The sequence below is a fragment of the Triturus cristatus genome, chromosome 3_2 (assembly GCF_964204655.1).
Source record: "Triturus cristatus chromosome 3_2, aTriCri1.1, whole genome shotgun sequence".
Taxonomy (NCBI): Eukaryota; Metazoa; Chordata; class Amphibia; order Caudata; family Salamandridae; genus Triturus; species Triturus cristatus.
The window spans coordinates 591,076,421-591,148,104 of NC_140584.1; the positions used below are offsets into that span (position 1 = coordinate 591,076,421).

The window sequence follows — 71,684 nt, forward strand, 5'->3', positions numbered from 1 at the left end:
TCCTGTGGCCCCAAAATCGAGTATCATAGGTAATGTCTTTCTTTGTTGGGTCGAAAGAATTAAAGGCACATGAATCATCTAATGTTTGGGGGAAAATATGACTATGTTCGTTAGTGTGTGGGAGACCAGACTAATAGAAGTGCTCAGAGGAGTGGTCTCAACACCCTCCGAGCTTAGTCATTCCCTGACTCAGGATGAATAGGGTTAGTGGAGATCACATGTACTTTCGTGTAGTTGGAGTGTTCGCTATTGCTGGACACTCTCGGGCAAAACGACCACAATATAAACACAAATTCAAATTTCGCCTTTTGTCTTTTTCTTCATTGGTTAACGGGCCGCATGATCCCCCTATCTGCAAAGGTTCAGAAGTGTCTGGGTTCTTATTTTCGGGGTCTCTTTTTTCTCCTTAGACCACAATGAGTTTACTGTCCAACCAGGACCCTTCGTTTCACTTACTCGTTGATCTATCTTGACTATCAGATCTATGAACTTAGAGCAGTCCTGGGGAGTCAACTATCTGAGACAAGATGCACTTCAAGTCTTTTCAAGTCTTCTCATAGTCCCCTGTAGAACAGTGATGTTCTCTTGTCCTCCCGCCAATTGGTTTTGGACACAAGACAGTTGAAATTGGATATGTAGGTAAGAAGATCTTCATTATCCTGTTTCAGGTTTAGGAGCTCATTGTCACTTTCCTGCATAAAGGTGTGTCTTTCAAAAGGTTTTCTCATGCTTTCCTTAAAAACACTAAAGTTGTAAAGGAGTGGGTAATTCCGTTCCACCAGGGAAATTGACAACTGGACCCTACCAAGTAGGAAATAATAAAGGTCACTTTTGAGGCATCGTCAGGGAAGGCCGCGGGTTAGCAAAGAAAATGAAGCGGACATTGGTTCATAAACATTGTGTACTTAGCCCTATCACCTGAAAAGCACTCTAGGGCAGCTAAAGGAACATTTGTAGGGTCATTACTGCTAGATTCATGGAACCACTCCCTGACGTTTGAGTGGCCATTGGTGGCGTTCCCCCATGTATGTGTTTTCTCCTGAAGAAGGAAACCTAGCAGGTTGTAAGGATCTGGAGTTTAGCACCCCAGGGGATTTCCCATGACTTGAACTTTGGTAATTCTGTCTTCAGGGACTGTGTTTCTCGTCTCAGGAATAGAACTTCATTTTGGAGGCTTGCTAATGCCCATCCTAAGTCTCCCACAGAAGGGGTTTCTTCTATCAAGACTTGAGCCATATTGTGGATGTCAACAGTCTCTTCAGGATTTATTTTCACTTGGGCCGAGATTATGTGTGTGGGCTTGGCTTGGATTTCTAACAATGCCAATTCCACTCACCTGAATTTCCAGGCTTCTGTAGAAGTGAAGACTGTTTGCCTTTGACCCTACAGCCAGACCCCAACCTGCCATTAAATAACAAACGGAGCTAAGGAATCGCCGCTAAGGGAAGGGGGGTTGGGATGATGGAGAAGATGCCTTCTGATGCTCTGGTCTGGTACTTGCAGCTGGAGCTTAGGTTTTAAAGTGTGGTGGATGGGGAAAGGAATCGCAAGCTTCCTTGACTGGGGCACATCTGATGAGGGTCTTCTGTGATTATTTCTCTGGAATATAAACATGTACAGTCACTTCCTATTCATGCGAGACTGTAATATACATAAACCACCCTATCCAGGTATCTGTTTATGAATCCTAGATACCTTTTTTCTTTTGTTTATGTGCCATAATTAAATCTCTGGGTTGTTTTCTCAGAGCGGTATGCACTGTAATGGAATAGGAAAAGGGGGCTATGAATCTGCATCTCTCTGTGCCTTCGATTGCTTTTCTTTATGATGCTCATTCACTCTTCATTCATTCACTAATACCTTGAACTTGGTCTCTTTCTAGTAAGACCTCGAGATGCTTTTGCCACAAAAGTATTTCTGTTGTTCTGCAACAGCATGAAACCTTAATTAAAAATATGGAGAGTCTTGGTCACCCAAGGTCCTATGTGTTCCTTCACAACTCATTACTTGAGTATCAAAACAATCTTGGATAAAGGATTGAAAATGATGCACTAACCTTTGAAAGCAACTTGCCTCCGGGGGGCGAAAGAGCTGTTGCAATAATTAACCTTACCACCTTTGAATAATTCATTCTTTTCTTGCTCTTTTTCAAGTGCAGTACTCGAGTGCCGACTCTGGAGCCGGAGCCGCAGGACTGAAGGGCCCGGCGAGGAAGACGACGCTGGTCCAAGGTGTTCACAAGGTAAGTTTAAGCTTGTAGATTCCACTGTTCCTGAAATCTCGCGAGATTTTGGGAAGGGCATGCTTTCCAGAGCTGCTCCTCAAATGGAAGCCTTTCAAATCTCAGGCTCTAGGTGCCTGAACTAGTGAGGCTAAAACGGCACTGGGGGATGGAAAATGTTTAACTAGGGAGGTCAAAAGGCCCAATATATAACCAGGGAGGCGAAAAGGTCCAATATATACTTTGGTGGCCACTGAGAAGAAACAGTAAGTGCAGAAAAGGGGCATCAGGCAATGCAATGTGCAAACCGTGTAGGGAACACACTGCGCATGTGTTGTGCTGCACAACAATATCTATATATAACATGACATCTAGAATTCTAGATGTCCCTCCCTAGGCCTGAGGCCTGATTAAGAGCGCGGCGGACAGGTGCTCCGTCTGTCTTGTTACAAGTGCATTAGGCTATAGTGCACTTGCGACAATGTGAACGGGATATCAGTCATGTTTGTGACAGAGTATCTCTCTGCCAAACTCTAAATCAACCCCATAGTTCTTAGTGTTCTTATATTGACTTTTGTCCCCAATAATCATACTCAGATATTGTGTAATTCATCAAAACAATCTGCTATGTTTCTAAATATATGCACAATCCAAGACCAATCCCGCTGGAAAAAATGGGCATAGAAAGGCAGCTCTTGGTTGACCACACATCCAAATTCTCCAAGGAGGGCCTAGAGGGCCCTTCAATCCACCACCCACCCCCCTCTTCACCACAGAGACCAGCAGCAAAGTCCTACTTACTTCAAACCATCAGCACCCAATGAAAATAAAAGCAAACAAGAGTCCACACTCTCAAAACAAGTTTATTTCTCAATGTCATTACACGGTAGAAAGCAGTAGCAAATATCAAAACACATCTAGTATCAAAATTGCAATTAGGGAGGCCCATTTCAGGACCCTAATGGCAGACGACAACTGTGCCTTTTCTAGTACCTAAATATATTTGCATGTCCTTGCACACAAACTATTGCACAGACACTGACAAATCAAGAGGTATGTTTGGAGGTAAAGTAAGGTTTGCTTTCGATAGGGCAATAGGATTACAGTAGAACTAGATTCATCTCAGTCAGGTGCCTGACCCTATCCCAGCGCCCTAAGCTTCTGTGGAGCACATGTCGAATGGGAAATCACGTCAACCTAAATGGTGTCCACTCACCAGTTCCTGCCTCTTTAGACTCCTTCACAGGCCTCTTTCCCCATACAGATGCGGACACTGCCGGTGATGTCCTGGATAGGCCTGGGCCTCCAGAGAATCATTTAGACATCGTCTTGGTCATTGATACCCCTGTTTCTGGGACTCCGCGTCCCTTCTACAACATCTGGTGCGATTTCAGCTTGCTCCTCAGTCTACACTATCGCAGGAGCGTCATTCCCTTATGTGCCCCTGGACTTTCAGAATTCCATTGCTAGAGAGATGAAGTAAGCAACTGCTGCACACACAAAAACAACAAATAAAACAAAAAAACACTTTGCTATAGTTTACAAATCCTCCGAGTGCACATACACGTATTTAGAAGTAGTTCCAGGGTAGGTTTCCAAAGCCTTTTCCAGCACAGCCAATTCTACCTCTGAAGACTGCCATCTCAAGCGCTGTCTTCAGACACAGATAGACACCTGTGGGACAAAGTAACGCCTTTTCAGGTGGTACCCAATTAATCCATGCGTCTTCTCCTCCTGGATGTCACTGTCCGAGCTCGTGGTGGCCACCTGGACTTAGGCGGGCTAAAGGATATACTGTTATGCCGGGGGAGACTTTTGGGGGTCCACGTTCTCCGAAAGGTGCAGTTTCTGTCTGAGTGATGAGTTAAGGAAAATTTGAGACAGACAAGTGCACTGAACATTCGTTCTGAACTCTTCCCCAAGTGGAGCAATGAAGCGAGGGTGGAAAGGCCTAGTCCTGCCACATTAAAACCCTCTGTTTTATCACTTATTCAAAACAGGACCCTCTGTGTAACTGTTCGTTGGGTATTCGACATGTTGTGATATTGATGGCTTAGAAGGTGCCTGCCAAGTTAAAACACAATGAAAACATAATGAAAACAGGGTCTCCTGCCTTACTGATGGGCGACGATGAGGCCTGCTGCAGTAGTAATGGATGTAGACAAGGTGTACCTTATCATGAAATGGGCTGGTCTGCAACAAAATTAGGTAATGGTGGAAAAATAACTATATGATTAGAGGAGAGCGCCTGGGCAACTGATCACCCTCATGACCACAGGGAATCTGTCATAGGACGTTATCTAACACACATTGTGAATCCAAGTAAAGGCACATTTTGAGCAGATCTGAGTCATGCAAATGATAGGAATTATGGCTCATGAGCAACCGAGACTTTGACGGAAGGGTACTGCATGCAAAGCATGTGCAAGGTGGAAGATGCCAGCACGTCCTTTTACAGTCTCAGTTTCCAGAGGAATACAGAGTTATAATTGTCTGCTAATACTGCTGGGTACCTGCTGTAAAGATGTAGGCAGGGCCGTAGAAAGTAACATGAGCTTCATGTATGTGCCAGAGCTGGGAAAGCCAGCAAGTCCATAGAGACATCAATCAGAAGTAGCTTCAAGAGCCATAGCACAAGCAGACCTATCGAAGGCTTGGAGTGTAAATCACACAAGAAATGTATTGTGGAATCACATCATGTTTATTCAGTATTAAATTATTTGATGTCTTTTTAGTGTTATACATGGAGTTACGTTTATTGTCCATTGGGCTGGATTTACTGTTCTACCCTACAGATTTAATAGAATATGAAGTATTGTTATTTTTCTTTCGTTTATAAATGTTTTAAACAAATCAATCTTTCTTATATTCATTTTTTTTGTTTTGAAGGAGGTGGAAATAATATATTCAACCCACCGAAACGCATCAATGAATAATTGTGTTAAAATCCACCTACCCTGGACATTAGTATGACTGATGAATTTCATAAAGGCTCTGTGTTATATTTGGTGGATGTATATTTGTCTAAAAATAGATTTTTTTGTCTTAGAAAAAAAACAATTTGTTTCCATTTATATGGAGTAATTTATGTCATGTAAATACATTTTTAATGACTAGAATAATTATTTTTCTAGACCTATGGTATTCTCATTAGCTTCCTTTGCTCACAAGTATGGTGGTGTATTATTCATTGAATGTATGAGAACTTTGGGATTGTGTTGTTAAATATGACTAGCGCACTAGGGGGAATTATTTGGTGCTTTGGTTTTAGAATCCTGTCTCCTTGATTAGAGGGGTTGCTCTGTTTGTACTTGATTGATGGTTAAATGTAAAGCAATATCACTCACTAATAGACCATGAACGAGTTGCATTATTGCACGTCTTGCATTCTGAATTACTTCGTAGTGCTCTCAAATTGGTCGTGCAAGGAAAATGAGACACTGAAGTACAGTGATTGGCCTAGGACCACACTATTTGGTCAAATGAGCAAGCTGGGATTTTAGCCGAGTTTCCTGATAAACTCTACAATTCAGATGGATGTTGCCTTCAATCTCCTATTTAACAGTGCTTTGTGTTCATCTCTCTCCTGGGCTAAATTAATACAGTATGTTTAATTAAAAGACATCACGTTAAATCTGACTATAAAAATTTAAAAATATTTTTGCAAAAAAAGTACACTGCTAGGCGAAAAGCAAAGGCATGAAAAGTTATTTTTATGTTTACATCTTGGTGTCCCCATTGCTTAACAAAAACAGGCTAATTCAGCAGCCGCGGTGCGTCCATTGGGGCGTAGGGGCGTAGCCCCACCAGCCCTGGACCCGCGGCTGCCGTACGGTAAAATACTTAAAATAAATGTTTTTACATTTACTTAGTTTTAGCACGATATTTATCCGGCGCCGCCGGGCAGCACCCGACTGAATCGGGAGTGCACAGGGGGGGGCGGGCTGCCGGGGCTGGTGACTGATTGACAGATTGAGTCACTGAGGTCTTAGTTGTTTTCCCGCATGTATGCTTCGGGCAGCAACTTGCCCGAGCATGCGCATTAAAGTCCCCAGGGCCTGGGCCCCATTAGCTAGTGGGGGGGGGGGTGCAGGTTTATGCTGGCGACAGTCCCTGACAGCAAAAGGGCGACAGGGCGAGCAGTTAGTGTGCCCTCCAAGCCAATCCTGGCGCTGCATGCAGCGCCAGGATTGGCCGGTCACCGCGCAGCACAGCAGGGGCAATCCATATTGGATGCCGAGCGTGGGTGGCTCAGCCGCCCTGCACAATGGCCAATCACTGTCTCTGACTTAATGTAGTCATGCAGTGATTGGCCATTTGCGGCGCGCAGCGCTGCAGTGTCGTTGGATCCGGTTCACGGTTCACTCGCCTCGTGGACCTCGTGGTGTGTGGACTAGAACTTAGAAGTTCAATCAGGCGTGGTAAGTAGTACCCGGCTACGGGCGGCCGCTGGCCGCTCTCACCCAGGCTGTAGCGTGCGGCTCTGCGTGGGGGCGGAGAAGTGTGACTGGCAACTCAGCGTGGAGCTTAAAAAGTGTGCTATGTAGGTAATCGAGCGTGAAGGTGTAAATGTAACGTGCGGCTGCTCAAGGCGGAGGTTTACTAAAGTGACATGCCGCCGCTTACTCGCCGTGAAGGAATAGAAGTGAGATAGTTCACAAGTGTGACACGCAACTACTTACGCACCTTGCAGGTTTAAAAGCGTGACATCCTGCTACAGCGAATCAAGGATCACAAGCGTGACATGGCTGTACTCATGTGTGAAGGATCAGAACTGAGATATGCAGCGTCTCAGCCTGAACGGGGTTCACAAGTGTGGCATGCAGGTACTTCCTCCGTGTGAAGGATCATATCCAGCCCCTCAGCGTGAAGGTGTACAGGTGTGACATCTACCTACTCCGAGCGCAGGTCTAATAGCGCGCAGGCAGCAAGGAGTTTTAAAAGTGTGACGACATGCGGCTAGTAGTCGGGGTTATGTTGTGTGAGGCGCTATTCGCATAGTCTACGAATTTAAATGTTTTACATGCCGCCTTTCAGTCGGGGTGAGGATTCACGTGTATCGGACACTGGCATCTCGTTCATTTGGGCACTTATCATCTCGCACTGTGCGGCTAAGGATGTGCGACATTTCCATTCAGTGACCGCCGTGAAGGCTGTGATGTGACAGCCTGCAGTGCTTGAAATGGAAACATAGACGTGCCGGTACTCTCTAATTGAAAGTATTGCATTTCTCTTGAGAAGTGCCGGTACTCTCTCCCGCTAAACAAAAAAGTGCCGGTATCCAGTACCGGACAGCCGGCCCATGGTGACCGGGATGATTCACTCGTTTTTTCAGTGGTGGTGACGGGGTGTTAATTATCCATGTGACGAGTGTTGTTGTCCATGCCGCAGGGGCGGCTCTAGGCTCATGGTGGACCTGTGCAGGGAGCGTAGGTAGGGGGCCCCGGAAGAGGGGGTCCGGGCGGGGCGGAGCTCAGGAAGGTGTTTTAATAAAACGTCCAGAAAAGGCGTTAGATGACCAGTACCTGCGGCTGCTCCTACCCTTCCGAATTTGTGTGTCATTTTTATTTTCTTGCAAAAACAACAGTTGATGGACAGAATGCAGAACAATGCCATACATTCACCCCAGTACAGAGATCTGGGCCTAAATCCATCGTTTGTTTTGCTCACCACACCACCCCAGTTCAGACATAGCCATATGCAAATCAACCTTGACCCTGTGCCTCATGGGAACAGTCCAGCCCGAACTGCCAAGCCATGTCTTCCCTGGACTACACAGTGAAGGACCAGCATACCTTAATGAACGAGTGAATTTCCACCAACCTACCAGGAAAATATGTTCCAGAACCATCTCCCTAGCAGCCACCCAATGCCCACCTGGCAGTGAAGACCTGAAAACCCTCCCCCTGCACCTCAGAGCCTCACCATCGCTCCAGCAGTTCAGGAAGGACCACAAGACCTCGCTGTTCAACTAACAAGCAGCATGATCCAGCAGCATGAATCCCACACCGCCTCGAGACCCTTATGTGTGAAGCAGCTGAGCTTTACAAACCCTGACTGATTGATAGTAATTACCCTTCCCACTACATGTATGACACATTGTGAGGACTAGCCACATATGGAAGGTTTATTTGAAGAGTGTTATAAAATTATAGGGTAGATCATGTGACCTGGCATACAAGGTCTGTTTTCTCAGTCCACTGAGAACAGTAGAGCCTAGAGAATAGTTCATGATCTATTTGGGAAGTGACCTTAGCAGGAAGAGAGTAAGCTACCTTGAAATCATGGCACACAGAGACCTGTCTCAGTGCGTCACTAACTGATCCTGAAGACAGCCTACAGGTAACCAAAGACTCGTCCACTTTACCACATTGTCAAAAGAAAAAAACCAATATATTTCATTAAGGTTTCTTGTATAGTGCCATATTCCAGCAACCAGTTCTGCTCGCTTTCAGAGCACCTATTAAACAAGGAATAATTACAGTGAGTCCTAAGGCTATGGAAAGGCACTAGAGGTTCACTGAAGCAAAATGAATGTGCAAGGAACATCCAGTCAGGAGACAACTTTAAAGCAGACGTACGAACCACTAGCACAGCGTACCAACGACCCCATGGGCTGTGGCGTAAGCAAGGAAAATGGCCCCTTTGGCTGCTGCTCAGGAAGTAAAATATAGCAATTATCAGGGTTCAATGGGCCCCTGAGGGTTTTGGGTCTCGGTACCACTGTACTTGCTGAACCAATGGTAACTATGCCCCTAGTATGGACAGAGAAGGCGCTTCACCAATTGCAAACTGAGGACTAGTTAAACTAGTTTTCTCTGCTAGTCACATGACAAGCACTAGAATGTAATTAAAGAAATGATCAAGAAGCCAGTCTCCTACCTAGGTCTCTGCAAAAGGGCATTAGATTGAGTTAACATGGGTAGGCACTGCCATCCTATTCCAGGCGTCAATCCATAGGTGCGTTGCATTTCATGTCTGCCTCAACACCATATAAATAGACATAACCAAATGCCAAGTACATTCGAACACTCGATGTTTTAAAAGATTTGTGCAGGCAGATCCACTCATTAGATCACAAGTATCAGCTTCATACTCTGTTTTCATGATTGTTGATAAGTAATTGTTTAATGAATCCTTAACATTTCGTCTAACACCTCGTACCCTGCTCTCCTCTTCCCCCCCAATACGACCGTGCCTCCCAAGTTACACCTCCAAAGGTCACCATGCCTCCCCTCAGCCACAAGTAAACACCGCCCCTGCACTCCTGACTCACTCTTCCCTCCACATACAGCGCCGATCTGTACCACTCCCTACCCCTGGCGCACGGTGACCACCTCTCCGACCCGCGCCCTCTCAGAGATGAATCGTGAGAGAGAGGCTCTCTCTCACGATTCATCATGCCCTCCCTTCCCCTGACCCCCAGAATACCTCCAGCTCGCCACCTCACACGGCTTACCTCCACCCAGACCCAAAGCACACACCATCTACAATAACATCCTCACCCAACCTTCCCCACGCCCCCGGCTCCTCACCCCCACGGGCTGGGATACATTCCTACGCCTGACCTGCCCTCCTCCCCAGGGCTCCCCACACCCTCGTCCAATGGCTCACCTTCCCTCGGGTTCACTCTGCAGTGGCACACGCTGACCTCCTCACTCCCTCTCCCCATGCCCTGACCCTCAGGCTGCTCACCTCGCAGCTGGCACCAAAGGTTGCACACTGGCATGCTATCCTCTGCAAGGCGGCCTTTCTTGCCCAGGGTCTCTAGGCGTGCCGGTGCATGGCCTCGGCCGGTCTGGGTGCTGCTCGCTGTACGCCGGGCATTGGTGCTGCCACCCCTCCTGCCGCCGGTGATCCCCTTTGCTGCAGGACTCGCGGGCACTGCGCATGCTCGCGCATGCGAGCCTCCGGAGTTGTCAGATCTGGACTATTAAAACAAGCTCGATTCTCCTGGAAAATAGTTCTAAACAAGGACAAGACCTACCAGAAGAGCCCGAAACAAGGCCGACCCCACACAAAGACGAGACTGGGTTAGAAAGGAAAAGAGTATAAGAACAACCATTCAGCGTGCATCACATTGGATTTAGCACGCCTCAGTCGTTCATGCGCCAAATCCCTGCCAGGGGCCGCCACGAATATGTATTGTATCCGATTCCTCATGGTGGCCCCTGGGGTTTGGTGGCCCTGTGCAGGTGCACAGCTTGCACATGCCTAAGGCCGGCCCTGCATGCCGTAGCTGTAATTTGTAAAAGCCAAGGCACGCTGCACGCATAATAAACAGAAGTCGGACTCGTTTCAGCCTGTGCCAAGGAAACAAGGTGCAAGTGAACAAAAGGAAGTACGCTCTGAACGTTCTGAATTGGAGTATGTCCATTTTACTCTGATGGTGCCGGACCTATACCACCGCTTGTACTGCAGCTTTCGTGTTTGGGAGCGAGGAAAGATATTTTTATTGGGTATCTTTTTCTTTCGCATTCATTTTGCCCATATTTACTTGAATTCGTATTCAACTAGATGCTGTCTGATGCTGCTTTCGTCTTGTTTTTTTTAGGTCTCGCCTACAGATTGCCTTAGTTGTCTGGGGAGCCCTTGTTACTGACAGAAACGCTCCCCCTCTTGGTCTTTTTCTCTCTCTTCCTTCCCTCCCTGTCGGCCATTGTCTACTTTGGTTCAACTGACTTTAAACACAGGCTTAGATAGTTGTCCATCAGTCTATTACGTATATGAACTACTTAAAAAAGTAGTTCACATCCACAATCTGGCTCCGCTTGAGGGTATATTTTTTTAATCACAATACATGGTCATAAAACTGTTATGTGCTACTGGGACGCTCACTTTATTTTCATATGCTTTTTAAAAACAAATCTTTACCTTTTTGACACAGGCATGTTGAAATTATGCAATCAAAAATGGATGTGAATGCATTGCATCATGACGACGTATGCATCATGATGCATATGCTGTGATGTATGCACACACATGTACATGGAGTCATCGTGGGTTCAACACGAGATTAGAGCTGTACATGCACAAGTGGCAGAGTCCATTGGCACGTATGCGTTGTGTCGTAGGTTCTTCTGTTGCACCATGAGCTTTAAAGCAATCATTACAAAGCCAATAGTTAAGGAATCTCCTTTGAAGGCGATACCTATTGACTTTGCAAATGCTTGATATGACAGGCACTCTGCTAACATTAGGTTGAGACTGCGCTGTCAGGTTGCGAAGTAGTATTGTGGGTGGGCGTGCTAAGAACATACAGGGGCTTGCAGCCTGCTCTTTTTTTACCATTGGTTGGCTTTCCTGTCACTCTCCTTAAGCTACTTCTTATTTGATGCCTTTTTTTCCAATCTTTTATTTGTCCCTACCATGCAACACAGTCTCTTTACTACCTCTTTAATTGGCTGGTTGCTATGCTTCCTCTGCTAACTTTTAGGGGACTTTTTTTTGGATTTTTTTAAGTACTACATTGAATTGCATGTGGTTTCCGGCTGACTCCCCAGTGTGCTTTTCGCCCCTCGCTCTCTCCGCCCATGTGCTTTTCTCCCTCCACCTGCACTTTGCCTGCACTCTATGTTGTTCTCTTCCGCCCGTCTTCTCTCCCTCTTTTTGCATCTCTCCATTCGGTTTGTTGTGTCCCCCTCCTCCTAGTCCCCAATACACTCCCCAACCTGCTCATTCGTTAATTTGTTTTTATAAAGTGCTTTTGTGCTATATTTTCAAATAACACCTTCACTCTACTTTTATCCATCTTAGATCAGTCATTTTTTAAAGGGTGTTTTTTAGATGCCCACATGCGCAGGCTTACACAATGACTCGATGGGTGTATCACTATTTGTTTTTAGCCTTATTGCACAGCAGCTACAATGCTGTGCATAATGGCAAAAAAAACATTAATGAAAAGCCAATAGGTCTTATTAGCAGGGTCTGCCAATGCTTGTTTTTAGGTCCTGCCTACCAGACAGTTGTGAAAAATCTGTGAGGTTACCAAGAACTTACAGGGTCATAGAGCCCGCCTATTACTTACCATTCCTTGTGTATGTCACTCTCATTTAGTTGCTCCTTATTTGAGCCTTTCTTTATACACCATTTGTTTATCCTTTCCCTGGAGCATAGCCTCTTTACCATCATCTTGACTGGCTGACTAGCAGCGTTCCACAGCACACTTTTAGGAAACCACTTTTTCTTTTTGAGCAATCACTCCATCAGAGTGCATGTGTTTTCCAGCTCTAGCCCTTCAGTGTTTTTACCCCTCAAAAATACCCGCCCCCATGTTCTGAGTTTGCTCTCTCTCATAGCTACTTACTCTCTCTTGTTTATTTCTCCCCCTGCATCCCAGATTCCATCTGCACTCACTTTGGCTGTATCCCTCGTGTTTCACCTGCTGACCCTATGACTGCTTTTGTCAGAGAGATCCTTTTGTTACTTGCAGTTTCTAAGTTAAAATCCTAACATACAACAGAGAGCTATTAACTGTCATCTAAGAGCTGGATGCAAACTGCAAGGAAAAAATTGGAGCGTTATGTTTTTTCCCCACAGTCTTTGTTTCATTACCCTACTGTTTCAAAAATAAATTGTTATCTTTTCATTTTCAGCACCTGACAACCTGAAACATTACCGCATTTTGGGGCAATTTTCCAGCAAACAACAAGAGGACCCCAACCTCCTTTGCTGCTCTCTCACCCGACCCCGGCTACAACCCAGCAAACACCAGTGTTAAAGGTAAGGAAACTGATGCTATATATTTTTTTTACATGGGAGTTAGGGCTATGTATGTATGTGGTCACTCTCAAGGCCCTCAAGCAGTGTCTTTCAGTGCCTCCAGCAACCACTATGGCACAGAGAGGCAGGAGGCAGTACGGCTCTATTTTTAGCAGTCATTTGAGATGTATTAGGATAATGCACAAGATATATGTATAATGTATTTATACTGAAATTTGATATTATTGCACTGCACCTTATACGTTGTACTTTGATTATGGACAGGTTTCTTTAATATATATATTGGTAAGGCCAGCAACACACCATCATGAATACAGTACAAGAGCTGATTACAAAGTCATTCCAGTCACGGCCACTTGAACAAAAACTACAGATAAAACAATTAGGACCTCATCAGCCTGAAATAAACCTACAGCAAACTACCCAGGACAGAGGAAAAAAGTCAAAACGTACATTCTCAAATGCCTGGTACACAAAAGCTGATTGGCTTACAGGGTGCCCTATAAGAAATTCTCTGTTCTGCTTCCCCTGCTTGCTGTTTGGCGGTGACTTTTCTTGGACACGGCAAGGAATGGTCGACCTGAAGCACATCGCTGAAAAAATAAAGAAGCATGCGCTCACAAGAAATCATCTGGAAAACCTGACAAGACTGGGAATGTTGGGGGAAGACGCACCAATTGAGCAGCAGATAAATGATGCGTATCGCAAATCCATTCAAAAACACAATGAAGCTGTTGATAAGAACAGACAAAATCTATCCAAGATCATTGATTGCATTCGTTTCTGTGGTGCTTTCGAACTGGCATTGCGAGGCCATGACGAATCAGAAACTTCCTCAAAACCTGGGATCTTCCGAGGCCTAGTGGATTTAATGTCAACCATAGACCGGGATTTGGAAAGACATTTACAACATGCTACAGTCTTTAAGGGCACCTCTAATACAATACAAAATGAACTCCTTGCCTGTATGCTCGAAATTATAAGAAGCCATATTGTGCAAGAGTTGCGAAACACAGACTTTGTGGCTATTCAGGCTGATGACACCACTGATGTGTCCACTCAAACACAGTCCGTGTTAGTGTTTCGGTACCTTGACAGTGACAGAAACGTTGTGGAAAGATTTTATGGCTTCACGCATTTAAGTGACTCTAGTGCAGCAACCATCACTGAAGCAATACTGTGTCAACTGGACTTAATTTTCCCGGACCTGCCTCAAAAACAAAAACGTATCGCACAAAGCTATGATGGTGCGTCCGTAATGAGTGGAAGCCTTAGTGGAGTACAGAAACGAATTCGAGATGTGTACCCTAATGCTCATTTTGTGCACTGTTACGCCCACCAACTCAATCTTATTATGCAACAGGCGGTATCAAAGATCAGAGAGACACGAGTTTTCTTTCAGGATATCGGAGGCATAGCAGCATTCTTCACACGTTCCCCCAAAAGAACAGAAGCCCTTCATGAGATTGTGGACAAAAGCGTACCAAGGGGATCCTCAACTCGTTGGAACTTTCACATTCGTACAGTCAACTTAATCTTTGAACAGAGGGAGGGCCTTGAGAAATGTTTTGTCGCCATAGCATCCAGAGCAGACTTTGATCACACAAGTCAGAGTGAAGCCCATGGCTTTATTAGAACACTACAAGACAAAGAGTTTCAGTTCTTACTGTTTTTATTTCATGACATAATGATTCCTGTTGATGTGTTATACGATCAGTTGCAAAGAAAAGACCTAGATACTGTCTCTGTGAAAGCCAATACATCTGCATTTGTACAACAGATTATGAAAGTGAGAGATGGGGTTGAAGATTTAGAGAGCAAACTGCCGGAGCATTCTATTTTTGCAAACCGCAGACAAAACATCACCTCTCTGGTTCGAATTGGAAAGGAGATATGTGACATTGTAATTGTGCAGGCAAAAGAACGTTTTTCATTCACAAAACATTTGGTGAGTGCAACTTTATTGCAAAGTGAAGAGTTTGCACAATATGATGAATCCTTCCCTGAGCGTGCTCTGAATCAGGCTGTGGAAGCATATCCTATGCTCAAAAAAGGGCAGCTGAGAACTGAGTTAACTGTACTCTACGGAATGCCTGTGTACCGGAAGGCCACAAGCACCTTGACTTTGCTGAGTTTAATTCATAAACTGCATATGAAAAACTCACTTACAGAGACAGTGACTTTACTAAAAATGGTGATTACGACTCCAATGACAACAGTAGAAGCTGAACGATGTTTTTCAGCCTTAAAGCGCATAAAGACATTCCTCAGGAACACCATGCTAGAGGAAAGACTAAATGCTTTGGCGATGCTATCTGTAGAGAGCAAGCTTGTCCAAAAGATACCGGACTTCAACATGAAAGTAATTGACAAGTTTGCTACACTGAAAGACAGACGTGCGGATTTCATTTACAAAAAGTGAATGCTGCTACTTGTTTGTTGAATACAAAAAATTCTGATTGAGGTAAGAAATGCATTGTTATCTCTGTTTTTAAAAGTTTTGTAGTATTTGTTCTATTTGGAGACTACACAGATTTGCTCACCTTTGTTCACTGGCCGGACCTGTCTCCCGCAGGGTGAACGATTCGTTGCTTGTGTTGCCTATCAAACCTTTCCCCTTGGCAAATTGCGAAAACCTTTATACCATTTATATTTGGGCTACTTGCGTGGACCTATGTGAAGTGTGTGTACAAAGCTCAGCTCAACCAGAATCACGGTAACAGCGCATTGCGCTGCCTCTTTTATATTCAGTATATTGTAAGACTGTTTTTCTTCCCCCGCCTTTCCTTGTTTTGTTTCCCTGTTTTCCCCTTGCTTGCCATTCGTTACTCTAGAGTCTAATATTCAGTATGTTGTAAGACTGTTTTTCTTCCCCCGCCTTTCCTTGTTTTGTTTCCCTGTTTTCCCCTTGCGTGCCATTCGTTACTCTAGACTCTAATAGAGTCGGAAGGCCGTAGGGGAAGACTGTGGACTTTTCTTCAAGTTCCTGACGCTCCTGCGGAACGAGCCTGGCAACCATTACACTGCTGTGCAACTTCTTCTACTCTTAGAGCTGAGATTTCCATGAGTCTTATAGTCTGAATTCAGCACCTGAGCATAATAGGACAGAATGTATGAAGCTCTGTGGTAATACTGAATAAGCAGCTACCTATGTTATGCCATCTATTAATGTAATAACTGCACTTTCACAATTGCTTTATTAACCTTCCTGCTTTCTCAAATTTGCTTGAAAATGCACGATTTTTCTTCTTTTTTTTCAAAATTTTCTTGGGGGGGTAACCCCCCGAAAACCCCCCTTTTGGGGTTCGGGCTCGCTCGCTTCGCTCGCTCGCTAGGGTGCTGTATGCTAATTCGTTTGCGCCTCACCACTTTAAAATCTCACCCACCGCCCCTGTAATTCAGGGGCGGCTGAACCCCTCAATGACGGCAACTGATTAGGAAAACAAAGCGGTCTCCAGATCCAACAGAGCTCCATTGGCTACAGGTCTGTAGGAGACATATAAGAAGTGCAGCTGGTTAGAGAAAGACACATTCATATGGACATGTTCTGCTTTCAGTGCAAGAAGAAAAGCATATTTTCTATAGAAGCTCAGATATATATTTAATTTTTGTATTTCTGAAACTGCATTAGCGAGAGAGAATGGGGGCTGGTTGGGGTGCTTGGCATGTCTCCATTTTGAAGGTAGTCTACATGGGACAAGGACCGAACCTAAGCCAAACAGAAGTCTCAAAGCAGCCTCAGGTCTTGCTTTGCTTGCCCATCACTAGTATGCACGAATTACATGTTTCTTTTAGCTTCAGTTAATTAGGTGCATGTGTTCCATCCTCTTTATGCAGTATGCGTGTTTATTGAGCTCCAACTTACTCAACATTTCTATAATGCGTATATGTTGTGTAAACCATTTACGTCAAGGTATAAAATAGTGAACATTTTTACCTATGTATAATGTACATTTTGCAAATTTAGAAATAGTACGTGTTCAGGTGGTATGGACTGTACTGAACGCTTATGTAAACGTTATTGTTTGGTGCACTATTTCTAACGGCCTATGCACGAAACGAATCAGGACTGCGCACTCAACCGAACTTGAAATAAGTGAAATTAAAGGCACTGAATCATGCAGCAGAGGACTGGCAATCAAAACCATCAGAAAATGAACAATGAAAGACAGCACAGTGACAATGAAAGAAGAGGATGGATAAAGAAACAGAAGAGATAATGGAAGGGAGACAAGGAAAGAGAAGATATTGACCATAAACGTTCTTAGCTTGAAGATGGATCTAAATTCTAAAATGTGTCATTTTGAAGGCTTAAAAAAATCTGGAGGGGGAAATTACTCCCCAGGAAAGAGGGTGCTCTGGGACTCAGATTCATGTCTCCCTCTGGCGAAAAGGTCCCCCGGTGCCATACAAAATGCCTCTCACAGTCGTGACACAGGAGGTGTGTCCCTTCAGCAGCCAGTGCTTGTTTACAATGATGGCAGGGCAGGAGCTGCATCGCACCGGTGTGAGGACAGGCAGCGTTTTGGAGGATGGATGTGAGGAGAAATGAGAGGCAGCTCTAGGCCTCTGGTGCAGCGGTCCGGGTTGGGGTCTCCGTTTACTAACTCTGCATGGCCCTCCCACCCCTGGAGCAGGGGTGATGGCTGTCGGGTTTTCACTGCCCTGATGTGCGTGCTCTTAAGCTCTCTCTACGCAGACTCTCAAACACAAACCTTCCAGGGAAGGAACACGGGACAGGACTAGTGGCTGCCACTCCTAACCTCCTTTCGGTACCCCTGGCACTTCCCTCGGTACCCCCGGTTCAGGGATGGATGGCGGACACAGGAACAGAAAGAAAACACAACTCAAAGAGGCCTCTTTAGTTTCAGACGTTTCCACTCACTGCCTTTCTCCCCACTCACTGCCTTTCTCCTAAATTATCATCATCATACTGGAGGGTAAGAGTGGGACAAGGGGTCAACTCTTCAATGTAGCCAGGTCCACTGCTTGCTGGGTTTGTTGCTTTCACTGCCCTGTCATTTTGGAGAATCTACATGGATGAATGTCTTTTCTATTTCTCTTGCTTTCGAATCCTCACAGCTATCCAGCCTGCTTTTTATGTCTCGCCTGAGCCAGCGCTTTAGCGCTGCTCTGGCGAGAGCTTTAGTAAGCGGGGATTTAGAAGTGCAGACTGGTGCTTTTCAGACCTCCAAATACAGTGCATGTGTGCCGGGCGCGCGCACCATTTGTCAGCCTGTGTGATCACTTTCACAGCCGCTTTGATGTTCTCAGTGAGCCGCGCGGCCACTGAGAACATCAAAGCGGCCGCAAAAGTGCTCACCATTTGCCACTCCCTCCCTTATCCCACTTCCTGCTTTTTATTTTATACTTGCCTCGTTCCTCCGTTGTCCCTTTGTAGCCCTTTTCGTTTGTTTTATTACTTTCTGCAGTCTGGCTCTCTTATCTTTTAGAAGGCCAGTAACTTCACCGAAGGATAACGTAAAGTTCACTTAAAATGTAATTCTTCCTCCTCGCACTGCTACTAGCCCTCCTCATCGCACTGCCCCCACTTCTCTTCTCCCTCGTCAACACACTACTGACCCTCTCTTGTTTAATTAGTAGAGCGTCCATAAAAGCGCCACATTCCGCGCTTTTTTTTGTCTTGCAGCACATATATATTGACAACTTATCACAGAGAGAAATTAAGTGATTTTCCCAGAATCACAAAATGTTACAAAGCAGAGACTCGAGCCGGGATCTCCCGCTCGAGTCAGCAGTGCCATAGCCTCTCCATTAATACTTGTTTTATTTGTAATGTTTGCTTGCTCTTCGCCATAGGCGTGGTTACAAAAGTGCAGGTAGGCGCCTTTGCAGAAAAAAATGTGAATCCGAGTCGGGCTGCTGAAGTAGACATAATCAAACGATGCCCTTTTGACAAGATAGCAGGGCTAGCCAGTGGTGTGACGTCACCAGCGCAGCTCACTTTAAACAGCTGAGCAGCTTGTCAGAAGCATGCAAATAGTAGAAATGTTGCATTTCGAACAAGAAGGGCAAGTAGGAAATCACATGTGGGCAAAGCACAAAAAGGTCATGTATATTAAGGTGCTTACAATAAACCATTTTTGCTGAGGGAAGAAAAAAAACTGAACGGAATCACAGGCCTCATTCAGTGCTGCCGCTGGCCACCGCTTCTCCTTGGCCACATAATGCAGGCTGCTTCAGGTTTTACTCCATCTCTTAAGTAATTTGCCTATAGAAAGCCATCTCTGTCTCGCTCCCAGTTTTAATTTGTTTCTCTGTGTGCGCGCACGCGGCTCTACTTATCAGTGCTTCTCACCGGCGCTTTCCACTCCGAGGAGCTTCGCCAAGGTCTCAGATTAGCTGGTGCCTGACCTTTCACGGGTTTGTACTTTCCTGGAATGTTAAACTTTAAGCAGGATTACTTGGGTGGATATTTAAAGGAATTGACTTGTGCCAGCTTTGACTTTTAGCATTAGAGGGAGTGACTTTTTAATTTGCCAGAACAGATTCCAGTATTGTCTACAGGCTATTAGTGCTTTTGTCCGCAAGTTATTAAAGGCACAAAGGGCACGGGGTGGATGCAATTAATAACAATCATGGGTTTGCTTTCCCCCACCTGATTTAGGTCTTTGATGATCTCTTTATGGCACACAAACACACAAACACACACACAACCACACACACAAACAACCACACACACACAAACACACAACCACACCCACACAACCACACCCACAAACAGTTTTTTGGGCTGTCAGCATAAATACGCTGTCAGCAAACACGATGAACACCTCCGGAAAGTTTGGGAAGTCACCCCCAACTTTGAAACCACTTTCTGTTGCCGAGTGTGTGCTGTACACATGGCAATACCTTGACACAGAGGACTGTTGCAAGGAATGGTTTGAGCCTCGGAGGCTGACAGACCTCAGTCTGTGCTTTAATTCACCCCGTCTTGGCGCTGCATAAAAACAGGGTGCCCACTGTCCAGCATGAAGTGAGACATTGTGATAGGGGCTGGAGATGCTGTTTAGCAATCTGCTTAGAACATTGTGTTTCATTTAGGGCATTAAACATAAAGGAGCACTGGCAACGCTGATAAAATGGATTTCATTTTGTGTAGTGACTAAAACTTTTAAAAAGCCTGCAGTACTGAAACAAGCATTTGCAATGCAATAGGTCTCGCATTTGCAAAAGTTTCAGCTATTGTCATTGTTCATGACAATGCCTTTTTTATCTATTTTATAAAACAAACATATAAATAAATGGCATTATCATTTACAATGCCAATAGCTAGTGTTGCATTATTATTAGCAATGCCAACTGCTCACACTTTTATAATGCGAGACCTATTGCATTGCAAATGCTTGTTAGAGGCAGTTGTCCGCATGCTCTATTCAGTATTTATAAATAATAATTAAGACCCCATTAGAGAAAAAAGGGAAAAAAAAAGTTCCATTTTATTGGTATATTCATTGACATCATAAGCACTGAAGAGTTATGGGCCGTGGATCCCACACCTGGGCAGGACCAGCAGTGTTTATTAATATGAATCAAGATGCCAACATGGAGAACACTTCCCTTTACCACCAATCATGCGCCATGGCCGTGTTCATTAAACTCAAACGCCTGCTTCCTCCCCAGTCGAGTCAAGAGCATGGAAGCTGAGCTCTATTTCTAAACCCCAAGTCCAGGGCTTTAAGTGGGCCCTACCGGGCACTGCATTTTCACTCTCAGAATGGATAAAAAATCTTAACTCTGCAACATGTCTCTGTTTTTAGGTCTCGCCTGGCTATCGCGTAAGCAATCGCTCAGCGAGACTTATGTAGGGGCTTCCAAAAATGCTCCCAAAGGCTTCCCAGGTGGATCGGGTGGCGGTTACGCGCAAAACCACGCGCATTCCATTTGCCAGCAGCTACATCCTGCGCGTGCGCTGCCTCACGCATTCAGAGAGATTTAGTAAGGGGCACAAGACCTTAGGAATGCGGTTTATGGCCAGTGCATGTGAGGCATTCAAGCGCGAAGCTGGCATCTGGCATCGGACTTGAAAGCAGCAGACTGCTTTCGCCAGAACTTTCTTTATAACTCACACCCCATATGCTCGTTCCCTCCCACCCTTCCTTTGATGTCCGCTTTTCTTGTTGTTTACAAACCACGCCACACACTGCTGCACGCCGCACACTGCTGCACGCCGCACACTGCTGCATTACACACTGCTGCACACTGCTGCACGCCGCACACTGCTACACGAAACACTGCTGCACGCCTCACACTGCTGCAGGCCGCACACTGCTGCATGCCACACACTGCTGCACGCCACACACTGCTGCACGCCACACACTGCTGCACGCCACACACTGCTACACGAAACACTGCTGCACGGCACACACTGCTGCACGCTGCTGCACGCCGCACACTGCTGCATGCCGCACACTGCTGCATTACTCACTGCTGCATGCTGCACAACACTGCTGCATGCAGCCCACTGCTGCACGCCGCACACTGCTGCACGCCGCACACTGCTGCACGCCGCACACTGCTGCATGCCTCACACTGCTACACGAAACACTGCTGCACGCCACATCCTGCTGCACGCCGCACACTGCTGCACACCACACACTGATGCACGCCGCACACTACCGCACGCCACACACTGCTGCATTACACACTGCTGCATTACACACTGCTGCACGCCGCACACTGCTGCACGCCGCACACTGCTGCACGAAACACTGCTGCACGCCTCACACTGCTGCACGCCACATACTGCTGCACGCCACACACTGCTAAACGACACACACTGCTGCACGCCACTGCACGCCACACACTGCTGCACGCCACACACTGCTGCATGCCGCACACTGCTGCACACCGCACACTGCTGCACGCTGCTACATGAAACACTGCTGCATGCCGCACACTGCTGCACGCCGCACACTGCTGCATTACTCACTGCTACATGCTGCACGACACTGCTGCATGCAGCACGCTGCTGCACGCAGCACACTGCTGCACGCCGCTGCACGCCACGCAGTGCTGCATGCCTCACACTGCTGCACGCCGCACACTGCTGCACGCCACACACAGCACACTGCTGCACGCCGCACACTGCTGCACGCCACACACAGCACACTGCTGCACGCCGCACACTGCTGCACGCCGCACACTGCTGCACGCCACACACTGCTGCACGCCACACACTGCTGCACGCCACACACTGCTGCACGCCACACACTGCTGCACGCCACACACTGCTACACGAAACACTGCTGCACGGCACACACTGCTGCACGCCGCACACACTGCTGCACGCCGCACAATGCTACACGAAACACTGCTGCACGGCACACACTGCTGCACGCCGCACACACTGCTGCACGCCGCACACACTGCTGCACACTGCTGCATTACTCACTGCTGCATGCTGCATGACACTGCTGCACGACTGACACTGCTGCACGACGCACACTGCTGCACGAGGCACACTGCTGCACGAGGCACACTGCTGCACGCTGCTGCACGCCACAGTGCTGAATGCCTCACACTGCTACACGAAACACTGCTGCACGCCACACACTGCTGCACGCCACACACAGCTGCACGCCACACACTACCGCACGCCACACTGCTGCATTACACACTGCTGCACGCCGCACACTGCTGCATGCTGCACACTGCTACACGAAACACTGCTGCACGCCTCACAATGCTGCACACTGCTGCACGCTGCACACTGCTGCACGCCACACACTGCTGCACACTACACACTGCTGCACGCCACACACTGCTGCACGCCACACACTGCTGCACAATGCTACATGAAACACTGCTGCACGCCACACACTGCTGCACGGCACACTGCTGCACGCCGCACACTGCTGCACGCCGCACACTGCTGCATGCCTCACACTGCTACACGAAACACTGCTGCACGCCACACACTGCTGCACGCCACACACTGCTGCACGCCACACACTGCTGCACGCCACACACTGCTGCACGCCCCACACTGCTGCACGCCGCACACTGCTGCACGCCGCACACTGCTGCACACCGCACACTGCTGCACTCCACACACTGCTTTTATGCGAGTTTATGCTACTGACATTGTAAAAGACAATGCCTTTTATTTGTTTTAAAACCAAAACATAAATAAAAGGCATTGAAATTTTACAATGCCAATAGCTCAAACTCTTATAAATGCGAGACCTATTGCATTGCAAATGCTTGTTTATGTAACTTATTTTTGGCAGATCTATATTGCAAAACTCAACGTGCCTTTACATGAGCACCAAGGACATATTCATTTCTTTTTTGGCATGCATGGACGATTAAGTGATTTGCCGCGAAACAAAGTTATTGAGCCAAGGCTGAGACTCAAACCTGCTTCCTCAGCTCCAAAGTTGGCAGCTCTAGCCATTACTCCACAACCTCTCTCGTGCAAGAACTAAACCATTTGCAATATTATATACAACGAAGCCATAGTAGTATGTATGCATGTAGTATATTTATCTTATCCAACTAACTACCTTTGACAAAGCCAATAGCCCTGTCTTGTTGTAGGTGTAATGTTACTTAGTGTACTATATATGTGGAGGCAATAACCGAAGCAGCAAAATACCAGTCGGGCGGCACATTATACTGAGCACATATTTTTAGCATGAATGTGTTAAGCCACGCCCTTAATTATATCGGCCACACCACTTTGAGACCCCCCTCACCCCCCTCCTCCCCCGTTTTTTCATCCCACTTAAAGCCCTGTCCAAGTCCTTCAATAGACGATGGCTGGCGAGGGCCTGCCGCTGTGCCTCGGTCTGGGACTCTGGATCTACCGGGCTGACTCACCAAGCCAGTACAGTGTGTCCTCTAGGTGGGGCTGTAAGCCTAGTCAGAAAGTTTCCTTTCATTTTATTCCGTCCCATGAGTGCAACGAAAAGGGTCTCGTTCACAATGCTGCCTTTTAAGTCGATGTTTAATTTCCTGATGGGTTTTATATTTTTAGCTGTATGAATTTATGGAAACGCGCATTGCCTTCAGACAGGCTCTGCGTGTTCTGTTCTAGCATCCTGCACATGAGTGAAGACAGCCAGGGTTTATGCATTTAATGAAGATGCTCTAGATGCCGTCATAGTGTTGGGGGGGAAACGAGTCCACGAAGTTAGTAGGTGGGAAATGGACTAGCGGTGCTGCCCCTGGGTGAGAACAAAGCCCACGTGACGTGTTACTCCTGGGTGACAATTAGCTTTACGCATTGTTATTTACTGAGAATGTGGCCTGCGCCTGCCGGGTAGCAGTGGGCGAGGACTGGAGCCAGCCTGTTACGGATGAGTGAGAATGGGGCCAGTCATGCGGTCCCGGGAGTGAGCGCTGCCGGCCGTGGCTAGGGTAAGCAAGAACAGGCCCATCGTGATGCTGCTGGGTGAGAACGAATCCCTGCATCACACCACTCCATAACAACCGGCCATGTCATGATACAAGTCCCTTAAAACGGGGAAGGCCTCATTATTGCTGCCCAAGAGCGGGGTTTACCGTGTTGTGTCTGGGTGTGAATTGGGCACGCTATTTTATAACTCGGTAATTCGGTCCACGGGTCATTGCTGAGTTCGATCGGAGCCCTGTGTTACCAGTGGGAGAGAACAAGGGCCGCCGGGTCACTGGATGACAATGCAAGCTACTAGGCTACGGCTGGGTGTTAGTGTAACCTGCAGTGCTAGTTTTAGGTTAGAACATATACTGCGATGTGACGGCTGGGTGTTAATATAACCTGCAGTGCTAGTTTTAGGTTAGACCATATACTGCGATGTGACGGCTGGGTGTTAATGTAACCTGCAGTGCTAGTTTGAGGTTAGACCATATACTGGGATGTGACAGCTGGGTGTTAATGTAACCTGCAGTGCTAGTTTTAGGTTAGAACATATACTGCGATGTGACGGCTGGGTGTTAATGTAACCTGCAGTGCTAGTTTTACGTTAGACCATATACTGGGATGTTAGGGCTGGGTGTTAATGTAACCTGCAGTGCTAGTTTTACGTTAGACCATATACTGGGATGTTAGGGCTGGGTGTTAGTGTAACCTGCAGTGCTAGTTTTAGGTTAGAACATATACTGCGATGTGACGGCTGGGTGTTAATATAACCTGCAGTGCTAGTTTTAGGTTAGACCATATACTGCGATGTGACGGCTGGGTGTTAATGTAACCTGCAGTGCTAGTTTGAGGTTAGACCATATACTGGGATGTGACAGCTGGGTGTTAATGTAACCTGCAGTGCTAGTTTTAGGTTAGAACATATACTGCGATGTGACGGCTGGGTGTTAATGTAACCTGCAGTGCTAGTTTTACGTTAGACCATATACTGGGATGTTAGGGCTGGGTGTTAATGTAACCTGCAGTGCTAGTTTTACGTTAGACCATATACTGGGATGTTAGGGCTGGGTGTTAATGTAACCTGCAGTGCTAGTTTTAGGTTAGACCATATACTGGGATGTTAGGGCTGGGTGTTAATATAACCTGCAGTGCTAGTTTTAGGTTAGAACATATACTGCGATGTTACGGCTGGGTGTTAATGTAACCTGCAGTGCTAGTTTTAGGTTAGAACATATACTGGGATGTTAGGGCTGGGTGTTAATGTAACCTGCAGTGCTAGTTTTAGGTTAGAACATATACTGCGATGTTACGGCTGGGTGTTAATGTAACCTGCAGTGCTAGTTTTAGGTTAGACCATATACTGCGATGTTACGGCTGGGTGTTAATGTAACCTGCAGTGCTAGTTTTACGTTAGACCATATACTGGGATGTTAGGGCTGGGTGTTAATGTAACCTGCAGTGCTAGTTTTAGGTTAGACCATATACTGGGATGTGACAACTGGGTGTTAATGTAACCTGCAGTGCTAGTTTGAGGTTAGACCATATACTTGGATGTTAGGGCTGGGTGTTAATGAAACCTGCAGTGCTAGTTTTAGGTTAGAACATATACCAGGATGTGACGGCTGGGTGTTAATGTAACCTGCAGTGCTAGTTTTAGGTTAGAACATATACCAGGATGTGACGGCTGGGTGTTAATGTAACCTGCAGTGCTAGTTTTAGGTTAGACCATATACCGGGATGTGACGGCTGGGTGTTAATATAACCTGCAGTGCTAGTTTGAGGTTAGACCATATACTGCGATGTTAGGGCTGGGTGTTAATGTAACCTGCAGTGCTAGTTTTAGGTTAGACCATATACTGCGATGTTACGGCTGGGTGTTAATGTAACCTGCAGTGCTAGTTTGAGGTTAGACCATATACTTGGATGTTAGGGCTGGGTGTTAGTGTAACCTGCAGTGCTAGTTTTAGGTTAGAACATATACTTGGATGTTAGGGCTGGGTGTTAATGAAACCTGCTATGCTAGTTTTAGGTTAGAACATATACCAGGATGTGACGGCTGGGTGTTAATGTAACCTGCAGTGCTAGTTTTAGGTTAGAACATATACTTGGATGTTAGGGCTGGGTGTTAATGAAACCTGCTATGCTAGTTTTAGGTTAGGACATATACAAGGATGTGACGGTTGGGTGTTAATGTAACCTGCAGTGCTAGTTTTAGGTTAGACCATATACCGGGATGTGACGGCTGGGTGTTAATGTAACCTGCAGTGCTAGTTTTAGGTTAGAACATATACTGGGATGTGACGGCTGGGTGTTAATGTAACCTGCAGTGCTAGTTTTAGGTTAGAACATATACTGGGATGTTACGGCTGGGTGTTAACGTAACCTGCAGTGCTAGTTTTAGGTTAGACCATATACTGCGATGTTACGGCTGGGTGTTAATTTAACCTGCAGTGCTAGTTTTAGGTTAGAACATATATCGGGATGTTAGGGCTGGGTGTTAATATAACATGCAGTGCTAGTTTTAGGTTAGACCATATACTGCGATGTTACGGCTAGGTGTTAATGTAACCTGCAGTGCTAGTTTTAGGTTAGAACATATACTGGGATGTGACGGCTGGGTGTTAATGTAACCTGCAGTGCTAGTTTTAGGTTAGAACATATATCGGGATGTTAGGGCTGGGTGTTAATATAACATGCAGTGCTAGTTTTAGGTTAGACCATATACTGCAATGTTACGGCTGGGTGTTAATGTAACCTGCAGTGCTAGTTTTAGGTTAGAACATATACTGGGATGTGACGGCTGGGTGTTAATGTAACCTGCAGTGCTAGTTTTAGGTTAGAACATATACTGGGATGTTACGGCTGGGTGTTAATGTAACCTGCAGTGCTAGTTTTAGGTTAGACCATATACTGCGATGTTACGACTGGGTGTTAATGTAACCTGCAGTGCTAGTTTTAGGTTAGAACATATACTGGGATGTTACGGCTGGGTGTTAATTTAACCTGCAGTTCTAGTTTTGGGTGAGAACATCTACTGCGATATTACAGCTGGGTGTTAATGTAACCTGCATTCCCTCTTCTATCCATCAACTATCCTTTCCAATCCAACTAACAGACTCACATGTCCAACGCTAAAACTGACTTCATATGTCTCTATACTAATTCTCCTCTAATCCTATTTGGGTTTCGGAGTAGCGGGCTACCTGCCGAAAAGCGCTTCAACACCTCATCAGAGGTAGAAAAGGCTTTAGAAATGCAAACCCTTACCTCTCCTATCCCTCCACTGTCTGTCCTTTTTCAATCCAAATTACAAACTCACACGTCCACCGCTCAAATGAATTTCATATCTCCATACACTAATTCGCCACTAATCATTTTTGAGCTCCTGAGTAGAGTGCTTTTTGATGAAAAGCAAGTCGACGTCTCATGGGGGTAGTAAGCGCTATATACATGCAATTACTATTAGTTTTGGTGAGAACATATCCTGGTATGTTAGAGCTGGGTGTTAATGTAACCTGCTATGCTACCTTTGGATGAGAACATACCCTAGTATGTCAGAGCTGGGTGTTAAAATAACCTGTTGTGCTAGTTCGGGTGAGAACATACCCTGGTATGTTAGATATGGGTGTTAAAGTAACCTTCTATACTAGTTAGGGTGAGACCATATCCTGGCATGTTACTATTGGGTGTTTATGTATTCTACTATGCGGGCTTTGGGTAAGAGCATATCTTGGCATGTCAGAGCTGGGTTTTAAAATAACCTGCTATGCTAGTTTAGGTGAGAAAATACCATGGTATGTTACTGCTGGGTGTTAATGAACCTGCTAGTTTGGGTGAGACCATACCTTGATATGTTCCAGCTGGGTGTTAATGTAACCTGCTATGCTAGTTAGGGTGAGAACATATACTAGTATTTCACAGCTAGCTGTTAATGAAACCTGCTATGCTAGTTTTGGGTAAAAACATATCCTGATATGTTAGAGCTGGGTGTTAAAATAACCTGCTATGCTACCTTTGGATGAGAACATACCCTAGTATGTCAGAGCTGGGTGTTAAAATAACCAGCCATGCTAGTTTGCGTGTCAACATATCATGGTATGTAACAGCTTGGTATTAATGTAACCTGCTAAACTAGTTTGGGTGAGAACATACCCTGCTATGTTACTAGTGGGTTTTAATGTAACCTGCAATGCTAGTTTTGGGTGAGACCATACCCTGGTATGTTCGAGCCGGGTATTAAAGTAACCTGCTATGCTATCAGTTGCTGAGAACAAGGCCAGCCTCGTTCTTAAAACCGCTTGCAACATACATCATGAAAGGATACATGGAACTGCTCAGCTCCTCCAACTGGAAAACAAGAAAACAAAATACAATTTAGAGAATTAAAGCCAGTAACATTATTTCAGGTTCTTGCTCCCTATGGCAGATATTCCCGGACACCTGAAATTCCTAATTCTCCCCCCTTATGGCGCCGCCCCGGTAATGCTGTGGCTAAAGGAATGCTTGGTGGGCTTCGGTTTCAGTCTGGGAGGGGATGTGGTCAATTGACCAAGCTGTCAGCTGTTGAAGTAGAACACCTTGGATCTAATCCCCTTCTCCCCATTGAATAGGTCTGGAAAATGACGTAACTGTACGTTGGCCTTAGATCTTTGAATCCTTAGAAACAAGCCGGGTATGAAACGCCACGTAAACATGTGGCTACTTACGTTGGTCAGCAGCTGCTCCAGGTTCTGGTCGGCCACTGGCTTCTTCTGCTCCTCGCTGACCTCCTCCACACAGATGTCCAGGCTGAAGTGCAGGCGCGCGAGCTTCTCCTGCATCTCTCGCACGTGCTCCAGTTGCTCGAAAGAGCAGACCTTCCCTGCAGGGCGCGAGAACGAGCAAGGTCAGAACTCGGGCTTAGGAGAGCGTGGATAAGAGCCAATCACCGCATCACAAGACTAGACCATACCGTGAAAGAGACATTCACCTGTCAACGGGTTGCCGTGGTGATGGGAGGCGGCGGCCGGCCCTCACCGGACAGCCTGACCACTGGGCTCACAGACAGGGCTAAACATACCCTCGCCATCAATAACAAAAACAGAACCTAATGCGAGGAAGGCACTAACCAGCCCAGAAAACCCGAGGAATTCAGCAGTTCACTGGTATGGCCGCCATTGATGTGATCAGACACTCTATACATACATCAGCTATTGTTGTGACTACATCACTCTGTGGGCTCAGCTGCCTGAAATATCCTGTTACACAGAGTTCTGTCGTTTTATTGCACACTGAATTGGGGTGACTTTTTTTGGGATGCGCTGGGAACTGTATTTTATCTCTAATGTTTGTGGTAAATATCGGGTGGTGAAAACTCCATTCGTCTGTGAAAGGACGAAAGGGCGGTCTGTGAGCTATCTTAGCCATCCTGTGGTGCTCTTTTCATTTACAGTGGATGTGATTGTGTCTGAGAGTGTCAGGGATACCCAAAGGATTTTATTGCTTGGCTTATTTTTAGGGGTTATGGTTGACCATTCTTCAACAAGTTGTTTAGACAACGTGTCCCCTGGAGTGGAGTACCGAATGAAATATTGCATGGTTTGCAATGTACATATATCTACAGACCTCTTGCTGGGCCGAGATACACATCTCCCTCAAGGGCATCGTATGGAAAAAACCCTTAGCTACCACAATGGCCTTTGTACTCTGACACAGACACTAGCTCCCTGGAGCACCTTTGCAGTTTGCCCCTCCGTGCCGGCATCGAGTTCCCTTGGCTTGCACATGAGACACCAACTCCCTTGATAACTCATAGACAAACTCATGGCTGACTGGAAGGCCTTTGTGTGCGGACAGACATACCCGAGACACACGTGAGGCCTTCTACTTGGACAGAAACACCAGTTTCCTTTATGAACCCTGCGCTCGAGGGATTCAAGGGCTTCTGTGCTGGTACAGAGATACCTAGTGCCCTTGAGAGCACTCAAACACAGGGACATCTAAAGTTTTTTGGGGACCTGGGCCAAACCTATTTTGAGGGCCCCTGTTCGATAGCTTTGAATTTTTGATCCAATATCAGCTCTTTCATACCCTCATAGGCAGGTCACTGACAGTGCACAGGCACTCTGGTCCAAATTCTACATGTGTTTACATCTAACGCTCAGGGATAGTGGCCTGTGTTTTTTATTCTGTAACACAGCAGCCGCTCATTCATTTTATTGCGCATCATTTCTGTGACAGTTTTCCATTTCTAATCCTATGCGAGGTCCTGTTTTGAATTAAAATAAACTTTTTTATGGTTGTTGCATGAAACAATCACATTTCTCTGCAAAATGTCTGTAAAAGACTCACACACGAATCACATTAAAGATAAATTAAAAGAAAAGCGGTGTTTAAAACAATCTGCTTCAGAATTATTTAAGGTCACCTGGGTGAGAACAGAGCTGTCTCTATCAGGGGCGTATTACGCATGCCGGCGCCAAGTGTAGCAGCGCACCAGAGTATGCGCCCGATCGTATTACAGAGAATCGGTTTGTAATGCGCCGAGATGTTGGCGCAGACTTTGAGATCTGTGTTTATGTGGGTTTGCGTCTGTGCGCATATTGTATTTGTGCGCAATCGCACATTAACACAAACATACTCTGGCACACATCGACAACTAGTGCCGGTACAGCCATGTGTAATGTGGCCCCAGGTGGCCCCTCTGAAAGGTTGGGGCCCTGCGCCAGAGCCCCCACTGCCCATGCCTTAAAACGTCTCTGCTCAAACAGACATTGCTGAGGACAGGACCCCTATTCTGAGACAGATATCCGGCTCCTTCTAAGAACCCTCAGACCTCTCTGCAGAAGGACCCTTGTGCTCGGAACACCACACCCTTCACCACCAGGAGCCCTCTCACATGGCCTGGGATGCCCAGAGCACTCGGGGGGCATTATTCTCAGACTGAGATACCCAGCTCTGTGGCACCCCAAGACTTTATACTCCTGGCTGTCACTAGGTCCTTGTGCTCAGCTCCCTACACAGCCCTGGTGGAGGGCGGCGATGTCCAGCGCCATCAAGGGCCCTTGTGCTCAGATGGACACACAGCTCCTCCCAGCTCACCAAAGGCCTGCAGTTTCCCAGAATGGAAGTCGTTCAGGAGGTTCAGGAGGCCGCTCTCCATGTCGCACACGTCAGACACGTCCGTCAGGAAGGAGTGCTGCAGGGGAGCCCCAGTCACCGAGCTGCCTGCAGGCTGAGGGGCCCGGGCCTTCTCCTTGAGTGCCCTGTGGGGAGACATGATGAGCCATGGTCTGTGAGAAGATGGACACTTAGAACATGAAACACCCCTCATGCAGTCCGTGGGATCATTCGAGAAGTGTTTTTTGCTGGAAGACCCTCAAATGACTAAAGAATGAGCAGTCCCTTCCAACAAACGGCTTTCTAGGTGAAGACCAGAAAAGTTAAAACCAATATGTCCTGTAAAGTGACATAAAACCCAATTAAGGGGAAATGAGCAGCACTACCTTAAAGGAGGCAAGCACTGACAAAGACAATTCGTCCAGCATTAGCAAACCTGTGATTTTTTGTATTTCTTTTTTGCAAACATATGCAAATAGACATTAAAAGTGTAAGCGTAATAAAGAGTAAAATGCTGCCCCCTGAAGGTGACCTGCATATGTTAGCAAAAAAGTAAGTACAAATGATATATTGCAAAAATAGATGAATAAAAAAAACATGAAACGATAGCAAAATGAAAGCAAATGTTGACCTACCAGTCCTGGCAGTAAAGTGAACTAATTTCTAGGCGGAGGTGCACATGTGGAAGAAAAAAACGTCATTCACATTAAAGTTAGCCAATGGATGGGGTGGGCTGATCCATTGCCCTAAGTTGTAGGCTGTGGTGGGCGGAAGCAAAATATATGACTGACAATTGAACACACCAATAGATGAAGAAGGCGGACTGACGGCTCCTTATATGTGTATATGTATTTATGTATGTCTGTCTGTATGTGTTTAAATGTGTGTGTGTGTATATAGGTAGACACGTTCAACACATATGGCCTTCAGTCAGCCTTCTTCATTTATTCGTATATATAGATGAGGCTCTAGGTCAGGCCTAAATAAAAGGAAATTACAGAAAGAAATCAAAGAAGAAACAGAAAATTAAAGAAAAAGAAGGAGCAAAAAAACCTAAGAACTGCAGAAAAGGTGAAAAAACTGGGAAAAGTAAATAGAACCCTAAAATATGGCTATGATGAAAGAATATAGAATTGTTTTTAGAGAACATAAGGTTCTAGGCCAGACTAAAAAGAGGAAATTAAAGAAAGAAATCAAAGAGAAGAAACAGAAAATGAAGAAAAGAAAAAAAGAGACCATGAAAAACTAAGGAACGAAATAAAACGTGAAAGACGAAATGTGAGGGAAACTTAAAGAGAAACCCAAGATATGGCTATGATGAAATTGCACGAAGGAAGGCAAAAAACAGAATCATAAAAAAGCGCTAGGGCCAAAAAGCAACAGGAAAGAATGAGAGAACAAAAGTAGAAGAGTACTTAAGAGAAAAGAAAAAGAATGGAGAGGAGAAAAGAATGCGAGAAAGAAAAGCAAAGAAATAAAAAGAACAAATCAATTAAAAAACAGAAAATGAGTAAGAAGAAAGAGTTAATGGGAAAGAGAATGGGGAAGAAAGAACGCCAGATAAACAAAGGCAACAAAAAAGGAAAATGAATTGCAAGATCAAAGTAAGGGAAGAAAGAAAATGAGAAACGAAAAGAAAAACAAGAAAACCAAGGGGGGTAAGCATGCATTAACAGAGCCTGCTCACAAATTCAGTAGCTCATGGGGCTGAACGCCCATTCAAATCCCGCAGGGCCATTGTGTGAATCATAGCAGGGCTAGCCCAGTCTGTCATCCTTCAACTGTCGATAGCATGAGCAGCCACTCAGTTGATATGCACAGTGTGTAAGTCAAGCACATACAAACAATGCAAATTGTTATGTGCACTGTACAGTCCATGTTCTTGTGTACTACAGCCATTCTTGGCCACTGAAAGCCCTAGAACTGAAAATTCCATGGACATAGAAGAAAGACTGCAATGGCAGAACTCACAAACATAGAAGACCAGCTAGAAGGGCAACCTGTCCAACTTCAGATCACACATATTGGAAAAGTGACCAGGCAGGAGTATCTGAATGTATTCTGCTACAGACAAGAGCTTCAAAGCATCTCACGACCCAAGCCTGTCAGTACAGAATTTCAGGGATTTTAACTAAAAGCTGATATTTCAACTGATAATTTAGCATTTCTATGGGCTAACCTCTAATAGGTCAGCCTTGCAAGTGCCTCCCTCTTTATGACAACTGTAACATTTACCCAGCATTAAGTTTCTGTTGGCACCTAATGGTCTGAGTCTAGCCAGTACAGAAGATGGTGGCTTATCTGAGGCGAGGTTGTCTACTCCCAACACCTGGCCACAAGAATTTGGCTCCTAGTAACTTATTCTCTAGACCACGTCGCCCAGTTCTACCAGGAGCCCAACACTGAGCTTGAAGCTAGCTTTCGTGGCTCTACCACCAAGATCTGGGCACTCTAATTAGATCACTCACTGATGTCTACCCCACACTTCCATCACCAGCAACTAACCTCTTGAGTTTGCTCCTCTGTTTTGGTGAGGGAGGGTGAGGCGGGCAGAGGGTGAAGGTGGCACTTTTGCTGGCAGGGACTGGCAACTTGCGCAAGACCCCTGGCGGAGGTGCCTGGGTAAGGGACACCTTGGGGCTCCTCTTCTTTCGTTTATCCTCCATTGTGGGCACCCCGTATCACCCCCCAAATCGTGACAAGGGTTTTTGCTTCGAGTGGTGCCCACAGCAGACAATGGCAAGGCTGTCAAGAAAGAAAGAGTAGAGAAGGCAGGAAAGAGGTGAGATGGCATGGAGAAGCAGTGGAAAGGGATGGGGCCAAAGAAAAGAGGGAGGACAGTGAAAGCATAGAGGTTAAAGCTCATCACTCAAGGTTAATCATCGAAAAGAAAAGACAGCTGCTAGCATGAGACTGGAACCCAAGAGCACCAGAAGAACCGTACACAAGCCATTCCGCAACACTGGGCGGAGCGCTTCCAGCAAGCTACAGAGGGACATGGTCATGAGTGACTCTTTTACGGGCCCTCTGGCCTTTGTGTGGGGGCACATTTTCCAGGCTGCTCTTTGTAGACAACCTTCATTGCTTCTCAGATCTGTATGGTCCCTCAAACATTACATCAACCACAAAAAAATCTAAATATACTAATAACCATCCTCATGCAATGCCATCGTTTAAGACTTTGCCTACTGCCATGCACCTACCCCCCCCCCCCCTATCTGCATACTGTTTATTCACCACCTTTGCCTCAAGCTGCTACTTGTTGCCCCACAGCACCACGGTGACTGCCAGACGCCTGCATCACTACTCTCAAAATGTTAACCTGAACTCGTTTCCCTCTGATAGCACCCCGCCACGCAGCACCCCGCGCATTACCTGGACACCCCCTTTATTCTGTCCTCCAGCCCCTCACACGTCTCACTTCTCTTTATCAAACCCGCTCCGGCTTCAACGCACTCCCCTCAAAATCGCCCACTCCGCGTGCAATGGCATATGCATTTTCTGACAACATTCCTTCGAGGCGGGAATCTGAAAAGTTACAGAAGGCACAGCATCGATTCCCAGCCCGGTTAAAGGTGCCGAGTGGCTTGTGTCCGTCTGATGCTAGAGCCCGCCCAGGTAATCCTGCCTAAGGTCGTACCAGCAAGGAGTGTGAAGGCCTGACCAGAAGGCGCGTGGCCAGGCCTGCCATCAAGGAAGTGTCTGCTCCACAGCCGGGTGCCAAAGTTCAGGGCCACTCTCGAGGGCGTGCATGAAGCCCGGGTGTCAACAGCAGGTCGCAAGGCCCAGGCTTCAGGGCCACACAAGGGGCCAGGCCAGGCGTAAAGCCCATTGCCTCACAGATCGCAGATAATGTTCTAATTTTGTATTATATTTTATTGAAAAATAAGGTTTAGTCACGAGTAACCAACCCTAAACCCCTCTCACAGTCCGATGTTGAGAGTTCACCTCGAGGGGTCCGTCACAGCCTGTCAAAGCACACAGTTGAGTTTTTCTTGAGGGGCAAGTGAATCTCTTGACTGCTGCGCAGGACGCGGGTTGACACCGAGGAGACCAAAGACCCTGGCGCACCTACGCGTGTGCAGGCGGATGGAAGTCCACTGAGAGCACCAGTCTCAGCCGCTCAGAGACCACATTTTGGAGTTAACGCAAATGGAGACCGTGGATTCTTTCTTATGGTGAATTCGGAAGTTCACCCTAAATGGGGTTCGTGAACTGCTATCACAGCCGACCAAAGCACACGAAAGAAAGTGAGTGAGTCAAGGAGCGTCTTTAATAGTCACTCAGAGTGCATGGTGAAATTTCCTCTAGCGAGAAGTGGGAGGCGAAGAGGCTCTCTATGGACTGGTTTTTACTGTCACAGAGCACACAGTGGAGTCGTGTCAGTTGGACGCGAAAGATAGGTCTGTCAAACATCCAGAATGCACAGGACCTGCACTCTGAAATGGGGCGAAGAAACTTCCTCGAAATGTGTATGTATACGGGGAGCTAAGAATAGGAAGGGCAAACATCTCCATCAAGATCAGGGGTACATTCTGAAAGAGAGTGGCGGCAAGATACTCCCTCATAGCCGGTCTCCAAGCATAGAGGGAGCTCAATCTAAAAGGGGTGCAGGAAGCTTAGTCACACTCAGTCTGGCCATATTTTTTATTTCAGGGCTGGGACAACCTCCACCGTCGAACTTCCCCCACCAACTCAGCTCTGTAAAGCTTCCCGGGTCCACGCGTAATGTGCTGCTCCAGGACGGGTTTTTCTATTTTGAATTCCGTGACTTCTTGTCTATTCCGTTATACAGCAGGACTACAAGTCCCAGAATTCAAAGGGGAGAAACATGATTGAACCAAGGCACCACCCATAGACCTCGGAAACTTAGCAGATATGCCTACCTACACCTAGCATTTTCTCCTATGTCTTCCATGCCGCGTGACGTCTTTCTTTTGCCCCGTACTTCCGTTCTCACTGAAGCGACCTTCAGTATCCTTGGCCCCCTCTTCTCCTTTCCCTCGCCGTGGTGCTTTCTCAACTAGAATGTGTTTTCCTCACTAGGCGGCTGCATGGATGGAGATTAGCCCTAACCCGAAGCCCCCTGCACAGCCCCTATCCCCGGGCGCGAGGAGCGCCATGAACCGAGCCGCTGACGCAAAGCCATCACCAAGGCACCGCTCGAGAAAAGTAAATGCCCCCACAGCCCCACCACCCAACCCCTCGCAGCACGCACTGACCGGGCCGAAGCAGCTCCTTCTGGGCTGCAAGGGATCTTCTTATTATTGTGCGATGGAGGGGCCGCCCCCACCACCATCGTCACCCCTCCCAACGCGCCTCCTCCCACCCGTGAGTCTCCACCTTCCTCCTCGTGTCTCCTCCCACATCTCCCCCCTCAACACAGAATATTACAATACGTTATGTTTAGCGCATCTGTATAGCGATTTCTCACAATTCGTAAGGTCTCAAAGCGCTTTCTGAATCTGAATGTCATTTGCGGTCTTGGGATTCAAAGTTGTTTGCTTCTATTGTATGGGGTTGTGCACAGTGCAGGGCGTTATGTGGTGTTTGTAATTAAGGGTCTTGTAAATGGTCTTTTAAAGACCTGTGAAGTACTCGGGTGCGGCTGTGAGTGTGCCCGGGAAGCTGTCTCAGCCGGGCGGACACACACGACGGGGGGGAGGGCTGAAGCCCTTTGAGCCCAATGGGCGTTGTTCGCCTGACAGAACACCACCAGCAGCACATGGGTGGCTGGGTGCAGGGTGCAAATATGGTGTTGGGGGCCCAATACAACCCAAAGAGGAACGGGGCAATCAAACAGAGGCTGCCTACAGGTAAGTAGCATTGGCTTAGGGAGCCAGTCTCCGGGGATTTAAGCAAGCACTGGGCCGGGTCCAAAGCAGCACCAACACTACACCATTAGCGACACAGGGGCAGCAGGGTGTGAACACAGCATCGGGTGCCCAACGAAAAGCAATGGAGACAAGCAAAATCGGAAAAGGGCTGCAGGCTTAGGCCAGGAGGCCGGTAGAAGGAAACCAACAGCTGGAGAGGGAAGTTGCGAAGCTCGGGGACGTAGGGACACCTTTGTTCCGCTTCACCAAGTTCAGGGCTGGTGGGTGTCTTTTGATGTCAGAAACGGCTTACCGGAGCAGGTTAGAGTTGAGGGGGTCTCTGTGCAGAGGCTGAAGGTGATGTGGAGGAGTCCTGGAGGGGTCAACCCATGATGGACTTGGGCTCTGGAGTGCTGGGGAACCTCACTGGGACCAGTGGGCCACCTATACTCGTGCCCGAGGTGTCAGGTGCAGAGGTGGAACCAGGAACATGGTTTAGCAATATTTTGGAAGCCAGAAGAATCCCAGATTCCTGTAAAGGATTGATCATCTCACCTATCCACAAGAAAGGTAGCAAGAACGAACTAGAGAACTATAGACTCATAGTGCTAATTGACATTGAGGCCAAATATTATGCCGCCTACTACTCGCTGAACTAATCGAGTGGGCAGAGAAAAACAATCTAATCCAAATCAACCAAACAGGCTTTCAGAAAAACCTGGGGACAACTACAAACATTCGTGCTCTCTCACTTTTAATTGACGCCACAAAAGCAATTAAAACAAACAAATAGTGGTTTGTTATCGACTACAAAGCTGCTTTTGATAGCGTTAACCGAGGGAAATTGTGGGCTAAACTATCCGGGTGGAAAATAGCTCCAACCCTTCTGAACCAGCTAATCCTGCCCCACTACAAGACATGGGTCCAAAATTAGTCTGGGAACCAGCGACAGTCTGTCGAGGAGGATTCCGACTATTAAGGGGCTAAAACAGGGTTGCATTCTTGCCCAAACCCTGTTTAACATTTCGTGTTAGACCTCTCGAGGGAACTGGATAATTGTCATCACCACGCCCCGAATTTGGGTGGCTTGTCACTTTTAAACCTACTTTACGCCGACGACTTGATACTGATCAGCCGACCCCAGTTGGCCTGCAGCAATTGATAAATGTCACAAGCGACTTTGCCATAAAGAACGGATTAAGCATAAACCATGAGAAGTTCAAAGTAATGATCTTTAACCAACGATGCACCAAGAACCAACTCAGATGGTGGCTGGGGAGCAGACAACTGGAGATGGTTAAAAGTTACAAATATCTGGGAATTATCTTTGATAGCATGGGAACATACCACCAACAAAAAGTGGCTATTCAAGGAAGAGGAACCATTCTGGCTGTTATGCTAAAAAACATCAAGCACAAAATAACTGGCTCCAACCTTATCCCTCTACTGGAAGTACTCCGGGCAAAGCTTCTACCTACAATCACGTATGGCAGCGAATCAATGAGAGGGAATGACAAAATAACTCTGGATAAGGTGGTCTCCAAAGCTGCCTAAATAATATTCAATCTCCCACAATACACTTCTCCAGCACAAATAAGGCTGGAGCTTGGCCTACAAAAGCAGCAAATAGCAAGGAAGGGCGTTTACGCCAAATGCTGGTACAAAATAAAGAGTGCAAAGTCTGGTTCCTTAAACTCATACTTGTGGAAAAAGATGACTAGAAAACTGACTGCCCTGCTATGGTTTATCTGCAGTCAGGATTAAGGCTGCTCGCTTTACAGGACTTGTAGGAATCCGGTCTTCCTTACAACAGTTTTAAAGCCTTGGTGAACAAATCGGTGAAGATTATTTCCCTAGAAAAAGACAAAACAAACATAAATAAGAGGGCACACAGCTGGTTCGTGATTCAGAGCTACGCAAGAAGCGCCCCTCAGCCATATTGAAGTACAAGCTTCTCGAGAAGTATGAAGGAAAGCCTTCTGGCAATGAGGCTGGGGAGTCTACCGGTAAAACCACATTTACTGCCGTGGAAACACACACATCCAACCCCCAACTGCAGACTATGCGATAACCCCGAAGAGGACGTCCTACATCTATTGTGCCTCTGTAAGAGTTTAAATATTGAATGAAGACAGCTTCTAAAGCCGCGCCTGAACGAAAATCGAATACGATCATGCAGATAGGCGGTGAAGGCCTGCTTAGAGGGGGCGACGTCCGGTTAGCCTGCAGCTTTGTACATTTTATGAAAATTGTAAAAACAAAACCTGGCAATCCCCAACAAACTAGCTAGCATCGTAGGTTGCTGCTAACTCATCTGGTATCTGCTCACTGGGAAGGACCAATTTTAGACTTACCCCTAACCTGGCAAGGATTTTATATTTAATCACACAGATACTTGAACTGAGGTTAACTTTAAGGAGGACAGTCCCCCAGCAGTCATTGTGTGCCTAAACATGATACAAATATTAATATTATATCTTCCGTATTGTATGCAAGTTTTATACTTCTGTATTTTATGAAACCACTGCGATTTTATCGGATCGAGCGTTGTTTTAAGTAATACTTGTTTTAATATGCAGCTGTTTTGCTAAGATTTTTATTAATTAAGCAATAAAGCTTACTTACTTATTTCGGTGCAGAGGTGGAACCGGGAACATGGTTTCACAATGCTTTAGGTCATAGAGTCTTTGCTTGCAGATGGTTGGTTTTGAACAGGTCAGCTGTTCTTGGGAGACCTTAATCTTTGCCAAAGGCAGGAAGTCCTCCCAAGGTTTTTATGGTCGCTAGGCTGCAGGGTGAGTTGTCGTTTGGTGCCGGATTGTCGAAGACTGCAGACAGGCTGGTAGGACTGGGGCCAAGTTGGTAGTTCTCTGCAGTCTTCTCTGCGGATACAGCTCTGTAGTGTCTGGCTCTTTATATGTCATCAGAAACTGAAGTCTAGGGTTTGGGGATGCTACTTAAATACTAGATTTGGGGGTGTTACAAGGCAGTGAAAGGTAGTGGCCAATGGGCCCCTTACCTGAGGTGTCTTACACCCTCCATTATGCCCACCTCCAATGGGAGGGGGGCAAAGTTCTAGCCATGATTAGATAAGTCACACCTTTTCAAGATGGTGGGCACTGAACAGTGTACTTCATTTCACTTCACTTCATCTCACCTCCTACTCTTTTTAAGTTTTGCCGCCTGTCCTCCTACCAAAAAAGGGGCGAGGACAGGAAGGGGGCCAGCTCCCTCTAACAGGAGTGGCTGGTTTCACATTACAAAGGCTGCAAGGTTTTTGAAGCTCCCTGGCACAGATGGCTCCTCCTGACCAGGGGGAGGTGTGAACACCTCCACCCAGGAAAGGAATTGTTCTTGACCTCTGGTAGCTCAGGCACTCACCCTATGAGGTCAGAACATTGTCTGGTGGTAGCAGACTGGCTTAGGCCAGTCGATGACCACACTAAGGGTTGGTAGGTTTCAGGGGAGCCCTCTAAATGGTCCTTTGCGTGCATTTTTTAATAAATCTGACACTGGAATCAGTGCAGGTTTATTATGACGCAATGTTTGGTTCTAAACATCCCATACTTCAGTGAAGCCTTCATGGAGCTGGGGAACTTGTAATTACAAGTTTCCAGCCCATGTATTTACTATGGCTTCCATGATCACTTACAATATCCAGGAATGGACAAAGATATTGAAGGGGCATATCTGCTCATGCAGTTATGCCCTCACAGGATATATAGTGCACCTTGCCGTAGGGCTAAGTCCTGCTGGAGAGGTGTCTTACCTATGCGCCTGTGTGCCATGCAGTGTCTCTGGGCATGGCACACAGCTATGTGTGCCATGTCGATTCTTTAGTTTTGTCTGCACCAGGACACACAGGCTGCAGTGTGCATGTGGTTAGTGAGGGGTCCCTCAGGCTGGCGCAATTCGTGCTGTAGCCCTTAGGGTACCTTTTTAACCACAAGCCCTTTGGTACCAGGGGGACATTTTACTATGAAATTATATATGAGCTAAAGAGGTGCCAATTGTGGAAAGAATAGGTACAGTTTTCGGGGAAAGAAAACTGGTACTGGAAACCTGGTTAGCAGGGACCCAGAGCACTTCAGTCAAGGTTGCATCAAAAACCAAGCAAAAAGTGGGTGAGTACTGCAACAAAATCACAGTTACCTACAACTGTGATGCTGTGTCTCATAACACGATAACGGCACCTAATGACAACCCAGTCATCTGCGCTTCTCCTTAGGCAATGGAACTAGGCAAGCAGGAGGTGTTGCATCACCCTATAAAAATGTAAAGACAGCTATAGTTCTGTTTTCAAAGATAAGACTATCACATATGTCTTTAGTGAGGTGATGTTATTGGCCAGCACCCCTACTCTAAACAGCGTTCGGGCACCACTGTTTCCCTTTGTAAGTGGATAGTCGGTGGGGTACATGACATTTTCCACTCCCTCTTAAATAGTATTGTATCAGTAAGTTCTCTGAAATGTAATAGCAGGTACCAGCGCTACCTCTAGGCAGGTGAAGGATGCGCACATAAGTATGAAGCAGCCTCCTTGGATTCACGCCAGTGACCCTGAGATGCTCCTCTCGTCAACACTTGCATTTACTCCCCTTCCCTCAGTGCTGGCTGCCCAAACATCTGACTCCTGATCTATTCTGGTCCCAGCTATATTTATATTCAAATCATGGGGACTTTTCCGCGGCCCTATTTGCCTCTGTGACACAGATTGAGACAGCATTAACATTTCTGTTTGCTTCATTTATTTATATAACACATGCTTAAATGGGAATCTATGCACTTCCTGCTTTATTACACCAGACTCCCAATTTGCTGAAGTAATTTCACCAAAAGCGTAGTGTTTAACACTACTTTGGGTTTGCCCCTTCCCCAGGGCTTTCCTGGAATAGTAATTACACAGGCAGGGCATTCCATTCCCAAAGGAAACCCTCCAACCCTAGTGACATACTTGTGACAAGAAGCTCAGGCATCAGACATGGGATAAATAAGTGACATCACCACAACCAGCAGCACTGTGATACTAGTAGTAAGGAGGGATACCTTCCACATCAAGCAAAAAGGGACGGTTGTCCCACCCCCAGAAGTGGCGTCACTCGCGTTACCAAGACTTCCGGGTCCCTGGGGGCTGTCCCCGGCAGTGACATCACTTCTAGGTGGTCACGTGACCGTGTTGGGTCACATGTGTTGTGACATCACCTTAGTCACATGCTAACCACATTCTCATGGTTCCACCACGTGGTTCGGGCTATGCGACAGACCTCAATGAACCAGAGCTTCTTGAGATCAGGTGACCGTGATGTGATGTAGAAGAGTACACCCCATGTTTTTGAATGCTTAGAATACATATAACAAGCCCCTAAGCAGCCTATGCCAAACCCAGGAGCCGCCCTCCAGAAAGAAATTGCTTGGTCTTTATGAAGAGACATAGCCACCTCATCAAAAAGCCGCCCTCCGATGGTGGTGGTGGTTTGAACACTCTCAATAGATATTATCGTAGCCGGACTCTAGCAGCAATGGAGCAGAACGCGCAGCAGAACAACCTTAAAGAGGGTGGTCACGACATCACTGGTTTTGACGAGGAGCTCTACCAGCAGTTGAAAATGCTTAGCCTCAAGGATTTGTCACAACTGATATCCGCTAATAAGGGTTCCAGCAGCGAAACCTCAAATAATGAAGCAAATGCTGGAAACAATTTCATCGACATAGAAGATGGTAAAGAATCTATAACAGCTCCTAACTCACCGGTCTATGAAGATATGGGGTTTCTAGAAGAATCAGTTCTGGAGGCTATCGTCGTGCAACAATTGTGCACAAACTCCGACGCCAGTTATGCCTCGATGGATCTCAGCGACTCATGTTTTCAGAGCCACCACCGAGTCCCACGAAAATGATGCTTAGTAAAAATTGTTATAGACACTTACTTATAATGTATGTATGGCTATATTTTATTTTTAACTACTAACAGTCTCTTTCTTTTTTGAACTGTAGAAAGCATCAGCAGAAAGAGCAGTGGTAGAGGGGACATCGCCAAAGGTTAACAGCATAAATCTTTACTGCTTATGCTATTCAAAACAGATTGAAAGTTCCACAATCCAAAACAAAGAACCGCATTAAAACAGTGTTTGTACCTATAAAATCTCAGATTTTTAAAAGGAAGCTCCAGGCGCACCCTATGACGCCATATGGCCTGTTAAAGGTCTTGCTGCAACTGTTGTGTGCACGTGTCAAAAGTGGCTATTATAATCCCGGTTATGGTCAGAAAATTAGTGATCCGCAGCAGGAGGGTCACAAGTGTCTATATGACTCATACACTTCAAGAGCAATCAGTCATATATGTAGCTTGCTAGACCCAAACAAGTTATATAAACTGTTATGGTTGGTGTGTGGTTTGTCCAAGGAAAAGACAAATGCCCACCCTGATATGATTAAGGTCTTGTCGACCACGCTTAAAGAGATCCGATGCTCAAGCGAGCCAAGCTAAAAACTCTGTTGTATGCAAGGTTTGTGTACGTATTTTGTTAGAAGCATGGCAGAAAAGGCTATAGAAAGACATGTGTGATATTTATTTTAAAAATAGATGAGTCTGCTCTTTAGCCCCACAAAAACTGTTAAAAAAAATAATGAGTCCCCCCCCCCCCCGGTATTTTGTAATTATTGTATTATTTAGTATTGCATACTTACTCACATTTAGGCCAAGCATCAGTATGTCGGTGCACAAGACGCTTCTGAGTAACGTCCAGGATACATATGTAATGCCAGATTGGTATATGTGTTGCTTAAAGAAAGAATAGCTGTAATACATCCTGTAACTCTGTGCTATCTGAAGCTTGGTGAGCCACACATGGTGATGCAATGTAACAGTCCTGCATGCACACCCAAATGGTGTATGAATACATGGCTACCTACAACAGATGAATACTGGAGCATGTACAAAAGCTGTATGAGGGAGTTGATACTATAACCGACGACTAGCTTACATATCGCCTTGGAGCTTCTGACCAAAGATTGTCAGAAATAAAGGTATTGTATTGTATGACAGAGAATGGCGATTCTCAGATTAACATGACACGAGAAACAGGATTTCATTAAAGACACGGAGGCTAACATTATGCATAATCTCCTTTATTATGCCACTCCTCAGCAGCCCCTGTAAAGAACACTAATACAACAATCCAGATTTGGAACAATAAAGAACCAACAAAAGTCTCTATCATGGAACTTTCTGCCTCATTAAATGCGAAACTGTGAAGATAACACACCCTCTTCCATCTCAGTTATCCACGATTACTGACGTTATACTTGTGCATCTGAAAACAAAGAACAACATTAAACTCATACAACTTACAACCTTTAAACCAAAACTGTGCAAAACTTCACTGAATCATAATAAATTAACACTTCATAAAACTTAAAACCTTAAACTGGAAAAACCGCCAAATATATATATATTATTTAAAACCAATATAAAAACCACCAAAAAACCCAAGGAGTGGTGGGCGGGATAATGTTAGCCTCTGTGTCTTTAATGAAATCCTGATTCTCTTGTCATGTTAATCTGAGAATCGCCATTTCATTACAAGACCAAAGGCTAACATTATGAATGTTGAAAGCCCTTCAATACAACTTCCGACATATGCTCGATTAGTCTAAAGCAGTGACTTGCAAAAATTCCCACATTAGACCAATCAGCTGCCTTCAAAATCCTTTCCAAACTTACACCAGACCAACATGCTTTACTCGCACCTCTTACCGAATGCGCTTTAAACTTCTCCACATCCACTCCAGCTTCCTTCATAGCAAATTTCACCAATCTTGAAATCGTAGACGTACTTACTGCTCCAAATGGTTTGACAAAGGAAATCAATAACTGATGCACACCATGACCTCTCTTCTCCTGCATCCTGCAATCATACTCCTTTAAACACTCAACCACATAAAGATTCTTACAATCTTCAAACCTAGTATAAAAAATTGAACTTGTCATGGTCTTAGTTCTCTTTCTGATCTCAAAGAAAACACCATCAGGACCGAACACTCTATTACTTACCTCCAGACACTTGACATCCGAAACTCTCTTACAGTCAATTAAACACAACAAAGTCACTAACTTTGCTGAAATATTCTTATCAGATAAATACTTGTTTGAAGGCCAATTCATAAAAAGCTTTAAAACTAAGTTCACATCCCATAAAACCTCATACCTAGCTCTAGGTGGCCTCCTAATCCGCATACTTTTTAAAACCCTACAAACTAAAACATTACTACCTTCTGGCTTACCACCGAATGACATGCAGAAATTGCAGACCTATAATAATTAATAGTCCTATGACTTAAACCCTTCTTAACATTCTTCACCAAAAAATGTACCACTTCTAACACAGGTGCTTCCCCAGGATCCAGATTCCTTTCCAAGCACCAATATGCCCAAAACTTCCAAACCCCCTTATACCTTTTTCTAGTATGAAACACAGGAAGGTAGTGGTGGAAAGACACCGCTACAATTGAACTTTGATTGCTGATCTCAGAAAATCACTTGGATTACATTCTTCGAGCCGTTTAACTTTTCCATACAAATTTGGACAGTTTTAAGCCTTGAGAAAGTCACGGTGGTGATGAAACGTGCGTTGGCTGTTTTTCGGGTTCTATGTAACAAGGAGTGGATCGCTATTTACATCATGGAAAAGATTTTATGATTGTATTAATAAGATTGATATGTTCCAGCCCTTGCATTTTTTGTACCAAGCATAACACATTGTCACTATTTAAAATAAACCAACGATGTAATAGTTGATTGTACCTTCCATGTTTCCTGTGTTACAAGGGATCTCTCCTCATTCTTTTCTCTTTGGGTCAGTGTTATAATCTGGTCCCGGTTCCTTTCCCCGTCCCCCCTCCCCTTCCTCGCCTTTTGGACTTGCCCATCTCTGGAATGTTGGGGACAGAAGCTCATGTTAGAACGTTGGGGATCAGAGCGGAGAGGCTGAAGGATCCACTACTAATAAACCTGTTCTCCTGAACACCTGTCTTGGAGAGCTTTATTACAACAGTTAATTTGGCGACGAGTGAACCTACCGGGCTGGGGACGGTTTGGATCCTTCCCCCAGTTTCATTCTGCCTTCCGTTGAGTCTCCAGGTCACTGAACTCCCATAAACGCCTTCCTCGGTTGAGTGTTCGTACACTTATGAGAGCGCTGTCTTCCTCTCACCCAACAACCTTGTGCCTGGCGAGTTCCTGCTTCGTATTGACAAGCTCATGTTCGAGGGCCTGCCGTTATTGTCACCGGGTTGCCTGCTCCCGTATCCTTCTAAGGAGAGTGCCTTTGATGTGCCTTCATCCGGAACTCACAAGCAGCGCCTGCTTCGTGCTGGGTCGTGCACTCCGTGAGGTGCTCTTTTCCTGCTCCGTGCCTGAGGTGGTGAGTGCATTCCTGTCAGCGTTGTGGCGGCGTTATGTGGAGAGTGCGACCCTGCCAGCGCTGAGGTGGCGTCTGTGGTGAGTGTATTCTGTCAGCGCTGAGGCGGCGTTCGCTTCCGGCTCGTTTCCTGGTGTTCCGCCCTGGTAGTGACTTTACCTCACGGAGGACGCTCCCCAGAGAGACGCTGCTCCTTATTTCGTCGGATCTGCTCCACCTGCTGGCCAAAGTATCATCTGCGCAGTAAACTCTTTTTACCAGCCTTTCCAGCCTGCTTCAAATCTATTCGCTGACAGGCTCAGCTGCTTTAACTCTCTTTGATTTACTTTGGGGGTCAACCCTATTACATTATGGCCTCAAATTGGGTGGGGTTACCTGTGTTCAGCCAGCAACCTTACCCGTTTCTTGACCAGGGCTGTGAATTCTTTTTTTTTTTCTTCTTCTTTCTTTTCTCTCTCTATCCCCTGTGCCTTTCTGTCAAATTATCGCCCTAGTATTCTGCCTCTACTCCTTTCATTTTTTCCACATTTCAGTAAATTCCTCTTTCCTCCTTGCTTCCTTATCATGTCCGCATTTGCAATGTCGCAACCCCCTCCATTCCTTGATGAGAGTGGTGACCCAGCAGTTCCATGGAAAAAATGGGTAAACCTATTTGAATCCTACCTTATCGCTATTGGGGGTGACAGATTTTCTGCGGTGCGTAAACAACATGTTCTGCTGCATAATCTGGGGAAACAGGGGAGAGAAATTTTTGATGACTTACCTGATTCTATTGTTGACAATGTAAATGTGGAGGCAATGGGGGAGGGGGATGTCCAACATGATGTGTATCAGTTAACATTATTGAAATTGGAGGCACAATTTGGTGACAAAATTAATATTGTCTTAGAACGTCACAAATTTTTCTTGCGCATACAAGGGAAAAGTGAGAAAGTGATAAATTACATAGCTGCTTTGAGAGGTTTAGCCTCTACATGCGAATTTGGTATGTTAACCGAGTCTCTAATCAGGGATTAGTTAGTAAGATGTACTAGTAACAAGAAAATTCAAGAAAGACTACTAGCAGAAGCCCCAGATTTGAAACATGCAATTGATATCGCTAAAAGCATAGAACATACAGCTTACTGTATGAACGAAATGAAGGAAGCAGTCGAGGTAAAACAAGTCGCAGAGAGCAGTGTGCACAAAATATCTAGTAAAGACAACAAGCACAAACCTCCAGTTACTGGTCCTAATGTACACACTGCAGTGGGTAACAAACCTAAATGTTACAGGTGCGGGAATCCCAATCATCTGGCCGACAGTATGAATTGTCCTGCTAGGGGTGTCGTATGTAGCAAGTGTATGTAGCAAGTGTAAGAAAAGGGGTCATTTCTCTAAAGTATGTCATAATGCAAAAAACAATGTCACCCATATGATAGGGAGTGATTTAGATCCACAACCCCTTAGCGATGATATAGTTTTCCAAGTGGCCAACTTTTCTGAATGCAGTAGCACTGTCTACCCGAAGTGCGAAGTATTGTTGGACAATGTTAAGTATGAAGTTTACGCTGATTCTTGTTCCCCATATACACTCGTGAATGAAGCTACGTTTCTGGCTAATTCCGGGGCACAAACGTATAGCCTGCTGCCCCCAGACATCAAACCAGGGGGATACAACCAAGATCCTATACTGCTGGTGGGGATGCTACTTATGAACATTGACTTCAAAGATAGATCGACGGTGGGGAAAGTTTACATCACAAAGAACGGGTCTAATCTCCTTGGATGGAAACACCAAAAGGAATTGGGAATCAAATTAGACCCCAACGCACCTGAACCGGTGTACCTGATCGACAGGTCCAACAGTGGGAGGGAAATATGCAACAAATTCCCAGAGGTGTTTACGGACAAATTAGGACTCCTAAAAGGTTTCCTCCACAAAATCAAACTTAAGGCCAATGCCAAACCTATCATTCACAAACCAAGGTCCATTCCACTTTTGACAAGAGAGCCGCTCAAGAAGGAGCTGGACAGATTGGAAAAGTGCAAGGTCATAGAGAGAATTGAGAGCTCCGAATGGTTGGAGCCCATCGTGGTAGCAGCAAAAGGGGAAACAAGGGGATCCGTCTATGTGTGGACCTCAGGGATTTGAACTCTAATATTTGGGTGGACAGACACCCTCTCCCCAACATAAATGAAATGCTGTCTGCAATCCACGGGCAAAAGTCTTCACAGTTCTAGACCTATCCTCAGCATACCACCAAGTTGCTCTCCATCCGGAATCTAAACCTCTCACCTCTTTCATAACCCCGCATGGGGCGTATCAGTTTTCCAGATTAACTTTCGGATTGGCGTCGGCGGCGGCAGTATTTCAACGCATCATGCAACATATACTGCAAGGTATGGGAAAAGTTCTTTGCTTCCAAGATGACATCTTGATTCATGGTTCATCCGCTGAAGAACATAATAATAATTTAGAAGCGGTGTTGACCAGACTCAGTTAGGCAGGTTTCACCACTCAGAGGGACAAATGCAAAATTGGGGTGAAATCGGTAGTCTATCTCGGTCACACCATATCAAGCGAGGGAATCCAACCCAAATCCAGTTTGGTAGACTCCGTTAAGCTAGCCCCAGAGCCCACCAACAAGGAGGAGCTCAAATCATTTCTGGGCCTAGCGGAATATATGGCTAAGTTCGTCAAAAACTTTGCAGACCAGGTGCGTCCCCTCAGCGAATTGCTGAAGAAGGGTTCTAAGTTTGAGTGGAGTCAAGATCATCAATCAGCTTTCCAACTCATCAAGAAGGCAATCGTGGATGCCCCTATTCTGAGTGCTTTTGACCCCAATGCCAAAACTACTCTTACCACAGACGCTAGCACAAAGGGTTTAGGAGCTTCACTCACGCAGAAAACTAATGGACAAGAGACTGTGATAGCTTTCGCGTCTAGAACATTGAGAGATGCCGAATTAAACTACTTCACAGTTGAAAAAGAGGCTTTGGCTTGTTACTGGGCCATAAACCACTTTAAATATTTCTTGTGGGGTATCCCATTTGTGCAGAGAACGAACCACAAACCCTTACTACCGTTATTCTCCACTAAACGCCTGGAAAGTACTACTCCGAGAATATCAAAATGGGTGCTGAGTCTGCAAGGGTTCAACTACTCCATGGTATACGTCCCTGGGAGTGACAACAGGGTAGCGGACTGTCTCTCAAGGCTACCCGTGATCGGGGGGATCCGATGCAAAACCCACCGGAGGAGACAATCCTGTTGGTGGAGATTCCAGCCATCAATCGTGAGGAGTGGGAGAAATCCTTAAGGGAGGACAACGAATTCGTTACATTGAAGAATATGATTCGCACAGGATGGCCGGTTAACAAATCTGAGGTGCCGGAATCTATCCGCCAATTCTGGCCTGTGCAAGATGAACTATCCATTGTAAGAGAGCATATTTGTAGAGGAAGTAAAATCATTCCCCCTAAAAACATGTATGAAAGAATAGTTCAGATTGCACATGAGGGTCACCCGGGGAGGAGCATGACCAAAAGCAAGATCAGGCAGCATTATTGGTTTCCCGGTATGGATTCGAGAGTGGAGGAACAAGTAAAGAATTGCACAGCATGCGGTTCCAGTGACAAAACCAAAGTGGTTCGCAAGTCACCGCTAATCCCAGTCGAGGTCCCTACCATATCCTGGGAAAAATTGGGATTGGATATAATCGGTCCCCTTAATCTGCTGAACCAATCCCATAGGTTCATGTTTGTTCTGATTGACTACCACTCTCATTGGATTGTAACGAGAATGGTAGCCTCCATCACAACGGCGTCGTTGTTAAGTTTTCTGAGAGATACCTTCTCTAAAGAGGGTATACCAGGTGTCATAATAACGGACAACGGGGTCCAATTCGTATCTGAAGAAATGAAGCAGTTCATGTCCACACTGTCCATCACACATCTCAAGTCACCACTCTACTGTCCCAAAGCCAATGGACTGGTGGAAAGGGCAAACAGGATGCTAAAGAACACCATTCAGCATGCATTGAGCTCTCAGGTACCGGTGGAGGAGGCCATTAGGATGATGCTGTGGTCGTATCATACGACTCCCAATGCTGTCTCAGGAGTGTCACCGTTTGTTTCACTCAAAGGTAGGAACCCCGGTTCTAAACTTACGCCCAACTGGCTTAATGGAGGAACTCCTGTATGGGTGGACAGAGACTCCGTATTAGAGAAAACTCAGAAACACCAACAAGACTACAAACTCAGGTACGACAGTCGATGGGGAACATCCACAAAAAAGTGGAGAGAAGGCCAGTGGGTGGTTGTTAAGAGGCCTTCTCTGTCTAAGTCCAAGATCTCCACATTTTCCAAACCACTGAGGATAACTAAGGTCAACAACAATTCGGTAGTGCTTGAAGACGGTGGCATGTGGAGCATGGATAACATAGCTGGTTGTCCAAGCACAATTTGTACCAAGCCATCCGGCGGGAGTGACCAGAGTCTGGCAAGGCCCAGTGGTGAGGAGCCCAAAGTTGCAAGAGTACGTAGACCCCAAAGTTGGCAATCTGACTACAAAATGTGACCTTAACCAATCATTGGGCTCACGGTCTACCTCTCTTATGTCGTGAGGGATTTTGCTAAGGGTTGTGTAATGTTATAGGATTGTTTTTCTTATGCATTTCTCCATTCAGGTTAGGCCTTGGGGATTGTTTATCTCGAAATGTTGTCTGTGTTATGGGAGTCCTGACAATTCTCCTTGTACCTTTTGGGTGGGGAACGTTTATATTATTAGCTGTGCTTGTTTATAGTATGAGCCATGCTTGTTTATAAACTGCTTTGTCCCGCAGGGAGATGTGTTATAATCTGGTCCCGGTTCCTTTCCCCGTCCCCCCTCCCCTTCCTCGCCTTTTGGACTTGCCCATCTCTGGAATGTTGGGGACAGAAGCTCATGTTAGAACGTTGGGGATCAGAGCGGAGAGGCTGAAGGATCCACTACTAATAAACCTGTTCTCCTGAACACCTGTCTTGGAGAGCTTTATTACAACAGTCAGATTGACAAATTACTGTCTTTAATGAAACCTACAATATTGTGAGTGCCAAGGTGTTTGTGCAAACCTTCTTCTAGTACCTGGGGCCCAAGATTCCTCAAGTAACTCTGCAGCTCCCTGCGAAATACCTCTGAATGCTCCAAAATGCTTGACACCTTCCAAACACCTTCCAAAGAAGAAGGTTCAATACCCCCTCTAAAACAAGAGGATGCTGCTCTCCCAACTCGTTGGTTAGCAAACCTTCCAAAGCCGGAATCAACAGGGGTACCTCGCATGCTAATTCCAACACACCTTGAAACCACGCCTGGGAAACCCAAAAGGAAGTCACTAGGACCAACTGACATCTCTCCTTCCTCACCTTCAGAAAAACCCTCTGAATCATTGCAATAGGAGGGAAGGCATACCCCCTGACTACTGTCCAACTCTGCTGAAACGCATCCACTGCTTCCGCTCCCGGATCTGGCAACCAACTGTAATACCTCACCTTCTGACATGTCAGTCTTGCCGCGAACAAATCAACCTCTAATGGACCCAAACTCTCTTCTATCTTTGCAAAATAGACTTGATTCAGCATCCAATCGCTGTAGCCTTTCACATATCTTGAATTCCAATCCACCACTACATTCAAATTCCCTGGAAGGTACTCTGCTGTTAATGCAATCTTCTGCTCCAGACAAAAATTCCAAAACTCTTTTGCAATATCTGAAAGATCCTTTGACCTGCAACCTCCCAACCTGTTCATGTAACAAACAGCTGAAACATTGTCCATCTTAAACAATACTGTACGAACCTGAACCTTCTTCTTGAAACACCTTAATGTGAACAAACCTGCTGATAATTCCAGGCAATTTATGTGCATTTTCCTCTCCAAATCTGTCCAAGCACTGCCTGTCTCCATCTCTCCCAAACAATCTCCCCAACCGGAACCACTGGAATCCGTCTCGAAGACAAAATCTGGAACTCAACCAAAAATCACCCTTCCATTCCAAGCATCCAAGTTGTTTAACCGCCAATCTAATTCCTCCTTCGTATCCAAATCCAACTTCACATGGCCCCCATACCATAAACCTCTTCTCAAGGCATCCACCTTCACCCTCTGCAAGGCACGATAATGCCAAGGACCTGGAAAAATCACTTGGATCGAAGAATAAAAACAAACCTAAAAATCTTGCCAAGTCCCTTAACCCGTTCGCTGGGTGCGTCGGCCAACGGCTGTCGTGAGCACTACCTCCGTAGAGCTGCGCACGTGCGTTCCTGCCCGCGCATGGAAACATCCGCACCGCAGGGGATTTTACGCCGCGATTAATTGGTTAAAGATAAAGTTTATTTTCGCAAACCACAAACAACCTCCTTCTTCATCATATTCACCTTCTTCACTGGTAACTTCAAAATCTCCTCTTTCGAGTCTATTCTGAAACACAAAAACTCCATACTCTGTGACGTAACCAACACAGACTTCTCCTTGTTGATTAAAAAACTTAACTTTTCCAAAAGATTGATCGTATTCTGCAACTGACTCCTCAACACCTCTGTATCCTGAGACATAATCAAAATGTTGTCCAAGTAGACAATCAGCCTGTAACCTCCCTCTCTTAAATATGCCATGACAACTCTCATTAGCTTCATAAAACACCACGTGCCGAAGAAAGGCCGAACGGAAGACAAACAAATTGGAATAATTTGCCTCTCCACCTGAACTGTAAATGACTGACTCTTCTTCTTCATCGGAATTGTAAAATACGCGTCCTTCAAATCCAACTTTACCATCCAATCTCCTTTATGTAAAATGTCCCTTAAAAGATGGATTCCCTCCATCTTGAAATACCGGTCAACAAAATTCTGGTTCAAACCCCTAAAATGTATTACTGGTCTCCACCCTTTGTCCTCTTTTTTTTAACCAAAAACATTGTGCTCACATAGCCTCTCATTTCCTCTTCTACCAAACAGATGGCACGCTTTTGCAACATTGCTTCTATCTCCTTGTCTGCTAACTCCATCTTTTCTTGATTAAGTATTAACTTTTTTGGATCTATAGTTTCTTCTGGAATACTTATAAATTATATCTCGAACCCTTGGATGGTCTTCAGAACCCAAGGATCCCTTGTAATCTTTTTCCATTCCTCCTGAAAAAACCTGAATCTACCTCCTACTCTTCCTTGGATAAAAACAAAAGAAATCTCCGTACTCACCTCTTGAACCTGACGTTGACTGGCCTCTTCCACAAGGTTCACTCCTTGATCTTCCATATCTTCCACGCTGAGAGAAGAATCTAGAGGAGCCTTGAAATCCTATTCCTGCATCCGCTTGCAAGAAATTGTACTGGGATCTATGGAATCCACGGCCGCCATGAGACCTTCTTCTACCAGCCCTGCCAAAAACCCCGCCAAACACCTTCCTCATATTATTCTGCACCTCATCCAAGGCCGTATATGTGGCAAAATGCTTTCCCAATCCTTTCACCATACCGTCTCCAAATAACAATCCTTTTGCATCTATACTAGTTTCTTTCTCAGCCATTTCATCCAGTTTAAGGTTAATCTTCATCAACACCGACTTCCTTCTCTCTGCCAACAAACTTGCATTAGCATTTCCCAAAAACACCATTGCTATTTGATTCCAGCCTCTTAGCAAGTCGATATCCACTTGCTCTCCATTCATATGAGCCTCCTCTGCCATGTCCATAATCTTGGCCAGAGGACCAAGTGTATCCAATAATTTATCTTGGCACTGCTTTAGCGAGCACTGAAGCCCCTTGCGTGGGTCTCTGCCTAACTTATATAAATAAGTAATAAGCTCCGGGTCCATTTTGGGGGTGTAACAGACCTTATTCTCAATCTGAGGTCTACAACATTCTGCCTTCAATAAATTCCTAACCTCCTTCTCCAGAGGTTTCCTAATCAATTTCTTAATGAATTTACTGACATGGTCCAAAGGCCACTAGTCAGCACGCCTAGGATGACGAAGATCAAAGGGGTAAAACATTTCTCCTCCTTAAGGATCCCTAATTACCGACTTGCTCGATGTAGCTACATCATCCTTCAAGTCATCGTTAAGCTTGTCATCTTGGTCCATGTCAAACACATATTAGTCATAATATCTACCTGACCCCTCAATCATAGAATTTTCTGCCTCCATCTGAGTATCATCATCAGACAGCTCCTGCGTGCCGCCAAGGACAACTGTTCTCTTTGTGCCACCAAGGACACCACTCTTTGTGATGGAGTTAAATCCATCCTTTCTTCCTTTGTCCAAGTGCTTTGACTTCCTCTGTCTCTTACCTCCTTTATTAACATCCTTGTCAGAGCAAGACCAAAAATCACCCTCTGATCTATTTCCCTTTCTTTTGCTATCCAAAACAATCTCCACCACTTCCCTCATGGAAGACTTCACCTCATCCTGAATTAGCCTCCTTCGGCTATCCTCACTAACTCTACCTTCCACAACCTGTGCTTGAACAACACTCTCCTCCGAATTCATTTTATCCCTAAAAATACTTTAAACCTTAAACTTGCCAGAAAAACTCTCAACAACCAACCCTTCAGACGATAGATCAATGCGATCGGTAAAACAAACTGTTTAACGGCTTTCGCGTTGCTTCGTTGCCTAGCAACGCTCCTTTCCTTATTCTCCTTAATGTAAATATTCCCAATCCAAACTGACTACCATGATCTCGCGAGATCACGAGTAGGCAATTAAAATCTGCAACGCGCTCGCATCAAATGACGCGACCTCAAACGTCACCCAACAATTCAGACGAAGGCAGCGCAAGCAAGGATCTACATTAATGCTCAGTTTAAATCTGCACGCAACAATGCGAGCGTGCACATCCACAGGCTTACGAGAGGGCAGCGCAAGCATAAAACGCTCCGATTTCACTGCCCTGCAATCCCGCACAAGCGCAAAAATAAAACGGCACGTTTCTTGTCACATTTACAATACAAACAAGCAAAATCTATTTTTCCTAAATAATTTGCTTCTTTTTACATGCTCAACCTTATTTAAACTTCCTTCAAACATAGATCATAGACTAAAAACACACAAATACCAAGCCTTTGTAAAAACAACACTCATACACAACGCTCTGCTTCTGAAAATTTCGAAGCAATATATAAATAACTTACACACAATCTCCAATTAAAACTGAACATAAAAAATGAAATGAATAAAAGGCTAATTATCTCAACAGGAGCAGCATTTAAAGGAGGCAGAACGTTCCATGATAGAGACTTTTGTTGGTTCTTTATTATTCCAATTCTGTATTGTTGTATTAGTGTTCTTTAAAGGGGCTGCTGAGGAGTGACATAATAAAGGAGATTATGCATAATGTTAGCCTCCGGTCTTGTAATGCAATTGTATGATCTTTTGAATGCCGTCAATATCCTGAATGTTCAAAGTTATAGGAGGGGTGAGCGGGAAGTCGTGTCTAGAACCGTTGAGTTTATAGCTGTAAACATATCTAAAGTTGTGACACTGAGGTACATTTTCTGCTGGGCCCTAAGTAATGTATGTAGCATGTGTCATATTATGGATACAAAGTGAAAAGTCAGCAAACTGTCTAACAACAACTACAAGACGTGTACCATGAAACTGTAAAGTATGCTCTGTTTATGTGTTGCTAACATTCTTTCTTTTTTAATAAAATGCCCTTACACAAAAACATCGTCTTTCATTTCATGGTATGCAGGGGCTGATAACATGTCGAGGGACGGGTAAAGGAAGCTTTATTAAGATACAAGCGAGGTCGAAAGCTTCAGAAGCGCCGAGGCTCTGTTTACAAGGGCTCTAGTTGAATTTGAGCCGGTAAACAGAGTGCAGGTGAAGACCTAGTTATCTGGGGAAGAGTCGTATTCACTCCACAAGCCTTCCAGGAGGTTTTTTAAGAGGAAATCGACCATCGCTAATGCGCAGCTAGATTATCAAAGGCAGGCAGACATAATCAGTCTTCAAGATCTAGCCAAGCATAATAACGGAGCTCGATATATATTAAGGGTAATAGATTTATTGTCCAAGTACGCCTTTGCAGAAGGGCTAAGCGATAAAAGTGGTACTAGCATCACCACAGCCTTTAAAGCCATCTTCAAGAAAGGGCGAACCCCTCAAAAACTGCAAACAGATGCCAGAAAATAATTTTTAAACAATTCACTTCAGAAATTATTAAAACAGCATGATGTTCATCTTTTGTAACACACAAAAAAAGTAAAATCTGCTGTTATGTAACAGGACTTTAAAATATAAAATGTGTAGATATTTCACAGCCTACAACACCTACCAATATGTGAATGTTCACAGGCGTTTACAGATGCTCATAACTCCAGTTATCACAGAACCATCAAAACGTCTCCCATACAGGTAACGATCAATAATTCCTTAGTAGTGTGGAAAACGGTGTACGGGAGCTGTTTTGCTGCCAAGGTAAAGAAACCTCTTTATAAAAGAAGGTGATCATGTTAGGGTTTTAAAGTTGTTGAAAGGGGTCTTTACGAAGGGCTCCCAGCAGACATTTAGTGTAGAAATATTTATAGTGGAGTGTGTGGAGCTTAAAGAAGGTATATATATTTACGGGATAAAGGACTATGATGGCGAAACGGTGTTGGGTGCATTTTACAACGAAGAGTTACAAAAGGTACTGGACGATCCACGCAGGGTGTAAAGGGTTGAAAAGATCTGAAACAGAAAGGTAGCGGGGCTAACAGACAGGCCTTTGTCAAATGAAGGGGGTGGCCCAAAAAATTTAACAGTTGGATGCTGGCCAGATCCCTGTAGGGTATGTGAGTACGGGGGGCTATCTGAAGGAGACAATATGGAGACAACATCATTTTATATAACCTTGCCATCAAATTTCTAGTCATACTGTGAAACTGGCTAAACCTGTGGACCTAAAACGGGACTGGGAGGTAGCCCTAACTGAAATTCAATACCCAAGAACATGGAATACATTTACAATGCTCAAGACCAAATGTATTATAAAGCATGATCAGGACCAATTGAGCATTTATGCTGGCTTTCCTCACGGCTATTACTCCAGCGTTGTGGTGATTGTCGAGGTCATCAACAAATCCATAGCCAGCATTGAGAGGTTTTTGAATATTCAGCTAGTATTCAATATTGTTAAGAAGGAAGGTTTTTCGTAAAGGTCCAAATCGCGATACAGAGTTTAGCTGTACGGGTAAATTATGAAGAGTGTTAAGAACAGTACAACATATAAAAAGCCAGGGAGAGTCAGGCCCTACGTGCTCCTATATTAACAGAGGTTTCTATACACTCTACATGTATAGTGACATTGTAGAGTCGCAGAGGATAGGGTATAGTTATTCAACATTGTTAACCCCTTCAGCGCGGCGGGAATTCCCCTGCGGTGCTGAAGGGTTCGAGCGCGGGCGGGGCCATCACGGAACGGTTCCGTCATGAGCACAGCGCAACCGATGCTCATGACGGAACCGTTCCGTCATGGGCATGGAAGGGGTTAAGATGGGTCCAGGTGAAGGGGGAAAATAACACAGTGATTAATATTCAATATCTCAAACCTGACTATGTTGCAATTTCTGAAAAACATTTTGACACTATGTTGGTCATGATCTTTGCCGATTAATCTGAGCCAGTGTCCTTCAAATATGGGAAAGTTTCATTTAGGACCGTGACGTGACAGCGAATATTAAGAAGTAATCATGGTGATCATGGAAACACATGGCGACCCTGCTCTGTACAGGGACTATTACAGACACCAGGCCTGTTCTGTACAGGGCGTGACTTGGAGTCTTTTTCATAGTTTGTTTAGAAGAGTTATGCCTTTCTTGAGAAGAGGCTATGAAATTGCAAAACCCCACATTAAAGCTGCGACCTTGAACATTGCCCAGGATGTGGTGGGATCTGTGACTTCTGCTGTTGCCGAACAAATGAACAAACAACCCCAAGAAGGAGCAGGACTTGTGTACAGGCCAAGCACAAGTATTAAAAGGAAGCAAAGGTCTTCGAGGCGTAGGGGTCCTCCAGTTCCCTATAAAAAAATAGGAGGCGCTCTTCAGAAAGCACTCACAAAAGAAGATCCGTGAGGCATAAGAGAGCCTCAAGGAATAAGAGAACACCCGCTAGCGTAAATATTTTTTTTAACGCAACAACCTGAAACATAGCCATCATACATTGCGCATCAGGAGAATGCGCCGAATCAGAGTTGGACTTATTTTTGCTAAAGTCCACTCAGATCAGTATAGAAAACAGTTTTTTCATGAAAGTAACGCCTCTAGCCACTTTGACACCTTTGGTGCTGTTAGAGTTGTTTGTGTCAGGGTTCAGGGATATGATCTGGATCTCAACAATGCTCTGCTGCATCTTGTTTGTAAAATCGTAAAAGCAGGCAGTGCCAACATACCGGCCACCACTAAAGTGGCGACGATCGCTTACCCCCATTGCAGACATGTTTAATCAGATGATCACCACCTTTGGAGAACAACTCATAACGCAAAGTGATAACATATATGCCTACATCGATAGTATTCTAAATTGCAGCCACAATCAATCAATCAATCAGAACTTGTAGAGCGTGCTAATCACCCCGAGGGGTATCCAGGCGTTTGTGCGAGGTGGAGCTACTCGAACAGCCAGGTCTTGAGTCTACTCCTGAAGTTGGGGAGGAAGGTAGATGTTCGGAGGAGGATGGGGAGGTTGTTCCAGGCTTTGGCTGCGAGTGGGAGGAGTGTCCTCCGGCTCGGGTACAATGGATGAGGGGGATGGTGGCGAGGGACAGGGCGGTAGACCACAGGTTTCTGGTGGGCTGGTGGGAGATCAGGCGGTTGTTCAGGTATTCTGGTTCTGTGTTGTGTAGGGCTTTGTAGGCGTGCGTGAGCAGCTTGAAGTGGCATCTCTTCTTGGCTAAGGAGGTTGGGGGTGATGTGGGACCATCTGTGCGGGTCCTGGATGATTCTTGCTGCCGCATTCTGGATTGTTTGGAGGCACTTGAGGAGGAGGGTGGTGGTTCCGGCAAAGAGGATGTTCCCATTATCAAGTCGACTGGTGATGAGGGCTTGAGTGACAGTTCTTCTGGTGTTGGTTGGGATCCATCTCATGACTTTCCAGAGCATTCTGACGGTGTTGAAGCAGGTGGAGGCAACCACGTTTATCTGACATTTCGTGAAAAGTTCACTGTTGAGAATGATTCCGATGTTGCGGGTGTGGGTGGTGGGGGGTAGGTGTTGGTCTGAGGGAGTGGGCCACCAGGATTCGTCCCACAGTGAGGGGGCTTCCAAAGAGGAGAACTTCAGTTTTTCGGTGTTGAGTTTAAATCAGTTGGCTCTCATCCAGTAGGCGACGTTGGTCATGGCATTCTGGAAGTTCACTCTGCTGGTGTCCTTGTCTTCAGTAAGGGAGAGTAGTAGCTGGGTGTTGTCGGCATAGTAGATGATATTGAGACCATGGCTGCGAGCGATGGGTGCCAGCAAAGTCACGTAGATGTGGAGCTGTGTGAGGTGCCGAAGAGGATGCTCTTGTGGTCAGAGGTGTACGGCGGGAGGCAGATTCTCTGAGTGCATACGGTGAAAAAAGAGGATAGCGGCTTGAGGGCATTGTCATAGATTCCAATGAGGTGAAGACTTTGGATGAGGAGGTGGTGGGAGACTGTGTTGAAGGCCACTGACAGGTCGAGGAGGCTCAGGACTGCTGACTCGCCACAGTCAAGGAAGGCTCTTATATCGTCTGTGGCGGCTATAAGGGCAGTTTCTGTGCTGCGGTCCGGGCGGAAACCGGATTGGTAGAGGTCGAGCAGGTGGTTGGATTCCAGGTAGTCTGTGAGTTGGCAGTTGACAGCTTTCTCCAGTACCTTGGCCAGGAAGGGGAGGAGCGAGATTGGGCGGTAGTTCTTGAGGTCGGATGGGTCTGCTGTGGGCTTCTTTAGAAGTGGTTTTGCTTCGGCACACTTCCATGTTTCTGGGAAGGTGGTGGAGCTGAACGCCACGTTGATGATGCTGGTGTGTGGGGGTCCGATTTCTATGTGTCTGAGGCTGAAGGCGTGACGGGGGCAGGGGTCGATGGGAGCTTCGGAATGGATGGAGGACATGATGGATGTTGTGGTTTCAGTGCAGAGAGGTGTCCAGTCGGTCAGAAGTGGGGCGGGAGGTTGATGGGGGGGGAGCGCGGAGATCCGGCTGCGGCAGTTGGTGTTTGAAGTTTTTGTAGAAGTTAGCAATCTTGGTGTGGAAGAAGTCAGCAAGTGAGTTGCAGAGGGACTGGGAGGGCTGGATAGTGTTTTTGAGGGCATCCGGGGAGGAGACTTCTCTGACGATGTTGAATAGTTTCCTGATGCGGTTGGTGGACTGGAGGTGGTGGCGAATGCTGCTTTCTTTGCTTCTCTGATGGCGTGGTGGTAGGATTTGAGGGCCGTTTTGAAGGCTGTGTGGTCGCCTGGGTCTCTGCTGGTGCACCAACTTCTCTTTATAGGTTTGCATTTGCGTTTTTCTGCTTTGAGTTTGGGGGTGAACCAGCTGGCATGCTTGTTGGTTCTTCTGTTTGAGGGTTTTTGATGAGTGCAATGGAGTTGGTGCTAGTGGTTCGGATAGGTGGGCGGCTGCTTAATGATGTCGTCGGATGGGTGGAGACATTGAGGGCAGTCATCCATTGGGACTCTGTGATGGTGTTCCAGCTACAACAGGCGGTGGGGGGTGGGGTGATGGTGGCCTGTTGGGTGACAGCGATGGTGAAATGGATGATGCTGTGGTCCGTCCAGCTGAGCATGGTTGTGTGGACCTGAAGATGGGGTTGAGGGTGTGTCAGGTGATGTGCGTGGGCTTAGTGATAATCTGTTTGAGGCCCAGGTTGTCCATGGTGTCTAGCAGGTGGCCAAGTTGGTGTCTGAAGGGTCTTCGAGGTGGAAGTTGAGGTCGCCAAGGAAGAGGTAATGTCTGAAGCTCTAGAAATCAGTTCGCAGAGCGGGGAGAATGGGTGGGGCGGTAAGGAATCTATAACTAACTTATGTCTCTTACAGATACATCGTTACCGAAGATAAGTAATTTGTTCATCTGAAAGAGACAGTTAGTTATAGATTCCTTACATTAGATTAGATTCCTCAGCAATACCAACCCTGGAGGAGGGACTGCAAACTAAGTTGACTCCAGAAACTCCTGGAGGACAGAACGGGCAAAATAGCCGTCCCTCCAGACCTGACTGTCCAGGCAGTAATGTCTGGTAAACGTGTGCATAGATGCCTATGTAGATGCCTATGTAGCCGCCTGGCAGTTGTCGAGAAGTGGAACTCCACGTGCCAAAGCAGTGGTTGCCGCCGTAGCCCTAGTTGAATAAGTACGCAGCCCCACTGGAGGTTCCTTTTTCGCTAAAGCATAACAGATTTTAATACTAAGGACAACCCATCGGGAGATAGTACGCTTCTAAACAGCCCGCCCTTTCTTGGCATCTACATAGCCAACGAAGAGTTGATCATCCACCCAGAAATCTTTTGAGCAGTCAAGGTAGAAGGACAGCGCACGTTTTGGGTCCAGATGGTGGAGTCTCTCCTCCTCTTTGGAAGGGTACGGAGGTGGAGAAAAAAGTGGGCAAATTGATAATTTGTCCTATGTGATAAGGTGTAACTACTTTAGGGAGGCACAATGGTATAGTCCCAAGCACTACTTTGTCTGGATGCACAGAGAAGAAAGGGGGCTTGGAAGATAGAGCCTGAAACTCACTCACCCAGTGAGCAGAAGCGATGGCAACGAGGAAAGCAGTTTTCAGAGTGAGGAGTCTGAGAGGACAGTTGTGAAGAGGCTCGAAAGGAGCGCACATAAGATAAGTTAAAACAAGATTCAAGTCCCACTGAGGCATTATGAAAGAAGATGAAGGAAAGAGATGAGTAATGCCCTTAAAGAATCTATTTACAATAAGGTGCTTGCATAAAGAGAATTGATCTGGTAGACAAAGGAAAGCAGAAATAGCTGCAAGGTAGCCTTTAAGAATGTCCAGAGCAGAGCCCTGCTGGGCCAAAGAAAGTATGAACAAAAGAACCTCGGAAAGAGGGGCAGAAAGGGGATCCATAACGTTTGCTGTGCACCATAGTACAAACTTGTTCCATCGACAGGCTTATACCGTTTTAGAGGAGGGACGCCTGGCTGCCAAGATGATATTACAGACTTCGGGCGGAAGGTCAAAAGCTGTCAAATGCCACCGCTCAATCTCATGCAGGTGGAGATTGGACAGGTTCGGGTGGAGGACTGTCCCATGTTGCTGCCACAGAAGATCCTCCTAAAGGGGCAGTCTAATCGGAGGATCGAGGGCCATGCTCAGGAGCACGGGGTACCAGACTCACACTGCCCCATCCGGAGCCACAAGAATGACTTGGGCCCGGTCTCGCTTGATCTTCTTCAGCACTCTGGGCAGAAGTGGTACAGCCAGAAAGGCATACAGGAGGCCGCAGTTCCACCCACGACAAAAAGCGTCGCAGAGCAAGTGCCACCTTGGAAACTCCAACGTGCAAAACTGCGGTCATTGCGCGTTCTCTTTGGTGGCAAACAAATCTAACCAAGGCTCTCCCCACCGTTGAAAGAGACCTTGCACCACCTCCGAGTGAAGACGCAATTCGTGATCTACCATGCACCGACGGCTGAGTTCGTCCACCCTGGCCCAGTGGAACTTCAGGTCCCACTACAGAGCCTGCATATGCCACCGGGCATTATCCACTAGCAGGATGCAGGAGGCCATGAGACCCAGCAGCCTCAGGGTCATTCTCACCGAAATCCAGGATAGAGGCTGAAACATCAGTATCATAGCCCGAATAGCCAGGACTCGCTGCTCGGGAGGATGAGCCTGAAACTGCACCGTGTCCAGAACAGCTCCGATGAAAGGGAGCGTCTGCAAGGGAGTCAGGTGGGACTTCAGCACATTGATATGAACCCCAGTGAGTGCAGAAGGTCTGCCTTAGTCTGGAGGTGGGAGCCGACAGCCTGGGACGAGCCCACCTTCAACAGCCATTCGTCGAGATAGGGGAAGACTGGAACCCCTGATCTGCACAGATGAGCTGCGACCACCGCCATCACTTTCGTGAACGCCCGAGGGGCACTGGTAAGGCAAAAATGGGAGCACGGTGAACTTGAAAGTGCTCGTGGCCTACTGTGAAGCGCAGATAGCGTCTGTGGGCTGGCAGGACAGGAATATGGAAATAGGCGTCGTGCAAGTCCAATCCCACCTTCCAGTCTCCAGGGACGAGGGCAGACAGGACCAGAGCCGACGTGAGCATTTTGAACTTCTCCTTCCGGAGGAAGTGGTTGAGGGCCCTGAAGTCAAGAATAGGACGCAGGCCTTTGTCCTTCTTGGGCACCAGAAAGTAGCGGGAATAGCAACCTCCACCTACTACTGGTGCAGGGATCCTCGCGATAGTTCCCTTGGCAAAGAGAACTGAGACTTCCTGGCAGAGAAGCGCCAAACGATCCTCCGACATGCGAACGAAAGATGGTGGCATGGAGGGATGGGTAGTCCCGAAGGGGAGGGAGTAGCCTCTTTGGACTAATTGCAAAACCCACCTGTCCGTCGTGATGGATTGTCAGTGGGGGAGGTGATGGCGAATCATGCCGCCCACCGGACGTTGCTAGGCCTGAAGCATCGGACTAGGGGGGGGTTTGGAGGCTGCGGCGGGGGTGGGGGGGGGGAGGGAAAGGGTGGATTGGCACATCCCCTGGCTCCTAGACCCGTGAGGCCACTGAATCTTACGTTCACGTCGAGGCTGGCCAGCTTGCGTGAACCGGTGGCTAGACTGGGCTGGACGTGGCTGGGTGCCCCTTCCGTAGCCACGAAAGGGGTGAAAAGCTGACTGGAGTGGACAGGAAGACGTAGCGAGACCCAAAGATCTGGCCGTAGCCAGAGAATATTTAAAGCCCTCCAGCGCTGGGATTGCTTTGTCGCCAAAAAGATGACAGCCATCAAAGGGCATGTCCAGCAAAGTTGACTGGACATCCACCAAAAATCCAGATGTCCTAAACCAGGCGTGGCGCCTAAGGGCTACCAACGTGGCAATCGTTCTGCCTAGTGAGTCGGTGGTATCCAGTCCAAATCTAATCGTGAATTTAGCTGCAACTCTCCCATCTGCCACTGCCTGGGAGAGAATGGCCCGGGCCTCCTCCGGGCACTGAGGTAGTACCTGCGCGACCGTAACCCAGATGGTGTGGGAGTATCGGCCTAAGAGGCACATGGTCCGCAGTGCCAAGCTGGAGGAAGAGAACATGGGCTTTCCAAGGTGATCCAGCTTCTTGGACTGCCTATCTGGGGGAGCAGAAGGGAATGCGCCCTTTGAAGAGGAGGCTTGGACCACCAAGCTCTCGGGGAAAGGGTGTTGGGTGAAGAAAACTTGGTTGCCCGGGGCCGGGCGATGGCGGTGGGCAATCTTCCGTTCCACAGTAGCCCCTGTGCTTGGCTTGGACCAGGTGCCCAGGAGGATATCAGTGAGGACTTCTTAGAAGGACAGAAGTGGTTTAAATGAGGTTGCTACAGGCTGAAGCACCTCGGTCAGAATGTTAGTCCGGACTGCCACTGAAGGGAGTTCCAGACCCAAGGCCTTGGCCGCCCTTCGCACCACCACAGCGTAGGGCACTCCCTCCTCTGCAGACCCGGTAGGGGGAGAAAGCATGCCAAGGTCTAGAGAAGTGTCCAGATCACTGGCGTCACTAGGTCCTCTCTCCAGTCCGACTCTTCTAACTAGTCTGCTAAAGTGTCCAGCAACCACTCCCAGTCCTCATCACCACCTTCTGGGCAGTAGGGAACACCAGGGATAAACAGGGGAACAAAAGTACCCTGCAGCATTGGATCCGACATCGGTCCGGCTCCAGGTCATTCTCGTGGGTGAGGATGGGGGCGTCGTCATCGGGATCAGCGCTGGGGAAGGTTGAGTAAGATCGAACGGCGTTGATCCGGATCCAGATCCATGGGGGCCTGCCAGGGCCGGAGCCACCGACATCGAAGGTCCAGGACGCCCGACCGACTTCGCGGGATTCAAAGGCACGCTGGCAGAGTTGGGCTGGCCAAAAACAAGGTGGAGGGCCTCATGAAAGTTTCGAAATTGGGCAGGGGACGCTACGGCTCACAGAAACAGGGGGAGGCAAGTAGTCATCCCTGAAGTAGGTGCCGGAGACGCAGCCTTAGAGCAACGACGCTCCGGGTATCCAACGGGAATAAGGCAAAGAGCACTAGTGCTTCTTCGCCTTCTTCTTTTTAGACTTACCCGAGGACCTCAAGGACTTTGAGTGTGAAGGCTCTACGAGCGGTCTTGAGACCTTCCTCTCGAACGAGACCGGGAACGATGCGGAGCTGACCGCCAGGCCTCTAATAGTTTTCGGGACCGCTCCCGCAAAGACTTTAGATTCATGGCCCAGCAGTCAGTTCACGACTTTGGGTCGTGGTCACGCTCCAGACACCAAAGGCACACGTTGTGCAGATCCGTCACATCAGCTTGTGAAAGGAATCGCAAGGCTTGAACCCGGTTCAGCATTGGGACAGCCCTCACACACTAGGAGTCAAAGAATCGAAAAAAGACGACAAAACGTAGAAGAAAGGCTAGTCAAAAAGTGTCTAAGGGGTAGCTCTCACCGGATCTGCGCTAGGCTGGCACGGAAAAATAAAGAACTAACGTCAGCGCGAGGGGCGGCGTCTAAGTATGCACCGTGACATTATCCCAGCGACGAGGACTCCGAGTCGACCGACACCACCCACCAACACGCAGGGGTACTGCTATTCTCCGGATCCAGTCTAACGCCTGGGGGTAATTGTAAGGTAGGGAATCTATAACTAACTGTCTCTGTTTATTTATGTTCTCACTGGAATTTTCCCAATCGCCATTCCAAGCAGGCTCGTGTTTGGACTTGTTTTATCCACTCTACGCAATTTCTTTGTCCTTTTCGTCCCCATCTCATCAGACATAATTTCTTTTGGAGTTTTCTTTTTTATTAATCACCATGTGGAGCATCCACCATGCGTTATGTTTAGTTGGGCCGTCTTTGATTTATTTCAAGGCTTGTACCTTTGTCTTGAACATTTGAGCAATTACTCAACCCCCTCTATTTTCTTCCTTGCTTTTAGGGTGAGAGAGAATTTCTCTTGAGATGCAAGAATTCATCATCGAGCCACTCGCGTTATTTCTGCAAACTTTCCATTTAGTAGTCGGTACTCCTGGTTGCCAGATTTTAGAATAAGTAAAGACTCAAGCTCCTTGACTGCTCTTCTATGCTGTTGCTCTTGATAATTGAGGTTTAATATCCACTTGAGTTCGTTGTTCCCAGAACCATTCCAGGGAGTCTCCCAGGATTGATTTTTACAGTTAGGCTTAAGGACTAGATTTACAGATTTTGGGGCCCAGACCATTATTGTTAAAGAAAGTTCAACTGTTAAATAATCAGTGTCACTTTCTGTACGTTGTACAACTTTTATATTTGTCTCCATGTGCCAAGCTTCTTTTGCACATATATTGCCTTTTGATTCAGTGTACCTGGACAAGGGCGGTTGGTAAGCTAACATCAATCTTTTGAAAATGTGCTCTCAACAGCCCCATCATGTATTGAGTGAATGTTGCACGTTATTCCAGCCATCTACAAGTGGATTTGGCGGGCACATTTTATAAATCTGTGGCAGAAAAATTGTGTGCTCCCTAAGGGCAATTTGCTAGACTGGATAGCCCATACTCCATGCCTAAAAGCAGCTATCTGGCCCTCTGCAAGGGGGTTTCCCCTGTGCCCTGCATTGCCAGTCCAGCCTTGCACCGGGAGCATGTAGCCTTTACAAGCACATTAGAGATGTACTGACATACGAAACACCACTCAGGTGTTTACTAGCATCTTACAGACACAGTGCCTGCTGTCCAAATTTCGTCATCGAAGGACGTGATCCTACAAGAACGAAGACACTGTTTGCTGAAGTGCTGAAAATGCAAATTATTCATGCCCATTGCACTAAAGCAGAGAACCCCTCCAGCAGGAAGATTCCTTGCTGCTCTGCTGTATAAGGGCTTAATGAAGAGAGGAAGAGCTGGAGCAACCGGAAGTAAATTAAAACCTCTAGTAGTGATTGTGTGAGTGAGCTTCGGTGTCTGTGTGTCGTGTATGTGCAGGGGTGTGCGTGCGTCTGTGTGTCTCTGTGTGTGTACTTAGGTCTCTACAGGAAGGTTGTGTGCATTTGCTTAGGTGTCTCTTTGGAGACTCGTGCGCGTTTGTATATTTATAGGGAGTTTGTGTGTGTGTGTGCACGCGTCTGTGAATGCATGCTACGGTGTCTAGATAGGGAAATTGTGTGTATTTGGGTTTCTATATAGCGAGGTAATGGTGTTTGTATGCATAGTTCTGTGTTCTTTCTGGGTGCGTGTTAGAGTACTAGTGTGAACAGGCAATGCAATAGGTCTCGCATTTACGAGAGTTTGAGCTAATGCCATTGTAAATGACAATGCCTTTTATTTTTGTGTTATTTTTAAAACAGATAAATGAAAGGCATTGTCATTTACAATGTCAGTGGTTTAAACTCTCACAAATGCGAGACCTATTGCATTGCAAATGCATTCGGCTCCCCCGCTATTAAATTTTTTTTTTTAAGCGGTAGGAGAGAGCATGTACTACCTGCAACGGCAGGCAAGACAAAGCTATTTCAGAAAATAGTGCTTTGAGGCTGTAATTAAAGCCTACATAATAACAACCCACATAACTGAGTATGTCGTCATGGGAGGTTACAAAATGAGACAAGGCGGTACTAAGGAGGGACTACTAATGCTATTGACCAATAAGCAGCAACAGTTTACAGTGGACAATGACACAAGCCAATGGAAAAATATGGGCAGAGTGGGAGGAGCTTCAAGTCCCTACCTGAATAAAGCATGTCTCGCAGAGCAGCGCATGCGCTGCCCAGGCTCGACCTAAATATTTGACTGTAGGTAGATGGGTGCTAGGGGGGGGGGGGGGGGGGGGGAGGAGTAGTGTGTGTGTGTGTGTATATATATATATATATATATATATATATAGAACATGACGTGCCTAGGTGTATAGATTGTCAGTGGGAGTTTTTTGGGTGTGTAGTGTTTCTTTTATGTCAGGGGCATGTGTGTAAGTGTGCTTGTATGTGTGGAAAGCTGCTTGCATGCATATGTGCATACACGTGGGCAAGGGTTGAGCGTGCGGAGCATTTGTTTGAGAAGGGTTGTGTGTATGTGTTGGAAATTCACGTTTTAGGAGACCAAGTGTGGTGTGTTTGTGAAGTCTGTTAGGGGATTTGTGGTGAAAGAAATACATTTAAAGAAGAGGCTGTGGTGGGAGGGTTTGCTTCAGGTTGAAGTGGGCAATTCTCCTTCCAAAAAGCTTCAACGAACACACTTTCAAGCAAATTGTTATTTTTAATCTAAACTATACGGGTGGAACAGGCATATGAACTCAAAAGCGGAACTCAACTTCCAGATCTTAAATGCTGCGCGATGCGAGACAAACCATGCAGGAGCAAAATAAAACAAGCGGGAAGGGAGGGGGAAGAGCACGGAACAGGTGCCCTTGAAATGCCTCTGATGAAATGCAAAGGCTGTGTGTGTTTGTCAGCTCGAGGGGGAAGAGCACCAAACAGGCACCCTCAGAATGCAACAGACGGCCAACCAAACAAAAACAATGTCTGCTGGGAAAGAACCAACCACATAAAAGCAGGACACATGGGACCGTATTGCCCAACCAGATAAAAAAAAATGTAGAAAGGCAAGCCAACTAACCAACCAGATGCGCTGGGCGTATTTAATGCTCATATCCTGAATACACCTGCCTAGGCAAAACCTGAACACCACAGAAAGACACCCTTAAGCACAGTTGAGAACTTGGTGACTCATGTGGAACAAACAACGTCTCAACAGGTCATATTTATAGACACAGAAATAAAACGCAAAAAAACAATTGCGACGCAGACAGCAGAGAGACAAAAACTATTATATTTGGAGAAAGAAAGCAGCCTGTATTAAAATTTCACAAATATAAATGATGGACTCTATATCAGCAGTGTTATAATGTATATAAATGTAATCCACAAATTAGTGTGCAGAAAATTAGGAGCATGTTAAGAACCAGAAAATGACCAAACATTGCGCTGCGTGGTCAACAGCGCATTGTTTGGGCGTTTTCTGGTTCTTAACATGCTCCTAATTTATTTGTATCATTGATTTTCATGTTCTGTAACTTTTTTTTAAGTCATTATTTGTTGCAGTTTTTTTCACTTTGTCACATGTTTACCTGCGCCGTCCACTTTCTGCACGAACACTTTGTGCACACTATTTTTTTAATTACATTTATATACATTATAACAGTGCTGATATAGAGTCCATAATTTATATTTGTGAAATCTTAATACAGACCACTTTCTTTCTACAAATAGAATTGCTTTTGTCTCCCTGCTGTCTGTGCGTTGCAGCTGTTTTTTTGCGTTCTATTTACTTTTCTATAAATATGACCTGTTGAGACTTTGAAGCTTCTTGCTTGATCATGATGTAGTCAATAATATTTCCCAGAGGCATAGGTCTTTTTAGCTGGTGTATCTCAGGTTGTGCATCCAAGTTCGTAAAGCATTGGATAACATTAGGCTGCACAATCTTGTTGCAATTGAAAGAAGTTGGGTCTATTGGATAATTTTAGTTTTTCAACGCAAACAAAACGTATTCACTCATTTTTTAACTATCTTTTTAAAAGTTTTAAAAATATTAATTCTGAACTAGCTCCTTTTTAGGTCTCGCCTAGATATTGCGTTTACGCAATCGCTATGCGAGACTCTAGTAAAGGGGCATTTCAAAGTGCTCCCAAAAGTGGATTGCATGGAGAGCACGCGCACAATCACGTGCATCATGCCGCCATGCAATTCGTTTGGGGAAGCGCTTCAGCCCACTGGCGCCCTCTGCATCATACTTCAAAGGGTCCGCTCCACCGCCTGTAATGCGCTCCCCCGCCAAGCGCACACGCCACGCTCCGCCGGGCTTGTCTTGTTCTTTTCATCCTCACGTGTAAATATTTTTTGTGAAACAATACTGAAGGCAGTACATGTCAGCATGTATTTACCGATAAAAGCGCACTCGAACTTGGATCATGGTGGGTTTTGGGGTTACTTAAAATACAACTAGTCGCCCCTGTGAAAACAGCATTGTGGTGCAAGCTCGGAGTGTCACTGGCTATTTAAACGTCTTAAGGAAACATTGTTTTTTTATACGCCCCATGCTTTAACAGAGCACAGCTGTTGGCCTGGCAGTCACGACTGAAAGTCATCAGAATCGCACAAAGAAAGCACGATTTTATTATTTTTATTTTAGAAAAAGAGAGACCGATAAATAGGTGGTTTGTCTGAATTGAGATCGAAAAATCAGTAGAAACTGAATAATGGAAACCTATGTTACATTTCTCTGCTGCGGGTTAAGCGCATCGACGCTGAGCCTTGGAAGAGCAGGCCGCCCGGCTGCAGCCCCGGTAACGATCCATGACGTCATGTGCATTCTGGGCGCCCCTTTTTCAGCAGCTCGCCCTTCACTCGCCGTCTGCAGGGCAAAGAATGGGTTAATGTGTTGTGGTTATAAAGCTCTCGCTGGTTCCCCCTTAAGGCCAGAGCTCTCCCTAAGTGTGAGAAAATTAAAATAAACAAAGACGGTGATCTCTATAAATTGTATGGTGGCAAGTTCTGCCGACGTAATTGCGGACAGGCTGCTACAGCAGGCGCAGTAACCCGCTGATCTATTTCGCCTTCAAAGACAAGAGATATGCCGGGGTTAATGCAGACAAAGCGCTGTGTGCTTGGGTATAGGGGCTCTGTACCTCCACTCTCAGTAACAACTCCTGGGAGGCGAGTGGGGGGGTGTTAACATGAACCACCTGAGCTACCTTCTGACGTCTGTGCATCACTGGCTGAATCCGAAATACTGTATATTGTAATCTGTGGCCTTTATTTTTGTCCTAAATCAATCAATTAGTTAAAATACCACATTATACACGTAAGCTTACTTCCACCAATTCATTTAATAGTAAGAAGACAATACATATATTTTAACAGGTACATTTACCCGTACGTATA

The 71,684-nt window shown here is 46.1% G+C and overlaps 1 protein-coding gene across 3 annotated transcripts; it reads right to left on the reverse strand.

Moving 5' to 3' along the window:
• Nucleotides 1-3,066: 3,066 nt before the first annotated feature.
• Nucleotides 3,067-36,726, reverse strand: CCDC28B (coiled-coil domain containing 28B). 3 transcript variants are annotated; one of them, XM_085648433.1, is made up of 6 exons: nt 36,629-36,726; nt 33,912-34,151; nt 31,389-31,552; nt 29,015-29,169; nt 28,633-28,655; nt 3,067-4,073 (listed from the first exon to the last, which is right to left on the reverse strand). In XM_085648433.1, exons 2-6 carry the CDS (start codon nt 34,070-34,072, stop codon nt 4,019-4,021), a joined length of 558 nt encoding a protein of 185 aa, XP_085504559.1. In that variant the 5' UTR covers nt 34,073-34,151; nt 36,629-36,726; the 3' UTR covers nt 3,067-4,018. The 3 variants fall into 3 exon arrangements, with proteins under 3 accessions (XP_085504559.1, XP_085504560.1, XP_085504561.1); XM_085648434.1 differs by lacking the exon at nt 33,912-34,151 and having other exon boundaries at nt 36,629-36,723; XM_085648435.1 differs by lacking the exons at nt 33,912-34,151; nt 36,629-36,726 and adding an exon at nt 36,293-36,415.
• Nucleotides 36,727-71,684: the final 34,958 nt, after the last annotated feature.

Excerpts from the sequence above, each read along its gene's own strand:
- CCDC28B (XM_085648433.1), bottom strand. The coding sequence starts at position 34,072 with ATGGAGGATAAACGAAAGAAGAGGAGCCCCAAGGTGTCCCTTACCCAG. Across the intron at positions 31,553-33,911 it reads CAGAGGAGCAAACTCAAGAG|GGCACTCAAGGAGAAGGCCC; the intron begins GTTAGTTGCTGG and ends GTCTCCCCACAG. Across the intron at positions 29,170-31,388 it reads TGGGAAACTGCAGGCCTTTG|GGAAGGTCTGCTCTTTCGAG; the intron begins GTGAGCTGGGAG and ends CGCGCCCTGCAG.